The sequence below is a fragment of the Mchenga conophoros genome, linkage group LG10, assembly GCF_057382185.1.
Source record: "Mchenga conophoros isolate Kocher_MC1m ecotype Shallow Benthic linkage group LG10, M_conophoros_male_GT1.1, whole genome shotgun sequence".
NCBI lineage: Eukaryota > Metazoa > Chordata > Actinopteri > Cichliformes > Cichlidae > Mchenga > Mchenga conophoros.
Window position 1 is genome coordinate 24,637,237 of NC_140535.1, and position 72,089 is coordinate 24,709,325.

The following is a 72,089-nucleotide window of genomic DNA, read 5'->3' on the forward strand; positions in this document are numbered from 1 at the left end:
TTTAGAAGCAGCTTTTTAAATAACCTTTGCAGAAAATGTTGTTCACTAGCATTTGGCAAATACAGGAGAATACTGACAGCACTTTGTGTGGACATCCCCTGAACCAAGCATAGACCTGACAGCTTAGCGTATCTACGCCATTGATAGATTAGGAATGGCAGTTGCTGAAGGTACTGTAAGTCAAGCAGTAGAATAGTCTGTGTGTGTGTATCTGATGTGTATGTGGTGTATCTTTCAAGCTGTCCTGTCACAGCATGTTTCATCATCGTACCATGTTAGTATTTTTGTTCACATATGCTTCAAGGCTTATTTTGCATTTGTCTGTTTTAGACGGTCTCCATATGATCTTGTCACTGTATTTGCAGATGGTGTGAGTGTGTGCAATATTAATGTAACTGTCTAAATTAGGACTCATGTCTTTGCCACTGGCACTTACGATGGCAGACTGGAAAAGAAAAATGAACCTGTTGTCAACATCCCTAAAAACTCATCAAATGAAATTTGAACCTTAAGGGCTATAAAGTGTGTCATGTCACTCTACTATATACTTACACTGCTCTTATACGCTCTTGTTTTGGAGGAAGGACTGAATCTTTAAGTACAATATGTGTTATCTTCATATTTTTTAAGTTCCATTTGGAATCCATGGCCCACAGGAAGTTCATGTTTAACACAGTAGTAGTGTAACTGCAATGGGTTCTTGTTCAGTTCAAAGCTTATGGGCATAACCATGCAAGGCAAAACTGAATCTGACATTGACGGTGAAGGAGAAATCCAGTTTTCAGTGTTGGTATTGCTGACATAAGATGCACATAGTGACGTATTAAGCTGCATACATCTGTGTCTAGCAGATAACACACACACACATGCACACACACACACACGTGCATGAACTATATATAGTTATATAGTCAATGCACAATGTATGTTGAAGTGTTCTTGGGCGAGATGGTGAACCCGTGTCACATGCCTCTGGGTTGACATATTAAAAATATGTTTGTGTATGCAGCTTTCATTGTAAAAACATTTTTATGCTAAATAAGCATAAAAAGAAGGACTATGACATAGTCTTACTTAAATTGCATATCAATCAATAGTAAAACCTCTTGATTTTATTCAGAGTTTGAAATTCTTTAATAAAATAGTTGCTTCCTAAGATAAAAACGACAGATAAAAAAAATCAAAAATGTTGAAAATTGGTGGCTGTTGAAAATGTTTCAACTTAATGTGTCAAACATGCAAGTTTTGGCACTTGCATCTACTTTTGCAAATATTCTCCTAGTTCCTTATTGCATTATTAAAGCTAGCTGATTTGTCTGGCTTTGTGACCTAAGAGTGGTTTCACAATTATCAAACAGTCAGTCCTATGGTTGACATGGGAGGAGTAGCAATTAAACAGTCTGTGCCATGGACAGGATTATGCTTTCGTCAAGCTGTGTGCCACCATATGGATATGTTAAGTGACCAGTGCTTGCTTGGTTTTTGGCACCCAAGACATGGCTACTGAACATCAGTTAGAGGAACATACTGAGAGATCGATCATGTAAAGATTTAAAGGTAATGTTGAATTGTATAGTATTAAAATAGGTGTAATTTGAGATTCACTGAAAAGGCAGCATCGAATTTTCTATAAATCAGCTAGCAAGACAAATCTCTTTGGAAACTTTGAATAAGGTTTGTGCACCACATTTCCTATTGCAGCTACAAAAGGTACTTATCTTCAAACCATAGGGTTAACATCTGTCAAAAGTCTCATGGTTACAGCACATTTGATCTCCAACAAATTGTGTCTTTTTACAGGTGATGAAGTGGTATTGTGTGTATTGTAGATGGGAAGGAAAAAAACCCCCACTAGAACAGGTGGCTGCCCCATGGGGATTCTGAGAGCTACCGTGTTAGTGCTGTAAGTGAAGAGTAGGTCATTTAAAATCACAAGAACCACGCTTAAATCTTTTATCATACAAATGAAAATGCATTTCTATAAGGAATGCAAAGTAGTTTCTAAATAAGGAATGTCTCTGAACCTTCCTAGGCCATTTTAATCAACATCAACCAGACTGTACTCTTATCTGCAAAGTAACCCAAAGCAACACCGTGTTCTAATTTCACAGATTTAGTCACAGGGAAGAACTCAGTCAGTGTGAGAGATTAGAGATTTAAACATGTCTACACCTACAGCTCTGTTTTGCCGCAGGGCCAGCATATTAATAAGGACCAGAATAAGTATGCTTGGTCCATGAAGTTCTACGGTTTAGTATAAAAGTGCAATTATTTACCACAAAGACAATTGAATGACTTTGGGGTTTTTTTAGTACTTCTTGGCGAATCAATTTGTAATGACTTAGTGAAGGCATTAATAAGTTCTTCCTTGCTTGTGTGTTGTAATTAAATTTTAGAACTTTGTTTTTAAGTCATTTTTCTAACTCTTGCCTTTTTACCACACTGCCAATGATACTATAGCTCTCCTTGTATATGACTTGTTTTGACAAGTGTTTATGAATGCCTAAAATGCTTATTAATATACAAATCCAGTTTTAGTTTCATTTTCGATTTATAGTGCGTTCTGTATTTATACTTCTGACCCTCTGTGGATTAGAAAAAATTCAAAATACATTCAAACTTGTGCATCCAATTCTTGTTTTTGTTAAAGTCATTATAGATGGATGATTTACCATCTTTCCACCCTTGAAAATGAACTTCTCAAGGAAACCATTAAAAGGTCAAAATTACCATGACATTCATGCCCATGATGAGTATATATATAAACTTCTGACCAAAACTGTAGCTTGTCTGTTTTGGCAAATCTTACATGACGTAAATACTGAATGGTTTAAGGCAGGATTGTCCAACTCCAGGCCTCAAGGACCAGTGTCCTGCAGGTTTTAGATGTGTCCTTGATCCACCACAGCTGATTTGAATGGCTAAATTACCTCCTCAATATGTCTTGAAGTTCTCCAGAGGCCTGGTAATGAACTAATCATTTGATTTAGGTGTGTTGACCCAGGGTGATATCAAAAACCTGGAGGACACTGGCCCTTGAGGCCTGGATTTGGACATCCCTGGTTTAAGGGCATGTTATAGGGAAGATACTTGTATGTTATAGACACAAAAATTACTAAAAAACATTAACAATTGCCACAGGCTAAGGAGTGCATATCCTGGGTGGGTGAATTGAGTTCTGCAATTTCTACTGACAAAAATGTTATCTTCAAGTTACACCTTTGAAGGATCATAAAATGTGTAACATGTTCTTAGTTGTCACTGTTCTTGTTCTTAGTTGTTAGTTCTGGTGCTGTCAACAGGTTTCTATACTAACAACATATCTTCTATTCTGGCTCCCCAGTACACCAAACCTATAGGTAAAAATTAGTAGAAAATATTCCTTCTTGCAACCACTTTATATTGATTACTAAACTTTACACTCTGAACTCGCAAAATAGCAAGACTTTGCACAATAACTGGCCATGTATTCATGCTTATCTGCTTGACATCTTCACATCACGTTTCTCTACTATTATCCAAACATCTACCTGCCTGAGAAAGCCTATTACCCTTTGCTAACAGCCAGTGGTGTATCAATAATTTCCCATATCAATGATTTCCCAGTGGCTGAGGTGTATATGTATATTCTATGCTTTAAAAAAACATATGTAGACTTTTAGAATTACTGCCTTCATCTAAATTGCTATTAACTTTGAAATCAAACCCAGAATCTTTTCAAAGCTCCTTAAAGGTCAGACTATAAAAGCAATGGATACATTTCCTGAAGAACTATCGGAAGCCTACAATGTACAGCTCTAAGCATCATGGACCATTGAATGTAAGTTGTCCATAAAGTCTGTGCTTTATGATGCTTTCAGATCCTAGTAAATGTACCTTGTCTACAAAAAGACATTGTGCAAGGTTGTCATACTGTGTTAGATGTTTGCTCTCACATTGAAGAGAAGAGGATTTAAGCCTTTCTATGTGGGTCAGATTTGTACTCAGCAAATGGAGAAGTGGAAAAACAAGTACTATAATTCTTAACTCTCCATTGAATTACATTTTATACACACTTTTAACACAACATCAGCCACTATACACTTCAGATGATTACAGTGGCAATCTAAAGGTAAAAGTGGCTCCAATACAGTTTGTTTTTCTTCAGTCTGAGTCCCTGGAGACTTAATTAGCAGCTGAAAATATAAGGCTTTTCAAATCTGAAAACACAACAGGGATTCTCTGAACACCTAGATGGGTATGTTTTGAGACCTTTTGAATGACAAACAGCTTTTCAGCATCATATTCAGCACTAATAGTTGTTGTTCTTGTTTTAGAACTCCACACACACTCCTTTCTCCTCTCTCCTCCCATTTTACTGAATTTAAATTTCATTTGCTCAGAGATAAAATATTATGAGCCACAAATACAAATACAACTAACCTAACCTATATTTTGAGCCTATTAATGGTTTATACCATTTCACTTTCTTTCAGTGCCAGCAGCTGCTCACCCCATTATGAGTGCTGTGTAACTAACCAGTTCCAAGATAGACGTATAAATTCAACGTACTCTTTGGAAATATTGGGGTTTGGCATTCATGTTGATGTTGTAGTGGCAGCTAAATATACCAATCACAAACAGTGTGTTTGAAATATTAAGCCACTGTATGACAACAGTGACCACTCCCAGCAAGACAGTGTACTCCACCATTATCCAGAAACAGCTCAGCAACAACTGAAAAAACATGACAAAGAGCCCCATCCATTGATCTGGCCTCCAAACTCCCCAATTACTAATCCGATCAAATATCTGTGGGACTGAGCCCAGCTCACGGACTTAACCAGCAGAACCTGAAGGATCATCCTGGAGCCAGATTCCACAGGACCCCTAAATGGGTCAGAGCTTTTTTGGCGACAAGTATGACACAATATTAGCCAGATGGTTTTATTAGCCCTGTGACAGATAGGTGACCTTTCCACAGTGTACTCTGCCTCTCGCCCTAGGGCGACTGGGTTAGGATCCAGCCACCTGAAAGCTTCCACTTTCACAGACTCATGAAGTAAAAAGACAACCTCAGTATCACACTTTCTGTCAGTAATTAGTAAATAGTTGTATGCATGTGCATTATGCGCATGTAGTGCATTTAAAATCACATTCATGATCTGCCTTTGATGATAATGGATTGAAGTATCTTGACAGTCAGCCTTGGCAATTAATCCCAGTTTATACTGAGTGTCTTGGCTAAAGGAAGAAGTTATGCAACCATTCCCCTGTTACCCTGCTCAGAGTGTTACTAATCCCAAGCAGATTACAGTTGAGCTGTTAATGAGGCATGAAGAAAACCAGCAGAAACATACATACCCAATTAATACATATAGATAAATACATATTATAAGAGAGAAACATTTGAAAAATTCTACATGCAGTTGAAAATTACATACATAGGCATTAGACAACACTCCAACCAGCACTCAGTGCTAATGCAAGAAGCATAGTCTAAATTAATGTGAAAGGTCATATTATTTTCAGCTTGACATTTTACATCCCAACAAGCATCATTGATTCAGTAGTTCAAAAGTCACTGAATGTCATGTCTAATGAAGACTGTCATATATTGATATAACGTGGTGGTATCTTTAGCATCACGGCTTTTTCAACACTGCTTTCGAAAAGAAGTCACTACTTTAACTATTACTGAAATCCGATTCCCTTGATTTACGCTTTCAGAAGATGGTTAATATGATTAATATTATATGACCAATATAATATTAATTAGCAAAGGTCCAGAGAACTGTAGTTGCCCTTTCACTTGAACTCCCTTTTTAAATTTTCTGTGTTGCATTCCTCTGTTTTGTCACATGGCATCCCTTTTAAGTAATCGAGATGCTCAAAGAAAGCTTTAACAGTTTAACTAAGCAGATAATAATCTTTTTTAAAAATGCTTTGCATATTCTAAATAATGGTTCATGGATAATCAATATTTTATAACTGAATGTCCGTGGTGTTTGAAACAAGAAACAAAGATGAGTGTAAAGAAGTGGTTCCTTTTATAATGAGTTTAACATTTTTCAAAACTTTTTGGTAATTTACATTTCTGTCGTTAAAATTGTGGCCCTTTAATTACTTCATCTAAGTCAGTATCGCCTTATTAGAAAAAAAAAAAAAAAGCATAAAAAACAAAAACAGCATGTAGTTGTCTGTAAGGAATTTTCACAGCAGACTTAGACATGGGATTGCCAGAAACCAAAATGGTCACAATTCATGTGAAAAATATGCAATCCCTGACTTGTTGGCAAGTCACTGATGGAGGTTGCTGGCTTTCACTTAGTGAAACTGGTTACAAAGAGTTATGCGGTGCTGCACGGAAAACCTCTTTGCTTGTTGTTTGGTCTCTAGCAGATTGCTGTGACTGACCATAGTTTTTTGGGAATGTAAGAAGGGATGAGAAGGTAAAGACTCATGGCTACTGACCTGACTCTGGTCTTGCAGGATTGGGGCTTTAGCACTTGATTAGGCAGTGACTGCCAGCAAACATTCACAACAGGTTGAGAAATACTCATTTTTCCTTGATCAGTTGTTAACAAGTTGTTGCCAACTATTCTGCATGCTTGGGTGTCTGTAGGTCCTTGTCATATGTCATTGGGGTGGCTGTAGCTCAGGTGATAGAGCAGGTCACCTACTAACCGGAAGGTTGGTAGTTTAATCACAGTCTGCTCCAATCTGCATGCCAAATATTCTTGGGCTAGATGCTAACTCCATGTTGCTCTCCGATGCAGCCACCGGAGTATGAATTTTATGGTATTTTTAATTTGGTTGTTGTTTTGATCTGTGTTGTTCAGCACTTTGGTCTGCCTGGTGTGTTCTTAAAGTGCTATACAAATAAACGATGATGATGATGATGATGATGATGATGATGAATGAGTACTAAGTAAGCACTTGGAAACAGCATAGATAAAAAAGTACACGGGTGCAAGTTGTGTAGAGCACTTTGACTTTTCAGATAGAGAAAAGTGGTATTGTGGCTAATGGAAACAGTGTTTTTTGGAAAGCAATAATGAACTTTATATTTTAAATTTTACATAAACAACATACATTTTCACCTGAAGAAATATATATCTTAGGTTAAATAACAAATAAAAATATATATATTATTATGTGATTATTAAAAATTTTACAGAAAACACTTACTACTTTATTTTCTAGTTTTTGGTACCCATCAGTAGACAATCTAACTCCTTTTTAAAAAAGAAAAAATTCCATTAAAAAAACCCCATAGATCTGTGCCAAAATATTAATATTTTGGATATCTTACAGGGATCAAAGCACTGAGGTGAAGTCCTAAAAAGTGAACCATGTGCAGGCTGCATTATTAATACAGGACTCCCTGTACTCCCTTCTCTGCACTGACTGAAGCGCTTGTACCTCAGTTGATGAAAGGGCTAGCTATGATGGCACGGTGCTGTGGTACATTGCAGACGGTTGTGTAATAATCAGAGGGATTCACTTGCTGTCCTTTGCAGCTGCCACCCTGCCCAGAGAGAGAGGTGCCAACACAGAGGCCCAGCAGCCAACTGCTGCTCTGTTTCAAGTGCACTTTCCTGGAATGAAGAGACACTGGACTAAACCACACTGTGCTACTATGTAAAAAAAAAAAAAAGAAAAGAAAAAAATGACACATTAAATAAAAAAAATAAGCTTCTGTTGGGGTTATGTAAGGCTTACATGAAGCATGTTAATACAAAATGCCCTTAGTTGTTTTTTAACTTAAAGCATCAGCCACCTCCTTTGTTAGAATTATAACAATTTGCCTGGATGCTTATCCATGCAACTGACTTGAAGTATCTCGTTCAGCCATTTGATGTAGAGGATAGACCATTATTAAATATGTTAATATGTGTCCACAATGGATGAGATAAATATGTTGTGAACCTTTTTTTTCTGAGCAATTTACAGATTCACAGTTGAAATAAAAATTACAGTGTTTAACCTCCTAAGACCTGAACTCTTCCACAGCATGCATTTTTAATTTCTCTTTGATATTTGGGCTGATTGGGACCCGATGAATGTAAAAACGAAGAATTACCAGATTTTTTTTTTTAACCTGATTTTTGTTTCTAAGAAAAATGAGAGCCGCATATGAGGACATTCGTTTAAAATTTCGATAGAGCAGTGGCAGTATTATGTCCTCGTAAGTGGATATCAGGTCCTTGTAGTGCAAAATTTTGTATTTTGGTCTAAATAACCCAAAATGTGATGTCCACAAATGTGGATGCCAGGTCCTAGGAGGTTAATGTTTTTTGTTTGTTTGTTTTTTACAACTGAGTGGGAAAAAAAACAAACTGGTGTCTAAGTTTCAGGACTGTTGTAATATATTGCCCTTATATTGCCACCACAGCATTGTTGAAGATGACAGAACTTGCTTTAGTGGTCATACAAATATCAATATCAATATAATAATATAATATATAAGTGACATAATTTTACAGATACAGATTGTTTTTAATACTTTTGAGTAATTTACGTTTTAATAACCTGGCAATGATAAGACTTGGCTACAGGTTTTGTTAGCCAAGAAAATTATTTTTTCAATGATCATTTTAACTTCTGTGATTTCCCAGACTTGAGTTTTGTTGAGCTGACAGGTGCTTTCCTTCTTTTTAAAAATATGTCAGATTATTGATTTTGGCCACTATCCAAGTTGTTCTGGTTGCTCTCATGGGTTTCTTTTTGTTTTATCACTTTAATGATAATTGAATCAATATCTCTTTAGAGCCCGTGTTGAGAGTTACAGCAAATAGCTGACAAATACAATTTGGAATCAACTCCAGATCTTACATCTGCTTCACCTGGCGACAACACTGCTTTTTTTTGTCAAATCTTGACTTACCTTTGAGCCTCTGAAAATTAATAAATAAAGCTCTTGTAATTCCCAAACAGTTCATGTAAAACTTAAAGCTCTACTTCAGTCACATCCACTAAAATCCACTTACATGGTATGCAGAGTCAAAATTACAACAATGGTGTGATTGTCCAATATTGTTGGCCTTGATTGTAACTTGCAGTAAGCAACCCTGCAAAATACTGCTTATTTTGCCATTGAGTGCTGCTTGATGTTGCTGGGCCCAGTGATGTGAACCTTGCCCTGCCCCACATGAAAAATGTTCTCCCGAGCATGGTTCAGCTGGACTTGGGCAAATTAAACATGCAACCCAAGCATGGAACTGCAAACAATGAGTGCCTCTGTAGAAATTGTTTGTTTTTAATGCATAAACAATACACGACCTGATAGTGTGTCACTGTTTCTACTGTTTTGGCACAAAATGCATAAAAACATGAACCTTGTGTTCTGCAAGAGCACTTTTAAAACTGCATGTGTGCGCATTAAAGAGAGCACGAGAAAGAGACAAGGTAAGATTGTTTACTAAAAGGCAAGCTTCCAAGAAACAATGGCAGCATCTTTATGCGAGGTGTAAAGGAAAGTGCAAAATTTCCCTAAGCACAAAAAGCTGTTAGAGAACAGCTGAGAAAACGATACTGCCAAATACTTGCAAGAGGTGAATGGTGATGGCAGTAACTGAAAGTGCTGGTACAGTCAGAGAATTACAAAAGCAAGGGCTCCATTCTTGGTGGAAAAAACCCATGTGAGATGACTGAAATGTAACAATAATTTTTAAAAACTGGATAAGAATGATCCAGATGCTCAGTGATTACTTCAATAATTCTGTTGTTATTACAGGATAATTAACCCCAATATATAAACTGTGTGAGGAAGGCAGAGTATTCAAGCAGGGGCAGGGGAACACACTGACCACTGTACACCCCACAATAATAACAACAACAACAGCATTAATGATAATAATAATGATAATAATAATAAATGAACCTGTACACACTGATAAATGCGACCATTTTATTGTAAAATTCCACAGCTATGTGCAATTTTCTTATGAAAAGGACTTTTATCTTCACATATATAATTTATTATGCAGATCCTAACAGAATTGATCAGTGCCCATTTTATACAATAACCAAATTTACATAGATGAGAGACAACTATTATACTGTATGTATGGAGAATCGTGTGAAATGTGTTTAGCCTTAGAATACCTTTTACTGGGCTCTGTGATTCCAGCGCTTATTTTCTTTTCTGCAGTTTGACAAAATACACACATTAGAAAATATCAACATGTGCTGTTCACATATATGTCTCATTTGTGGGTCCCAAAAGAAATAAAATCACATCAAAAAGAAGTACAGTGTTAAGTGTCCATGTCAATGCAAGCAAAGGATTAAGGATTCACCTGCAGATGAGCGAGTCCCAATTCTTTGAAACGTCCCTTTTAAACCTCAAACATGTTCAGCATGCACGCTACTGAGAATAAACACACTTGAGTACCTCCCACACAATTTTCTATCTCTACATTTTCTGTAGAGCACACACAAACAACAGAAATCAATCAACAAGCATCTATTATGGAAAGAAAAATATTTCATAATATATATATTTTTAACCTCAGCACACGCTCTCATCGGCATTAATAAGGTACGTCACACAGTCAAGTAATTTCCATTTTACCTTGATCGTTTTTATTAGTTTCATGTTCATTCGAGCATAGCTGATGATTTTGGTTCTGCATCATGTCAAATTTGAACAAAAAAAAAAAAAAGAAATCCAGGGCACCTGCTAATCCATCCCGCAGGGCAGCATTTTTTTTTTTTTTTAAAGAAAACCCTCATCTTTTATCATGTCTTTTCTTTTACAAAGTAGTATATGATGATATTAAAGTTAGATATTCTCTATTCAGTGTGTGTCAGTTTGGCACTTTATAAGATGTAGTCACTCCATTACACTTCTTTAAACAAACACTGATGAGGACCAGTTTACATTGCTACTGACACACTTGGAAACCCTAAAGATGTGAGAAATAGCATATGTATACACTGAAGACAGATTCAGACTACTGGGTGGTAGCTTTGTAACACAACAGGACAACCATTTAATACAAAAGGGAAAGAACTGTAAGAAATATGACATTATCTGGTAAATACATATATTTGTATAACCAGAGATGCTTTATTTATTTCAGATGTCAAGACCAAAGCAAACCAATGAGATGGCTGGAAAAGTGAACGCAATTAATAGTCATTTAGACAAGCAAATGTTCTTCTTCTGGTGGCTTGGGAACTGTTTTTGTATATTTATATATATATTTTTCATTAAATAAAGTCTACTACTCAGAAGATGCACAACAGGTAATGCTGCAAGCCACTAATTTAACAAATATAACAGATTGACAGGCTTTTGTGAGAGTAGTGTACACTGATCACAACAAAACACAAGATAAATAAGCTCAAGCTCCATTGACACACTAAACAAAAATGTATCTTTGATATAAATGACAGCACTCTGCGTTTCTTTTCAGGGGCTATATGAGCATAAAATGCATTTTCTTTCAAGAAATAAATAAATGCCAGCAATGGATAAATAAATAAATACCCCAATTCCCCCAAATATTCTACATGGTTGGTAAAACCATAATATAATAGGTGTGATATACTTTACGTTGATATAATAGCAATGCTGAAATGACAAAATATATACCCTTTACAAAATATCCCAAGGGCTTGACCAGTTTTTTATTCATAATTTATGTACACAATCAGTGAGCTCTCCATTAGTTGCATACTGGTGCCTGCTGTAAGGGATCTGTAAAGTGGATTGTACTGTATCATACATAGCATTTACAGTTCAGAAATGTTTCATTTATTTTCTGCTCTCTATACATTCAGACATTTGATTAATGGAAGAAAAAAAAAAATACTGAAACAATACCAGACTTCTTCTCAGCCTTTTGAATATCTCTTCCCACTACGAATGAGATACATTCTCAATGTGATTCTTCTCAAAGACACAGGAAATGAAATGCTTGATAAAAAAAAAAAAAGGTTACATCTGTTCTTACGCTTGAATAAAAGCCTCGTTTTCTTCTTGTAATCTTAGCAGAATAACAAAGAGAATGAACCTTTAACTGCAAAGATTGCACAATGCCCTACAGCTGTCTGTAGATTAGTTGAAGTATCCTCAAAAGTAAAACTCAGGCTCTGAATATCCTGCTGCAGTTACCACTCTGACAAACTTCCATAACTAAAAACACAATAGCATGGTGTCATGTTGCAAATATGCACTTTTACAGCAACCGGAGAAAGGGATGAAGTGTAAGCTAGTGGCTGCAAGGTAATTGACTAAACCAGTTTTCTGCCCTGGGATGATCCTCCCACCTGTAATCATGAGGGATTCCTCAACTTAACATTTTCACTGTGTCACTTTCTGAATTTTCATAAAAAAAGAAGAGTATCCTGAATGATTATTAGTGCTTGTTTTCTTATTTTCCATAGCCAACAGTAGAAGACCATAAAATAAGTTGCTTTTTGGCCCGAAAGGTGCATGCAATAAATGTAAACCACTATGCAATAGTAAAATATATACAGTGTCTGTACAGTAGAAGTCCATAAACAGCATCACCACACTTTGACCACACTAAACAAATAAATTTGAAAAAAAAAAAAGTAATATTCTCATGTCAGTGTCTAACAGCTCTGTTAAAGTGCTTCGGATTTTGTTTTTTAGTAAGTGAACAAAGAAGTATGAACATAATTAAAAGTACAGTCAATGCAAAAGATGTTATGTATTATTACTCACCATAAACTGGTCACACTCTTTTTGTTTTGATTTAGTAATAATCATTTATAAAAACACATCGATATCACTTTGATTTCTGCAAAGCACTCTGATCTTCTTTTTAATTGTCCTCTGAAACCTATTGACTTTTTCTGATGAATACTTGATCTGACATGATCCAAACTGCTGTTATTGAATTACTAATTGGTTCTTGCGAAATGATCTTTTATCTAATAAAACAACTGGTAAACCCCCCATTGAGACGTATCTTTCAAATTTCTAATTCAAAAATAAAGTGGTGAAAATGAAACAAAACTTTGTTTGATCTCTTACACAATCCATAGTTCCTCAACACATCTATAAACCTTTTCACACCAGTTAAATGTAATGCTACAACATTTGCAATGTCTGTCAGAGTTCTTTGATAAAATAAACGAGATTTAATTGGATTAAAACAAAAGAAATAGAAGAAATGCTATAATCAAATCTCTGGGTATTTCAGTGGGTCCCCTCCTCCATAAAGTCACTCGTTGGCGCAGAGCATATGTAGAATGTAATGGACTGTATGATAAGGCTGGATACACACCTGCGCCTAGAGATAGAGATAGGAGACCCAGTAGACCAGGTTGAAGAGAGCAAATGCAGTGGGGAAAAAGATGCGTGCATAAGAGTCTATCTTGGCGATGCGAATGTGCAACCTGCCGTGCCGCCAGGCTCCGGAGCGACAGTCCTCGAAACAACAGAAGAAGCTAGTGCAGTCCTTTCCATCCAGACATTCATAGCCGTACTCCTCGTCTCGCTCCTGCATGTGCGTGGCGTTATTCATCTGAATGGCAGTGGCCGAGCGCGGACGGATGTCCACCGTGGGTGTCTGCATTTAACAGGACAAAATGACGCAATTAGCCACCAGAACCTGAGAAAGCTCTAATGAAGACTTCACTGACATAACAAGGGACCTCATTTGAGCTACCATTTTTTGTCTTCTTCTTCATTTTCAGTCATTAGTCAGCAGAATGTAATTTGCACCTTTAACTTGCCAATGGACCCTTTTAGCGTCAAGAAATACAAATAGACCTATAACTACCACCTGTAGTTGTAATTAGTGAGGCTTAAAATGACAAAGGGTCTATCCCCATGGAACCCATGATGCAAATTACACCTTTGGGCTAGGGTGTAATAGGCAGCTGAAGCAATCAGTTAAATTTTAGTACAGTGGTCCATACTGCTTTACTTGCCAGCTATACAAAGCTAGTGCTGGGCAATGGGCCCTCCATTTCTTATTGTGATGCTCTGCATTCAAAACATTACATTAAATAATCCTACAAAATGTCAACGAAAGCAGATGATTATTCATATTTTGTTCTGTGACATTTTAAAGATCTTTTTAACACTCAGTGATTTTGGAACAGAATGGATGTTTTTCTGAAAATTCATTTAAGAGATATGTTGTAACTGGCTTATGATGCATCATGTAGCTAAGAGAAAGCATGTGCTGGCAATTATGCAGCACAAAGCTCAGTATTTTTCCAACCTACTCTTTCTGTAACTAGATGGGTTAAAAATAAACCCTCTTTTCAATCTGTGCTCACCACTGCAGGGCACACGGCTTTCATTTGTTAAGGTTTCTAAAATAGGACAGTGACATCAGTCACTTGTTGGTCCTGTCATTCTAAAGAGAGACAATTAGTATTCAAATAGACCATTTTCATTAGCCTTTATCTTCAAATGCCATGTCACCTTTGCACAAATTGGAAGTCTTGCTGCTTGGCAGATTAAATGCTTTTCTTCCCTTTGACAAAAGTTTCCTTGACCTTGCTGATAAACTAGGGTGTCAGCCTCATGCTTTAAAAGGAGTCTGTTAGTTAAGTGTACTCCAAGAATTTCGTATGCTCTCCCACTGTAAAAACTAAAGATTTAGATTATTTCTCAGATATTGTCTCCATTATGGAGAGACTATAGATAGCTAACAGGGACGATAATCTATAATTTTGCACTCCATATTTGGAGTGCCAGTGTAGTCTATAAGTGACTGCACTTACACTCCAATTATAGTTTACAACACAAATTCATATTCTGTTTTGTGAGAATATAAACACTTTTAATGAGTTAACAACCATGTCAAAACGGCGAATGCTTTTTGTTTTCATCTGCCTCATTATTGCTTTTGTTCCTTTTCAATATAGTATATAGAAAAGGCATGTTTACTGCAAAAGAAAAAAGAATAATATAAATGCAGTTTTAGTTTAATACACCTCATTATCTGCTGTAAGCATGCAACCATAAACAAGCTTAAAATACAGCTCAAAATAATGTTCATTCCCTGAAACTGAAATTGCCCAGCACTAGTGCAAAAATCTGCTGACCCTTTGAAAAGGATACATAACCACAACAAAATGACGCACAGGTTAGTTTCAGCATTTTGTCCTCTTAACGGACCATATGTGAAGTTAATGACGGGATTAGCAGAGCAGGTTATGGCTCCATTCTCAAAGGGGGATTGGTTGCACTGAAGAAAGCGCAGTGGAAGCTCAAGCAGAAGGAGCATTAACAGCATCCCGCCGCATGGCCTGGTCAAGCTGGGCAATGCTGAGTCGGTGTTAGCAAAAGATATAAAGAAATAAAAACAAAGAACCAACACAGTGGCATTTGCAGCTTTAACCGACTGAAAGGAGACAACCGCTCTGAGAAGACAAAAGATTCAGAAACACTCAGGATTAATACTGCTTATCTAGCTTAAGCTGATCATTTGTAGTAGTGTTTCCACATTGCAAGTGGTGATTTTTAACAACACATTTAGATTCCTGGAAATCTAACTAATCTTACTTTAAATTATTTAGTCTAGAAAAGTATCAGCAGTTTGTGGTTTAAGCTAAATTAAAATCTTTGCTTGCTTTCGCCTACCCTGGACGCTTGTTAGGTGTTTGTCTCACTGTGTGTTAATCCTTTAAATGGTTTCCAATTTAATTTAGACCTAGCACACTGCATGGGTTGTCTATTTCAGTCTGTTAAGGCTCTGCTGACTCTATAGGAAGCGTCAGGTTGAGAAGCCCAACAAACACACAGGTATAGATTAACTGGCAGAAGAAGGGAAAGAAGAGGAAGCTATTGTAGCAGCTGCTAGTTCGCTGTGGTAACAACAACAACAAAGAGTGAAACAGGACAGAGGGAGCCAGAATTAAGTCCACACTGAGCCTGGAATATTACATTCTTCCTGACATGGGATGTGTGGGATGCTTATTTGAATTTTAAACACTGCAAGTATGTCTGGCTGGCTGCCTCCGCACTGTGCACTGCAGAGCGCCCTTTTTAATGCTATCTGTGATACCTATTTAGTAAATGAGGAGGAGTACAGTAAGAATGCAGGTAGATAAAGAGGGAATATAGAGAGGTGTATCAGCTTTAGAACAGACAGAAAAAAGCAGTGAGGTACTGGGGGCTCAGAGAGCCAAAATGCAGCAGACACATGCAGTCAGACACAGGCAATATACCTTTGAGGAAAAGAGCCGGAGGAGCTTTTGTCCCAACAGGAGAAAAAGAATATGTGGAATTGAAAGAGAGTAACACAACAGGACAAAACAAAACAGAACAAAAACACAGAATACATGTAAACAGAGAATTAAGAAAATAACCATAAAAAATAAAGAGAAACACAAAGAAAATGTGTGATAATTACACATACTGCACTATTTAACTCAAAATGGAAAGAGAGGATATATATTGCAAGGAGACATACATATTATGAACGGACACAGGGGGAGATGTATGGTAGGATACATGTATTTTACATGCTTCTTAGGCCAGCACTGCCTAAGGAAAACATTACATCCACTTTAATTCAAGCTTTACAAACTCCTTGCGACTGTGACTTCATCGTATCTTCAAGTTTTTAATTACACAGTACTTCACTAGCTTTGTAGTCGGTGTCACTATACGTAGTTTATTTAATTGTAATTCCTGAGAATATTTCAAATTCTTCAAAGGGTCATATCACATGTAGCTGAAACAGCAAATAGTAATGAAATACTAAAATGGAAGAAAAAAAGAAAGCCTCTCTTTGCTTGACTTGGTCTTCCCCTCTGAAATAGCAAACTAGCACTACACCTTCCACTTCATTATTCCTTTATTCACCCGCAAGACATTCTGACTATATGCAAAACCTTAGTTACAGAGCCTACAGCTAGATCACCTCAATTTTCACCACTTTTCATTTGAATGATTCTCATCAACACATGGTGGTGTACTTGATTTAAGCTCTAATATCTTTCACTGAAAAGCCTTGTTAAAACAATTATTATCCTTCCCCCCCAAAATATGGCTGGAACTTTGTCTTGCCATAAAGTAAATACCACCAGAGGTATATTTAAACATTTTTTAATTAAAAATTGTTCCTCTTACACAAATCAACTTTAAATGATTAGAGAAAAATTGCTAGTTTTGCTATATACCATAAACATCCTCCAAAATATTAGGTCAGAGATCATGGTCCTTAAACTGAGCTGGCATGATCTCTTGGGAGCTTAAGACTTGTAAAGTATGAGGCAACTCAACTGTCATGTGACCTGGATCTAAATTACAACTGTAGCAGATGTGTAGAGGATTATGAAAGATTTGACCTGCTTGCATTACTCATTGAGTAATTTGGGGTGGCGGCCATTGGGAAAATACTGTCTTAGGAATTCTAAGCACTGTAGAGCTTTTTTGCACCTTATTCCAGTACTGTAACAGAGTGGGGGAGGGGAAAAAACATGTGAAGTGATAATCTGACCATTTATCTAACTAATAATTTAAAATACACATCACAGAAATAGTAAACACTTAATTTTAAAACGTTATTTGTGGTCTCATTGTTAATTCGAAGATCCATAGTTGAGAAACTCCTAATGATTAAAAATGAAAAAAAAAAAGTTCAGTTTAGTTTTGGAAAGACACCCACCGGATTCTTCTTCTTCTTGTCCTTTTTGGCACTCGGCTTTCTGTTGCTGACAAAGTAGTGCAGTGTGCCGTACTCTATAAGTGCGGCGAAGACGAAAATGAAGCAGACAGACACAAAGAGGTCCATGGCTGTCACATAGGAAACTTTTGGAAGAGATTTCCTGGCAATAGTACTCAATGTGGTCATGGTCAGCACTGTGGTAATGCCTGGTAATAAAATAACAGGAAAAAGGAAAACAATCAGACCAGTTTTAAATAATGACAGATTACAAGTTCGATTATTCTTGCTATGTATAATTTGCACATCCCAAGTTCCTATTATATGTTTAAAAATGCTCTCTTCATATGCATGATGTCTATGCACTGTATATTGTATCAGTATAAAAGGCTAAAAAAAAGTGTCTTTTGATTTGTTAGCTCTTAACACTGGAATAGCCATGTGGGAATAGCGAGCAGCTGTTTTACTGTTGCCTTGATCCACATAGCTACTTACTGGTTGACATTTCAACTGCAATTGACCACAACAGTGACATACTGCATTGCTATATCCACCATCTGCTAACCCTTTTACTCACTCTGTTGGGCTCTAATGATGATGTAGATGGAGGCAGAGTGATGGCACATGACGAGGAAATGTGTTTGTAAGTACACATACACAGCAGATTACCAACAACACCATCACAATCCCCAAACACCAACAAAAAAGCAACTAACAAGCCCGCCTTCTTCCTCCCTTTTAAATAGACCATACGTGTTAGGGGACTCGCTTCGTATATAAAGAAGATGATTTATGTCTAAATTTAATGTGGCCTGAAGGATATCAGTCTGCGCCAAGATTAACACTGTAGTACTGTGAGTGAATTGATATATTTCTGGATGGCATTGAAGGATTATGAATTATGTCATCTGAATTAATCTGCTTCCTAGCCACCAGGCTCCACGCACCTTCTGCATCATGTTTTAAAAAGGAAATTAAGACATTTCCCTCTTGGTATAATTTTAGCAGGGAATTAACTGTGTTATTACTACAACTGCAAATCACGTCTGGACTCCAGAGGCTGAAAAACAAGAAAACAACCTATTTTTAGAAAGATTAATGACAGACAAAGCAGTGATGGTAGGAAGGTGGAAAGGGGATTTTTGGCCAGAAGGGATTATTTTACATAAAGTTACTCCTTCTAATACTAATAATCACACCACATGGACTTCAGGTCAGGTTTTGGAGCCTCGAGGGTCTAAAAAAAGCTGACAAAAGAATATTTTTTCTTACTCCATCACAAGAAAACCTTTGAGAATGTCCATTAGGGCAAGTTCAAAACCTGAAAAATTCTCTTGAAATTCTCCTTTTTCCCCCTCCCCTTGGTACATGCAGGGTGCCTCTTTGCATTCTGTGAGAAAGCCACCTGCATTATTATTGTGCTGACGAGGCATCTCTGCATCTTCCTTTCTGCATTGCATAATTAATGCCTCATTAAGGCATGCGTGCAAACATATGTGCTAGGACAGGCTCTTCTAATCAAGATGCACTAGATTCCTAAGCAGATGTGTTGCCCCTGACTGGAAACAGCGTATGTGAAAAGAGAAGACAAAATGAAAAGAACAACAAGAAATGGGAAGCTTGAGCAGACTGTTTTACAATATGAGTGTGCTGCCTAATCACCACAGAAGTCAGATGTGTTTTACCAGGGGGAGTAATTAAAGCAAAGATTGTGTCAGGGTTAAGTGGACTGATTGAAAAAAAAAGAATTAAAGCAATTCTGATAAAGCCTTGTGATTTTTACACAAAGGAGACATATCTATAAAAGAACAAAAAAAGCAAAAACATTTAATTCATATTCATTTTTCTTTGCTGATGAACTTGCATACTTTTGCTTTAAACAGTCAGAGGCAGCAATGACATCATGTTTTTTTTCCTTACCTAATGATGTCCTGGCAGGCACTGCATCCTTGTTGATCCAAAATGAGACCCAGGAGAGGACAACAATAAGTGTGCATGGGATGTACGTTTGGATTGTAAAGTAACCCATTCTCCTGCTCAGATCAAAGTACACAGTCAGCACCACATAGTCTCCTGGACAGACATACAATACAAGAAGAGGGTAAAAAGAGTGAGAGCATGGAAATGTATAACAAGGCATCAGGAAGATAACACACGAAGCATACAGTTTACTGTGTGCGTTATTTATGTTATCATGTAGTGTAAAATATGCAGAACTGAGAAGAGTGATTAGTATCAAGAACTGATTCACAGTCCATACAGAAGTACTGTAGGACCAGTGCGAGTTAAGCAATTTCACACTGTCTGCTTATGAAGAAGGCAGCTCAAAGAATGCTGTCAAGACAGAAACACCAAGCATAGATTAGACAAACTGTTAGGTCTTCAATACTTAATGTTGTGTAACCACAGTCTTGACTGCATGTCTGCCCAAGGCAACCTGAGATCTAAAATGGAACAGAGCGATTCAGAGAGCTGAAGCTGGACTTGCTTGGATGCACAAACACAAACGCTTGTCTCCTGCCAGTATTTAGCCGGAACATGAACACCACCGTCCAGCTGATGATGAGCCATCCCTGGGCTGGCTAGCTGACTCAAGCAGATGTTGGGTGTTAAAAGGTTGAGGTTAGCTGAGCCCAGAAAGACCTGACCCCGACAATATGGATGATCTAGCCTGCCTGTTTAAAATGCATGCTAAGCATGCGTGCCAAACATGCGAGGACTCGCAAATGCACAAATGTTCACACACACACTTTTCAAATGTGAATCTAACATCCTGTAATGAGGTTGAATTGATCATGATCATCTAAATAGAAAGACAGTCATGTTGGAACACGCACAAACACACACGTTGCCTCAGCTTTACAACACAGCTTTACTTGCCAATAGCTACTGTCCATTTTTTTTTTTTGCTGTCTACCAATGCACCTGTCTGTTTCTGGGAGTCTAATGACAGTTCGCTGCTGGCCTCCAGCTCAGTCAGATGTCTGCTAATTGATTAACATCACACAATTAACTGTGTCAAGAACCTCCCCTGGCCTCTCGCTATGGCTTGTAACCTGTGGGGCAGGAATATACTCTCTGATATATCTCCGTGCGCGTGTGTGTGTGTTTAAGCACCCATGGCACACCATAGCCTATGCAGCTGGGGAATGAACAGCTGGCTAATAATTTCTCTCATGAGAAAGGGCACACAACACATACTGCAGTGGAAAACAGCCAACATCTGTGTATTTTTCCATTAATGAGAGACAGAGAGAGAAAGCGAGGAGGCTGTCAGTGTTTATTATGTCTGCGGCCATGCGCAGGCTGTATATCGCCACAGACCTCATAGCAACTGCACAAGGGCCAAATCTTCGTGATGTATTCCAGCACACACCCCTTTCATTCACCTGGCCATCGATGGCGTCATCAAATAAGCACTGTGTAATAACCCCAGCAGCACAACTATAACTGTTCATATCGCCATGTGTGTTTTCTATCGATGCAGGCAGGTGCACGAGATATTACAGTGCACTGACTGGATTTGTAAGATTACAGGAGAGACACAAAGGCTGCTCTCAGGGGTCAGGCGGCTCAGTGTTTTGTTTTTATTAATATTACATTAGCAGGGGCCCAAAACCGAGACCCTTGACAGCTGAGAAGCCTCCAGTTTATACGCTTATTTCAGCTTTGTCAGCAGCACAAAGCCTCCTTCAGATTTTCCCAGACTCATAACAATAATGGAGTTTCCACCACAGGGGTGAGGTCGGTTGGTGTAAGACCCTTCTGCTCCATGCTTCTCTTCATCTGTTTGCTGGTTTCATTACAGGCCGCAGCACTTGCCAAAAAGACACTCTGAGGAGGTGTTATCGACCGATGCCCTTTATTCTGGCAGCGCGATGTGTTAGTATCAGAACGTCTGCCATTACAGCCCTGTAGTATTGCAGCAGTTTGTTAATCATGTCTCTAGTCCACTCAAAACAAAATGGCTTCCAGCTCCCTGGCTAGTTTAAGTTCATCACGCCACAACGTACTTTAACTGTAAGTAAATTTAGTCCCTCAGATTTAAAGTCACAACACTCAGGTATATTGTTGTGCAGCGCTTTGTAAGCCTTGTCCCGAACATTGCAAACACAGAGGTGATGCTTGTATTAAATATATGCAAAATCAGTGTTACAGAAATATTTTCAACCCATTGTGACAGAGAATCAAAGTGGGAATAATAGTGTGAGAATTTTAAACTTGATCCCCCATAAAGTGTCATTCAGTGGTGTGAAGAATTATCTGTGGTATGAATCCACACGCTCATTGGCTAACGGCTAATCACACATCAGCAGCCAATGAGTGTGCGGTGTCACATGTTGCATTCCTAAATGTTCACCTCAATGCTTAAATACCAGAAATCCGTGGGTGACATTACAACAGCTAAGACCATCTTTTACACTGTCTATGTTGTTTACGTTTGTAATTACAAATGAGCATCTAATCCAACAGTAATTGAATTAGTATCACAGCATGGAGATTTTTGAAAATCTTGTAGGAGCATTTAAAAAAATCAACAAAGGAGAACCAGACTAATGCTTTAAGTTCAATTATTTCTGATATTTGTACCTTTTTACATTTGTTGCTGTTGGAAGAACAAAAGTTTGGTTTTGCCAGCATTCCTGCATATCTCAGTTTTTGTATACTTGTCCACTTGTGTACTCTCTGATATAGCTCAGTGTTTGTGTGTGTGTGTGTGTACATGAGGTTATATTCTACTGCGCTGGAGCTGGAATGTCAATCATCTAAACATCTATGTCCACTCTCCCTCTAACTGAGGTGCTCAAACTAATTTTAACTCAAACACATGAGGTTTTTTCTATCTTCACAGTGTCTCTAGAAAGCGTTCCCTTTCTAACGCTGCTAATGCTACCGATAATAATACAGGTGTGATACTATTTATTAGATCTCACAACTTTCCATGTGCATCTAATAATATCCACATGTTCAGTGATACACTAAGTCTTTGATTCATCTTCATCATTGCGTTCAACGTCATGTTCTAACTTCTCCAGTAACACACAAATCTCACTTTCTCCTTTCTTTGCCACTCTTTCACTGACATTCGTGCCAACCCTTCCAGTCTTATTGCATAATTGCACCACTATCAATTCAGCCCAACCTTTTCTGTTTATAATTTAGGAATGATGAATGGTGATGACAGCTGCGTGGGGAAAAAAAAAAAAATCAACCACGCAGCAAAAAGCTCAAAACTATTGTTTACATTAAGATATGTTTTCACCTATTTTTATTAGGATCACACGTTTTCTTGGCAAAAGAGATTTACTTCGAGCTGATGCAATCTACAAAAAGCAATAAAAACTCGGCAGGCACGATCATTCATCAGAAAAGAGTGTTGCTTTATTGTTAAAAGCCGCAGAGACAACACACTAGATACAATTAGATGCACACAAGAAACAAAAAGAGGATCAGTCTTCCAGTATGAACCTTCTACTGTGGTGTAACAGTAGATACATTTTATTATAAACACACATTTGCTCTATCGTTATGTGTTTGATACACGAGTATACACAATCAGTGTGACCATACAATATTATAAAATAGCCCCAGTAGGTCAAAAGAATGAAACATTTTAATTCTGGATTGCTGACCTTAGGGGAAAAAGAATGTCATATGAGAATATCATTCTGCTGGCAGCCAGGCTTTAAATTGGTGTAGATATGGATGGGCAGGGAGGACCTGAGGCACATGCTGGCCATCCAGTGAAAGCAGACAAACCAGACACACTGCAGAGCTGCTGACAGGCTGTCTTACTGAGCTCTTCTCCTGTCAAGGGTCATGTATATCGGAGGTGACAGCAGATGCTATTGTCCGTTTGTGAGAAAGAAAGGAGTTTTGTTAATGACCAGCGTAAAGCCACGGCTGGTTGCCAGGGTCAACAAGACGAACAGGCAATGTTAACGCAGCACTTTCGCTGACATGACTACAGGTTATGTAGAAGTGATTAACTAGTTGCAATCCCTTTGCATTTTGCCTCCATAGCCTACAGAAGCTATTCTTCCCCGACAGTGGGCGGCAAGATGATGTCACAGGAAAAGAAAAGAAAAAAAGAAGAAAAAAAAAAGGATTAAAAAAAGCACCGCATTGTCATGGTGAGTAACTGCGGCAACACAGCAGCATGATTAAACACCAGGCAGGAGTCTACACAGTTTGATTGCCTTGTTGTTAACATTGTGTTTACTGTGACAGGGACAGATGATTATCCCTCTCCCAGACACACTAATAGCTCTCAAATTATTGAGAGCAAGACTGTTTGTAGGATTTATGACAGGTAGTCAGAAGCTAGCGAACCTATTTTTCATATAATTATTTGGCCAGTTTAGCAAAAAAAAGAAAAAGAAAAGGGAAAGTTAACACAAATTAATAAAACTTAAAACACTAAGCAAGGATTTTCAAGGTATTTACCCAAGGGCCCTATTTAAAATGAGGCCTTAAGCTGAAAATGTAGAGGCTACATTATCGCAGTTTTAATTTTACATTTTCATTTATGCTTCAGTGGCTCGTACGAAACACATTTATAATTAATCAAATCGCCACAGCAGGTCAAGGGACAGCTGCCTATCATGCCAATTTGGTATTCCAGTGTGGGCTGCACATTTTTGTGTAGAAAGTATTTCATCTGAGGCTATGAAGAACATCTTGTTCATGTTTCATCCTTTTTCAAACCCCGTAAAATATTGTATTTCTCTAAAGAATCTTTAAGGCATCTAAAACGTGTGAGTTTATTTCTGTCATATCACATAATTAAAAACAAGGACAAGACATTCCTCACTTATTTCTTGGTCTCCCCTCATTTTATCAGTTTCCCAGCTTACCTTGTCTAAAAATGGCTTCATTATTTCTTATTCACACACTGAGTAGAGATGCGATTCACACTCATTACATAAGCTTGAAGTTCAAACTCTCACTCGTTTTATTCCAGTGTTTAATGCATCGCTTCCCCCCCCACCACCACCACCCCGAGTCTCATTTTCTGTTTTAATCACTTTTGGCTGGGTGACAGGACTTATTCGCACTCAACAGTCACGACACTAGTGGAAAGACTTATTTGTGTTTCTTAAAAAAAAAAACAGTTTGACTACAATTCAAAATAAACAAGTCGTCTGGTAAAAGGTGACAAGAACAGAGATAGCACGGCTAATAATCACAGAGGACTTTTTCAGAAGCCGTAAGTAAGGGGAGCTAATCAGTTTAGCTTCATATTTGTATTTTAAAAAGGAAAGTAAAGTCTAAAAACACACACGAATGAACTGTTGACTTGATACTTCTAGACATGTAGTCAGAAAGAAAAAAAAGCGGAGAATATTTGCAACTGTTCTCAGTAATATAGTAAAGCGCATATTTATGATTTAGCTTTTATGTTTTGCTTTGGTACACACACACACACACACATACACATATACACACACAGCAAAAATAACAAGTTGTTCAATTTAAATAATTAACAGCAGCTAAACTATTTTTATGTCTGAGTGTCTGAAAGCTTTCCGGCTAAATCTAAAATTCAAGGACATGGTGGCAGAGCATATATTTGCATAAGTAAGAAACAATCAAGTGTAAAAACATCAGAGCATTAAGATTTTGTCATCAAATATTCAACTGAAGAGAAATCTATAGGTACCTCCCGATCCCTTTTAGAAATGCCAGCAATAGATTTAAGACTTGCTTTAAAATATCAGAACATAAAATGACACTGACAAATTTGGAAATTGTAATTTCCTTATTTCTTAACAGACTCACTGATCAGAGCAGATTCTAACCCCTTGCTTTTGTCCAAGTAGGGATTCAGTTATTTACTTGAGTTTTGGACTGAAAACACTGAGAGCAGTTAATCAGCATTTACTAGATATTATGTTATCGCAGTGTAAGGTTTAAAGGATCATCGACTGCCTGAAAATTAAAAATTAAATAAAATGTATATATATATATATATATATATATATATATATATATATATATATATATAGCAGGAATTTTCAGATATAATGGCACAATATACTGGTCCACAGTATATGGATGTTTAAATGTATATTGGATGGATAAGCTCAGAGAAATACTCTGTGAGACAAGACAATCAGTGCTCATTGTACTGCCAATAGCTTTGGGCTATTACAGATAAGAGCTTTAGATAACTGGTTTTAAGCTTTCAGTATTATTAATTATATCTGGCTTATGAACTTTATTGCCCAAAACTATAACACTAATTTATGCTTATGTATACTCAGTCTAAGTGGTGCTGTCTTAAATACCTTAACAATCTAAAAATCTTGCATGAAAAAACTTTCTTAAAAACAGCATTTTTATTGGAATATATCTATTTGGCAAATGTGCTCCGGGTGCTTAGATTTGCACATTATTCCAGTTATCTTGCATGTACATTGCGCCTCTTGGATAGTTTCACTGAAGCTAAAATATTCATGTAAAGGAAGGTTAATCCTCTTTGTAAACAGAGTCCAAGCTGGGGTGACTTGAGATTTAATTTCACTGCAACCTATGTTAACCTTACCAGTAATAGGTCTGCTTGTGTGTATTAGCCTTATTAGCATAACATGCTCCTTCCAAGGATGTGTATTGTAATATCTTATGCCACATATGACATATTGATACTAAAGAGTTTTGATACAGTAACAGAAAAAAAAAACTGTTAAGTGGGTGCTTAGAGTTTGGGTGAGGTGCCATGCGGTGTCACTATGATTATTATTCATGGGAGTCTGCTTACTCTGTTTAATGGCAACTGTAAGTTTTATCCTCTTATGGTGTATATTAACTGGCCAGACACTGAGTATTTCACAAAAAATCTAGCCTTGTGGCTAATTACTTTGAAACACTAAGTTGCAGATTATTACCCAAGGCTAATAAGCTGACTGGGAAGAATAACTAGGGCTCTGGCACGAAACTTTATAACAGTTTATTGAGCAATGAGGGGCTTGCCCTAGGAACAATTGCTCCACAGAGCAGAACTGCTTTGAGCTGCTTTTAGCCTCCAGACCATCTGCATCCATCTAAACCGGGTCACAAGAAGAGATCCCAGAAGTTCATTTGCATTTTTACATTTAGGATTTAGTAATAGCTGCAAAATAGCTAAAAATCCCTCCTTCTCCACAATTCTTTGTGATGACCCAGGACATGAAATTTAAAGCAAGTTTCTGGCCATCCATACCACTACATTACACATAACGATCGATTAAAAATATCACTTTGATTGCCCTGGCCTTAAAACTGTAGAAGGTAGAAATATATAGCCCTTTTTCCCATAAAAGCACTCTCTGAGAGACAAACTGGAAGGGTGCCTGCATGCACATCCATTTGTGTGTGCACACGCACATGTACACATGCATGTGCATTCTACCCCCCAGTCTCTCCATCCACCACATAAGAAAAATGAGCACAATAACGGTGCATGAATGTTGAGATTAATGCTCCAAAGGTGAAAGTATTGTGTTTAATGCTTAATCCATTATCTATGCTACATCTTCTCTTACAATGGACTTTTTTTTTTGCTCTTCATAATAATTTATACTAATAGTTTTCTTTTGGTATTGGCTCAATCTTTTAAATAGAAAAAATAATAATGAATAACACTAGTGTTGTAGCATCGTTTGGCATCACTAGACGCAGTTAAAAATGTGAGAGGGCAGTGACACTCAAGTATTAATGTTAAGATGTTAAGACTTTGTCAGGCTGCAGACGAAGCAATGTGCTGCCTTTGATAACATTATTCTGTCTGCCAGCTACTATCACTCACTGTCTTCAGTTCTTCTCCCTGTGTTCTGTATGGTCTGTCCACCACAAAATAACAAATATCTAACACAGATTGGACTGACAATATAAAATCTCAGACAGATTTAAAAACAGAAAAATCTATTTTTCTAAATCTGCGTTCCTTTCATGTCCCCACAGGCAGCCTTTTACATGCAGGTGATCAATGAGGAGGGAAACAAGAGTCTTATTTTCTCAACGCAATCTCTTCTCCTATGGCCTATCCCTATTCCCTGTTTTTTCATTTTTTTTCCAGGTGTTAATTACTGGCTTATTAGACTGTTGACTGAGAAAGGCAGAAAGAAAGAGAGCGATAAACAGAGGGGGAGGGGAGGATGCATACAAAGTAGGACACAGGAATACGCCAGGTCCAAAATAAAAATCATCTCTTTGTATGAGTGCACAAGGGAGAAGGGCTGGAGGCGGAGGGACTCTATAGAGCCAACACTCGTAAATATGAATACTGTTAGTGTATGGGGCAGGTGTATGGAATGTGTATATGGAGCATGGGGGAGGGGATGGGGGGAGTCTGAACTCGTATTTGACTTCACAAAAGGAGAATTCTGGCTGAGTCAGAGCATTTTCACTCCCACTCCTGCCCATCACACCCATCAACCAGAAGCAAGAGGGAGAACTCACAGTGAGAGGGGGTGGGGTAGGAGAGGATTAGGGAGAGTCGTTAGTACTGCAACAGAGTCACAGCATGGATAATAGATTGTTTCAGTGCTTCTTAACCCTTTAGAAACTATAAACCTCTAAGCCTTCAGTCACACACGCTCTAGACTGGCCAGTGACCACATGTTATCAGGTTCTGGTTTGTGTTGTATTTTTGCAAGTTCAAAGCTGCTCAATGAGGAGTTGGCAAATGTTTGCAGACAAGTAGGTATCTTGCATGCGAACTGTGGGTGACTGCTGCTATCTGGTAGTGACCAAAGCAATCACAATGAGATTATCGGAGCAGCACTCTACACTTCTTTCCAATCAATTTCACCTACAAACCAGCAACTACTTGCCAACCTGTCGAGGAACACACATCTTTCCTAGCAAACTGTTGTCACTTCACTGACTTATGTGACTGTTGCTTTGGAAACCCATTTCACAGCAACTGCCACCATCCTCCAGCAGCCACTTGCTGACTGAGGCCTTAGATAGAACCATCGCCATATATATATATATATATATATATATATATATATATGATGCTGATTTGCTTTTCATCACCAACTTATCCACTAGAAAGTAAAATAAAGTGAAATAATTTCATACAGCATTCTGGATCATATTGTGTGTTATTTGATCAGGGATTCAAAGTCCCAATTTAGTTAGTTTTATTGCCTTTTGTCTCATTCCATGTTTTCTTTAATTAACCCTGGCAGGCAGTGACAGGCATTCTTGTCTCAACTGTACAAGCTTCTATGAAACTTGGTCATTTTTCATCTTTACATTGCCTTGAATTTCTGCAGTTGAACCTATATGTGACATAAGAATAACCTTGCCTGATCTGGAATAGCAAGACATCAATGCAACATCTTCACATCTTTGTCATGTTTCTTTAAAATATATTTAAAAAATAATTTTATCTATATTTAAAAATAAAACCCTGTTGAATGTGATTTACCCCTGACACAGAACTAAAATATTAATAACTTCTAAAAAAAAAAAACCTTTTGGGGGTTCTGTATGTAAGATGACTCAAATGTAATATGGAGAGAAGGGTGGAGAAAAAAGTCCAGATGACGTGGGAAAACAACAAATTTAGCATAAAATATTTTACAGTTCGGATCTGTTTCGGTGAACCTGTATTTTCGAGTTGTCAAGTTGTGGGTGCCTGAGGAATCGATGTTGAATGCCTTTTACAGAGCTACAGGGCTAAAGATGCAAGACTGATTTTCTTTGTCATGCTATTAGCGGAAACCCTTATCACTTTAAAGCAACTGTCTGTATATGAATGTATATATGTGTTCTTGTGCATGTGTGTTTTCATGCATTTTCATTGCTGACTGCTTCCTCTTTCTAAGTCACTTCCTCTCGACCACAATGCCTCCAGATTTGCCCCATCAAAGAATCATCTTCAAACTGAGGAGCTCTGTAAGCTGGAGAAGGCCACTGATGTGTCCCTGGGCTTTCTCCACTCAACCTAAATCACACAGGCGGACGCACACAGACAACAGCACTGCACTGCACGGCATGGCTTTTGGAAGGTCACTCTAAGAATAGCTTCCAATACATAAAAAAAAGGCTCATATCCAGTTGGGAGCACATGCTGAAATGTGCATGCAAGCAAATGGACACAAAAAAACATGCAATAATTCATGGACAAAGGCACGGACCAAAGCACTCATACTGTCAAACACACACAGATATGTTCCACTGGCTGATGCACAAAGGATATATTTGTGCTCAGCTAAAAGGACAGGAAATTAACCACCTCATGTCCGGCCCAGAACGTCTCACATTCACTACTAAGGAAAGTAAAGTTAGCTGCAAAAAGGAAAGACGGCTAATGGCATTGATTTCCTTTATGCTTGGAAGGAAAAACACCTTGCCGATCTAAGAGACTTTATATGCTCATTTCTCTGACTATGGTTATAAATATTATTGTGGTGATATTTCACAGTTAAAGTAAATGCAACACACAGGTGATGTGATTTAGCAGAACTGGAATAAAAATCATTTCTTGATTAAAAGAAAAAAATCTTTACTCATAACGCAACATTTATCTCTGTTCTCTCGCTCTCTTCTCACACACTTGCTTCCCTAATGTATCAACACTGCCACACCCCTCTTGTTTAGCCACTCCCTGCACGCGCACTGCATATAACAATTAATCACGATACGACAATATATCTTTATCTTGTTATGTTTTAAATAAGACACAAGCTTCCAAACTACAGTAAAGCCTCGCATCCCTGTGCACCTGATCTTTGCAAATGTGCGAATCATTGATTCTTTGCAATAATGTTTTACTGCAGACAGATAAATGCTACAACCACCACTCCGTTCCACCCTTCACTGCTCTCTATTTTGTTGTCTTCTCCTTCCCCCATTCAACAACCTTCAGCATCCTTACTTGCTGTTTTTATCTGCGCTTCTGATTATCACTGAACTCCAGCATGGCAGATGGGTGAATGGAGCTTCTGGAACCATGCTTAACCAGGTCACTGAGGGGTTAACTGTAAGGTTAGCTTTGCCCGTAGTGCCTCGGCTGTCTGACATTCAAATCCTCTGCATCTATCTTTTCCCTATCCTGCCCACTGGTCTACTTTTAAGCCTTCATGCTTGTCACAATAAAATATTTTTTCCTTGTATCCCTTCGAGTGTGTGCATGAATGTAAATGCATGTGTCTTTGTGTTTGAACATGCAGGTATAGGCTTGCAGGCGATACAGAGAGCCCTGATGTGACGTGACAAGTTGAGAGACCAAGCCTTTGGACACTGGCTGAGGGACAGAAGAGAAACCAAATAAAAACAGACATAGCCTTTATAAAATGATACAATGCAACTGCAGATGTCATGTGCCCCCAGCCCCTGCACTTACAATATCACTCAATCATTCTTTAATAATGCACTTTTTTATGATCTATTCATATATTTTTTACATATTACTCAGGAAAAAAGCAAATACATTAGTGTGGGAGAACAGTGCTGTGACAAGTTGAGCCTGGGAGAGATTGGATTGTCCCACAAAATGAGAGGCAATCTCTTCCTCTGGCTATTTGCTACAGTCATCATTGTCTGGAATGGGCCAATTCACCTGAATGCCTGTCTGCTTAGCTTACCATTATGTGTCCCTCTGTTTCCTTACCTGACCTGTTTCGACTCAGTTCAACTGATTCAACACAGAGCTTGAAATGAAATTAAAATAAGGTTTTAAAAGAATAACTGTAACTAACTATAACCCACCGGGGAGGGCAAAGACACATAATCTTTTTAGCTGGCGGCGATCCAACTGAAGGGCAGTCATCCTGTTCACTACACTTTAGTCTGCAGTCCACTGCTGCAATTAGAAAATGCAGCAATCGCCAGAGAAACAACGTCATGACATAAAAACGACATAAAAAAGGCAAAATATATCATTTGTAGGATATCTTTCAACCATAAGAAGGATTACACTAGTATAGTTATATTTATATATAATACATAAATGTCACATTCTACATGTATAATTATATATATGTGACATTTTAATGCATTTTTGGATAAAATAAAAAAGAGAAAATTAAAAACGAAATGCTATATAATGAAATTCAAAAGTCAGAATAAAATCACGCATTACTGTGCAAAGGCTTTTAGGCACTTGACATGTACAATCAGGAAGGTGTGCAAGTTTCATGTTGCTGCGTGACAGTGATCCCAAACATACAACCAGAGTCATAAAGGCTCTACCGACCCTACCTTGAAAAGCTGCGCCTCGGTGAACTGAACCTGAATGAACTCGTGCTGTTTTAAAGTCAATGGGTGGCTACATCATATTTATTCAAGACATTACTTTAGAGAGACTTCACTTTTAGTGTCTAGCGAAAAAGTAATGCACTGCATTGAACATCAAACGACTTCTCTATTGAATTTACTGCAGTGGAATTAAAAAGCAGACTCTCTACTTTCTAAAATCTACTTTCAAAGATGTGGATTTAGAACTGCAACGATCAAGGGAATGATGCAGAAACAACTAGATCACCAGCTTTGGAGATTTCTAGAATCATTGTTATTATTATTATTATTTTCAAACCTAAGCAGAAAGCTTAATAGGGCTGAATATGATGCGGCATATAAAGTATTAGTCCCGCGCTATGCATTGCGTGACAGTTGAGATGAGTGGGTAATTATAATGCCCTAACTGACTGCTTTTTGAGACAGATGTTGTGTTCACGAATCTTGAAGCAGGTCAGATACCCAAACTGACTGCAAAATGAGACAAGAGGTCTCTCAGCCACAGTCAAGGTTCTCTGCTCTGACAAGAGAGCAGATGGCGGTTTGTGGAAATAACAACCCAGATCAAAAGGAGAGAGAGGCAGAGGACTCTGAAAATTCTCCACTACAGCTCATCCTCTTACATAGATTGCCTTTTCATGTTGTCACTTTAAACATTCATTCATTAAAAACGAAAAAAAATAAATAAATCCAAAGACTTCTCTTTCTTTTTTTTTAAATTATCTTACACAAATACAGTTTAAGCATTTGGCATTGTGATGCACATCCTCTTACACCAGAATACTCTTTATGCTGCTTTGTGTGTCAGAGAGTGTGCATGCACATAACACTTGGTGACATTCTGCTAAACTGTGGCAAATTATACAATGGCTGGGTGAATTCAGTAACTCCTGTGGGTACTTTGTATATGAGTGCATGCAAGTATGTATATGTCACAGAACAAGCTGAAAATAAAGATTTACAACAGCAGTGTGCATGCCGTTAGATAATTAAATGATTCTTATTTTATGAAAGTAATTTTATTTTGTTCAAAAGGAATGTGGCAAAAGGAAAGACAAAAAAAACATTTAAAAGATCTGATGCTTCACGGTGTTTTGTCACAGTTTCTATTTGTCACATTTAGAAAATAATGGATTACCTAACAGCAGTAACAGCTTTTTACTCCCCCAGCAAGCACTTCAAAAACAATACACAATATATAACCTCCAAATTAACTGTTTGTCAGAGGAGAGCATTCCACCTCCACCATCTGGCATTATAAACTGTTCTAATGTTAGCTCTATAACTTTTAAAATGAACACTATAAACTGCACCTACCCTACAAAAAGAAAGAAAAAATAAATAAAAACAGAACAACAAAAGGTAGAGAACAATAAACCACATTTTAAGGGCATTTAAAACCAGCCATACTAGGTGTTTCACTTTACAACTTTTCTTTTTTTACTGCTGGACTCTAAAAACTGTAAAGCTGTACGCCTACTGAGTATACCAAACTAGATGTCCTATCTGCAAGCGATGATAAAGACAAGCAGACTTCAATTAAATGAATATAACAGGAGTTAAAGCTAAAAACTACTTGTACATCCATGTTTTTAAATAACTCTTTCAGAAACATATATTTAAAAGTTGACAGTTGGGGCAAATAGACGCTGCAATTGCTGCCCTTCCTTCCAAGCAATTTAACATTAGAGATTACAAGAGAATGTTTTAATTGCATTTACAAAACAGACATTTACTGTAACTTTCAGTCCCTCTGGATAAAGCAGCTAATCTAATGAGAAGGAACTTTTCTCTGGTCTAAAGTTAATCTCTGTGGCAGGCATTAATGCATTCACAAGGATCGCATTTCCCTGCCAACCATTAAATACATCAGTCTCTCACTGGCATCTTATGAATATAAATATAGCCATAGATATTTCCAATCTTATATCTAAAATATGCAAGCAGGATGAAAATGTTGAATGGTGAAAAATGCTGAGAACTGACAGAAAACTTGAGTGAGCGATATTCCCTGAGATGAATGAGATGCCATCTTTGAATACTGTTATCCAGTTCGTGTAAAACTGAAAAGTGCCATCCCACTCTGCAGCAAAAAAATTCTATTGAACGTCTGTCTATCGATCTTGAAGGGGAAGCGAGCCATAGGTAGCCCTTATGGAGTTTACTTGAAGCAGTGGGCTCTAAAAATGAATAAAATCCACGATGGATCATCCCTCTGTCTCTCTAAATGTTCACGCTGTACCCGACAGCAACAGCTACCAACACATGTGCTGTAACTAGTTAAAGATCAGTCAAGGACAAAGAGTGGTGGTTCTGTGGGAATGATTAACTTTCTATGGTAATACGATGTATAGATGTGTCCGCCAAATAAAAACACTGATGCATTCAAAGGTTTTTATGTATGAAATTCTACTGCACGTCACATGAGAGATTACCTATGCTGGGTAAAGACTGATCATGATTTATGATGGGTGCTTGACTTGCAGTCCTCACATGCTAGAGAAACCCTGACTGTCCTAACTGAATAAAAGAGAGTTTTAATTAGAATTTTTCAGCAGCTTATTTTCTTACCAGACACAGTCCTGACAATCTCAGAGGTGTTCCTCAGGCCCACAAAGGAGAACTGGTAGAGCCTCCAGGAGCGAATGTCCCCAACCTCCACTGAGCTCCTTTTCCACTTGTACACAATCTCCTCCCTGGGGTAGCCATCTGAAAAAGGGAGGACATGGAGATTACTTCAAACTCATTAAAGGCAGGAGAGAAGCTCAAGACTCGACTGCATAGCTATGCTGTCTTTTATTTTAGAGTAATCCGTGTCCACCAAGTCGGCAAGCTTGCAAATAAAATGTTTCATGAAAGAAACATTATATAACAGACTCCAGCACAACATGTTGACAAAATATCCAGTCCATCTGTGGGGCGAAAACGTCTTTGTCACTAACATCACTTAAAAGCAAAGATTACAACACAGCTCTGTAGCTGGCGATAAGTTGGATTTCTATAATTTTATTACTTCCAGCACATCCTCTTTTATACAAATCATAACAACAATCTTAATAGAGTACAGCTGAGTCACTTAGACAAACAGATGCATTTTCATAATTAAATCATGTATGTGAGTATCGAATTTGTGTTCTTACCATCTCACAGTAAGAGTCTGTCCCTCAGTATGGGTGTTAAAGTTGGGTGTTCTTTCAGCTCTATTTAAATTTCAGTCTAGTACAGTCTTCAGTCTAGTGATGAGCTGTGTGTAGCAGATGAGGGAGTAGTCTGAATAATGCACATGAACTGCTTTCAGAGCAAACTTGCGATGATTTTATCACTAAAGTGCTCTCAGACATCCAGTAATGTCTGACCTTAGAGGAGCAGGGGGATGAAAGGTGCTGCCCATTTCCCACATTACAGCCACAGAGGCTGGCAGACTTCATCTTTACTGGTAATGCATTCAGGACACATTATTGATTCAGACTTCTTTTGATAAGCTGGAACAATAATGCTCCTATGAATTCACTTTGGGCCTAGTTGTGCTGTCATAAAAGCCGCTGTAATCCAAATACTAAAATGCAATATACAGCAAACTGAAACAATATACTCTGCTCTGTGTGTCTGAAAAGTCCTGAAGCAAAAAAGTTTGGCCTGATCTCGGCTGACTACAGTCAAAATCGCCGCAAAAGAGGTTGCGCTGGAAAATCGACCATGCTTTGTTGCTTTGTGGCACATAAAATGTTCATAAAATGTGAATGCAAAGTGCGGCACACTAATCCATCTGCTGCTTCTGAGATTGAGCTCATACTGTACATCAAAGTTCTGAAAAACATCCATAGCTTTCATCAAATTTAAATGAAGGCTTGTGTTCCGTTTTTAGGTCTGCTTTCTTGTGAAGTGGAGCTATTTAGGAATCATTTTCTCTGGAGAGTATCCCCTGGTGTGTCTCTCCATATATCCACTGTGACTTCAGCAGATAACTTACCCCTGTCCAGTCCTAACATGGAATGACTAACTCGTTTGGACTTGTGCTACTTTTTAAAATGTCTTTTAGAACAATACTGACAGGTTTCAGGAAAATAAATGAATAGTGCCTTTGGCTTGAATAAATAAATGCCTGAATGGTTTTTTGAATCTTGTTGTTCATTTATTCCACATTATAACACATTCATAAGGTTTCACTTGCTTTCAATTGAAAGGCTGTTGTTGCTTTTTACCAATCTTAGACCTAACCAGTTACATTAAAGCATACTTTACATATTCTACATCCATAATTCCTTTCCTATTTACATAAATACACACATGACTCATGTGCCTTCTTTTAGGTAACTGGAGTGCTCCCAATGAAAATCTTAAATGGTTCCAGCGTTAATTCCTTGATTTGGTCTGTTGGATAATCACTGCTTAAATTTAGTCTTTGCTCACATGTGACGTGTTTAGGGCCTTGCTGCGTTTGTGTGTGTTTGTTTGAGAAGACGAAGACAGGGAGGGGTAAATCAGTAGGGTTTCAGCATATGGTCAGACTTACAGCTTGAAAACTCCAGGGGGCACGAGTGTTCATCCATAGGGAAGTTGTTCAGTTTAAGCTGGCACTCGGCATCGATGGTCAACCTGCAGAGAGATGAAATTTAGCTCCATGAACACAAAAATGCAATATGTTGTACAATACTCTATATAAAACCAAATTTTTCAGTCTAATCACCAGGTCACCAGGGATGGGTTTTGTTTTATGTCATATTGTTCATTTCAGACGAAGTCTGGTACATTTTGGCATTATTGGTTTTATTTTGTTATGTGAAAATTCTACAAAAAGGGTAGCTCACACCAACCGCTAATCCTTATCATAAACGACACAAGAAATTATTAATTACAATTTCAAAATTTTTTATTTTTTTACAGCTACAGTTCTTTTTCACACCTGAGGAAGTTTGAAGGAGAAGTCATTAAACTTCCTCTTAATGAGAGAATAACCTTAAATGACTTTACCCATCCACGCACTCTCTATTGTCTTGTATCATTGTGCACCGAATCACAGCGGCCATCCTAATTAACAACCAGTGGTTAAGTTCTGAGTCCCCTAAATTAATGAAGTGGAGAGGCAGTGTTCTGCATAGGGAAACATCCATCACAGCTCGATTGAGTCCGGAAGACTTCACTTACTCTCTTATTATCACTACTGATGTATCGTGGTGTCAGTGCAAATATTTATTTTTGATCTATCAACCTATTTTACATATAGCATGCGTTAGTTTCATGGTTTTACAGTCAGAAACATTGTGAGTTATATGGTTTGAGACAAATTAAAGCAATTAAACTATTGAACGCTGATGTAAAATTAAAAGGCTTTTTTTAAGCTGCATGCCAAAGCAGGTGTTCCTCCATCTCAAAAGGCAATTTTCTGAATCATTCAACACAATGGATTTTTCTGTACATTAATTAATGTTAACCATAACAAGCAGGAAGCTAAAATTGGCGTGTTCAGGATAATCAGTGTAAAGATTACTTATGTAGAATGTCCTTACATGCAGGTTAAGGCCTCTGTGCATATTAGGAAGCTTAAAGGCAACATATGAAAATGAGAAATGAAAATAACAAAATACTAAGAGAACAAAATCCAAAATGCCAAAGACTCAGAATAATGAAACACTAAGTACAAATGATAAATAAATTATGAAATAATAGAAATAATTCAGTGTGATAAAATTAAGCTGGTGTCAAAGATTCCAAAATTCACTTTAATAAATCTGTCAGTTGTAGATGAATGAGAAACATGCAAATCAGAAGCTCCAGCATCACTGACGTTTTACCTCAGCGTGTAAAGTATTCTGCCGTCATTCCATATCCTGAGCATGCGATTGGGTGTGGTGATCCAGTGGGCATCGGCCTTCTTTGAGTTGCGAAAGAAAGTATCTGGGATCCATATTTTTCCAACCATGTTGCTGTTGAGACGTAGAACCTTCATTGTGCTGTTGAATTTTAATCTTCTGTCGTACCAGGTCTGAGCAAAAAAGATGTCGATGGTGTATTCCTAACGACACAAAACGCAGTTTCACTCAAACTGTCGTGTTCAGTTTTACTTCAGAAAAACTGAACATGCTTCACATTACACAACAGATAAAGGTCTGATAAAAGATTTCATCTAGCGCTGTCAACAACATGCAGCTTCAAACTGTGAGATGCTATAACACCAAATTAAAAATGTGGGCTCAAAGAGAACTTTTTTCTGTCTCGAGGGAACTTTTCTATGCCAGAGGAAACTTAACGCTGAAATGCATTTGCATACAATTTTCTTAAAGGAGATGGTGTCTTTTCAGGCCGGGAAGTGCTTTTGTCGCAGCTAAAGAGCACTGTTGAAAAAAGACCAGCTTGACGCCCTCAACCTGAAAATTAAATGTTCAACGGGGCAATTAATAACCCCCATTGTTCGACTGAAGTATTACCCGACCTTATAACCTGCTGCCTCGGCAGCACTTTGTCCTGGGCATTGACAAAACCTTCTGTGTCCTGTTCAGTGCGGTGACACTATGCCAGCTGTGTTGGAACATACGCACTATATGGAGGAAAGCATAGGCAATACACCTCTGGGAGAAGAAGAAGAGCAATAGGTGAAACGTGACAGGTGTAGCGTTAGGTGAAACATTAAATAGAGAGAAAGAGAGAGCTATCATTCTGTGTTATTTATTTTGTTATTTGGATAGGCTCAGCGCTGAGGTTCAAAGTGAAGTACAGCAGGAGAGAAAAAAATCTGGGGATTTGTGTGTAAGAGGCCATAGAGGCATTAACTTTCTGACAAAGCTTATCCCAACAATAAAGTCTAAATCCTTGCCAAAGAGTTCCAAATGAGATTTGAAAAACATTTTCACAAGGCAGAATTCCCATCCTTTCAGCAGCCCTTTTTATCACAAGGGACAGACAGACAGTACAAATACAATGATAAGAGAAAGGCTGAATGACTTAGGATCTTCGAGGATCTTCATCTGCGCCCCACTGAGCATGATAAACATAAATAGTCTGGGATCTTTCAAGGCTTGGGAACTTTTTATTCTTCTTAGTATTCAAACAGCTCTAAAAGCAGCTCAGAAATGTTCAGGTGCAGCGGCTACAAAGCAGCAATGTATCATTCATTCTTTTTATTTTTCAGACCTTGACCTCTTTCCATCTGTTATACTGTCCCTTATAACTTGTTACTTAGCCATCTTAGATTCCTACTGCATAAATAAGAAATCAAAACTGTATTCATGCCAAGATTCACACCCCCGTACAATCAGAGTACTCTGTGCTCCTCAGAAAAACTACCAACCTAACAACATTTGTCATGTTATAGTGTGAAATGACTGGCCCAAGCACATGTATTACATATGAATGCGAGGCAATCAGTCAACCTTTCATGTCAAAATGCCCTCTTCATAGAAGCACAGCCAGGCATGGTCGCAGACTTCCTAATGTGAGTATAAGCACACATTTTCTAACTGATACCATCATTGCATCTCTTCTTCCATCACTTTAGCCAGAGCGGAGTGGGTGTTTTAGCTACTTACCAAAATGGAATGGCATCACAGTGTAGAACAGATTGCTCATGTCATGAAATGATAACAAGGAGGATCAATCTCCTCCTTCTAGACCACGCTTCCCTACTTTGTTGTTACTTCTGCATTAAGGGGTCACCAATATGAATCAGTGAACATTCAGCATTTCAAACATTTTTTTTTCCACTCTAACTTCCTTCTAAGAATCCAGCAAAGGGATTTTTGGAAGTTGAGAAGCTCTCCCACACATGTTGGCTGACAGAAATGTGAAATTGTGTAAGAGTAATGCGTCTCATGTTGGACGGACTTGTCTTGGCAAGTAACAAAGTACTTAAAAAAAAACACAATTCTATTCGTTTTATTCTGTATTATCATTAAATTCACATAAGATCATAAGAAAAATATCATTATAACACAAACACACACACACACACAGTAAACAGTATCAAACTTTAAGGAAAAGCAATATAGCAACCCAGTATTATGACAAAATGTGTAATAGACACACACTGGTCCACCGTGCATTGCACAAGTCGCATTACTGCATGCAGAAACTGCATTACCATCATGGGGAAATAATACATTTAAAGCCACAAAATCTGTAGTGAGTAAAAACATATGAAGTACATTCCAGGGTCCTTTAATCACCAGAATCGATTAAGCTAGGATAATGTCTGTTTAAACACTTTCCTGTGATTATTTTCATGTTGGCTTGAAATAAATTATCTTCTTCAGCTGCAACTTCTGCATGCATGTACATTTCACGTTTTGGAGAGGCAAAGTGTGAAATGGACACGGTGGGCCGACATGTCTATTACACGCTTTATTGTGATATCGGATTAAATAAAGGGCCACTGAAGATTAGTGTGAAGTCAATATCTCACCGAATGTGAAATATAGCCACAATCTTCCCCGCTGTTATAGGATTTATGACACTGAATAATGAACAGATTTTTTTTTTTTGAGAAAACATTATGATGTCCCAGTGTTTTAGAACTTTTGTATATAGCATAACAAACAAACAAACAAAAATACTGAACTGCATTAGAAACATTCATGAACTACTGCTATTGGTTAACAGAAATACATTTAGCAAAGCTACGGTATCATGGTTTTAGCAGCAATTCGTGATTCACAATCATAACAGATATGATAGAAATTTTTTAAAAAAAAGCCCTTGCCTTTAAACCAGACCCAAAGAAAATAACAAATTAAGTATATTTACTTGAACAAAACACAAAAAGCTTTGACAGTTGACTCAGATGCAATTCTTGGCATGTACAAATCCAGAATATGTCAGGATTTGCCAGTGCACACAGTCATATTCAAATATACTGCCGTGAGATCTGGCATGCATGCTGAGCAACACAAAATTGTTACCTGTTATAATGTTTTGTCTTATTTAGACATATGAGGTGTTCAACTGCAATATGTTAACTCTTTTGTATTTGCTTGATTAAATTTAAAATAAAAATCTTTTATAACTCAATATTTCTTTATTTATTAATTTCTTACTATTAGAGATAAATAAAATGTACTTAATTTAATCATAATGCTAGACTACAATGACACTAAAGACTTACGCATACTAAAGCACTCTCTACCAGCTTCACAATAATTAACAATAAAAATGTATTCACTTACCATATTGATGGCATTCACTGGTCCAATGCTGTTGACAAACATGTCTGTGTGGATCACTGTTGGCTTGACTGCAATGAAGAACAGGAAAAAACATTTAAGAGGGTAAAAATTATCTTTCATATGGTAGCACAAAATTTTCCAGAAGGGTTAGATTGTTTTATATGTCACCATCAAAGGGAAAAAGAAGGCGACGATTCCCTTTGCTGTGAAAGTGTGAATAGAAAGTGTTTGGAAAATATCAGTGTTCAGTTAGATGGCAGTGAGAGGAGAAACATGAACATGTTGTTTAATTCACACCTGGAAAACAGGTCATCTACACAGTCAGCACCAAGTTTGTTGAAAATTGAATATTTTGATGTGGATCTTTGTCAGGCTTTGAATTTGCAACATCTTCTTCAAACCAATGGGAAAAAACAAACACCATGAGTACTCAATAATACATTATTTAAGGTAGATGATTCTATCCATCACAGAAGCTATGCAACATGCATCCAACCTTACATCAAAGTCTATGGGAAGAACTCAAAGAACCTATAAAACCTGAAGGTTTTGCAGGTTCCTTAGCTGACAACAAGGAGTTGAACCTAGAATATTTCAGTGTTATAAATGTTCAGACCTCCTTTCTTTAGACTAAGAATACATGGGCAACTTCCACATCAAACTGGTTTCTGAGAACCACACAATCATTCTCTATGTATTCACTGTTGATATCATTTTTCACAAAACAAATATTTTACATAATTTTACAATGAATGTTCAAAGTCTGATTTTTAATTAAGCATAATGCATTTCAAAGAAAACCTTTGCATGCACATGTTTTGCATGTATCTATCTTCTTTTGCACCTGCAGTTATACCACTTGTCCACCTTTTTATGTTTTACCATTGTGGCCTAATTGCCTTTCCTGGGTTAGCAAGTTAGGCAGCCAGGGACCAGACAAGAACGCTGGTGTCAAATGGACATTCATTCTCTGCTAGAGCCTCTGAGGTAGCCTGAATCAACTTGTACATGTTGCTATCTAATCTTCATGGATGACTGGCTGCTATGTCTTAGAGGACAGTCAGGTTAAAACTCAACCACCCTCAAGGTTTGATGTAGGAGCTTTAGTGAGTGTGAGAGAGAGACTGAGGAAGTGAGTGCAGGTTTGCATCCATTTCCCATGTCCCTCAAAGGCAAACATAAATGTGTGTTGCACTCCCACCCTACTGACATTGTTTGCACGCGAATGAACACAAACACATGCATGCAAAACAATGAGACACATATGCAATGGTCTCAAATATTGTTACCTGTAAATAAGTGGGGCGGGATATATCAATGAAATCATAAGGGACATATATAATCATAAATTTAAAAAAAACATCAAATTTTGGGACTAACAAAAAATATATTAGGACTGGGCAATATATCGAGTTTTTAAATATATCGATATATTTTTATACGAGATATGAGATGTGACAATATTGTTCATATCGATATAGTCTATGTCAGGTTATAATTATACTTGTGGAGCCGCGAGTTTGCCTCTCCTTCGTCCACTTTTGTAACTCCCCCTCCCCCATCGCTTCACCTGCAGGCAACAACAAGATCAGCTAATGAGCTAACAGCGCTCACGCGTTGACGCCATTCAGCCCCATGCACGAGGCTGCACGGCCTAAAATCCTTTCATTTTCCCAAAACTCGACAGTGCTCCTTATGTAGGAGTTCTGGTTGTGCTTACTGACTGCGAACCGCTTTTATGTGGTACAAGGCGCTCAGCAATCTGTCAAAAAATGTTTTAGTACGACTTTGGTAAGCTACGAAGCCGCACCGCTTGATGGATTGTTGGAGCATTACAGCTGCCGTAGTCAGGAGCCTCGTGGAGTACTACGTACTGTATTTCAACGTAATATTACCGTATTGTGTGTGTTTAAGGACCACAAATGGCACCTGTTCAGAGACGTGGTTACAAAGAGGATTTCAAACTCCAGGCTGTCAGTCACGCATTAGAAGTTGGGAACAGAGCAGCTGCAAAATCTGTCTTTGTTACTATGCTCAGCATCTTTTAATTTAGATTTTGATGTGAAAAGATCTGGGACACAGTGTGACTAAGAACTCTCTTTTTGTTTTTACTTTATGGCTTTAAAAAAACATCGTTTGTGTGTTTTGTTTTGTTTTTCTCTTCTTTTTGTTTACTTATGTGAAGAAAAAGAACTTTAAGCAGATGGCGGTCATCCAGACTACTGTATATATGAGTCTAAGAACAAAGGATGCCATCAAATACTGTACATCTCATTTTATTTTTTGCATAACTTCAATAAACATCGAGATATATATCATATATCGCCATCCAGCTAAAGAATATTGAGATATGAATTTTGGGTGATATCGCCCAGTCCTAAAATATATCATTGATATGAAAAGAAATGTTTTATTGTCTTCCTAAAATTCAAAACTTCCTCCTAGTAACAATATAAAACAAGCCAATCCATCCACTACTCAGTTAGCTAACAAACTATTAATGGACATCACGAGCCATTTTAAAGCTTAAGCCTAACATCATCTAACTAAGTGTACAACAACTCTAAGTCCTTGCTTCTGTTCTCCATATTAGTGGATCTTTAAAAAACCCTGATCACCTCTAAGAGTCTTACAACATTTTTTCTGTCTCACAGTCCAATTGCTTCAATTCTTTATATACAATACACTCTAGTTCCATTAAAATTAAATCAGCATCACGATGGACTTCCGGTGGAAGCTATGGCACAATCAGCAATTAATCTAAATCCACAACTTTGAGAGCTCTGAGAAGTGGAGTAGAAACGTCACTTTGCCTTGGTATGACTGGTTGGTTGTTGGCTCAGATGACAGTACAGCCAGTTAATTATATCCCCTGTGTAGATGTGTAACTTGGTGGCAGCTGGAAGACTAGCGCTGAGAGAGCAAGATCACAGAACATTTGAAGATGATGGCTAAGACTGTGGCAGTCAGCCGCCCAGCTAAGCAGCGGCTCTCTTGGTTGCAGCTTCACCTCAAAGCACATCTAAGCTGCTCTTCAATTTATAGCACAGACCCACTTTCAAAGTATCAAGAATAATGACCATCCCTCATAAAACCTGTCACTTTATAGGTGGTATTAAATATACTGTAAAATACGTATAATAATGTACATCGTATACAGGGAAACATGAATACAGACTAATGTAAAGGATTTGTTGCTGATGCTACATCAACATTACTCTGCTACATTCATGCGCAGAATAAATTTATCATTTAGGTCAATTCATTAGTCATGCTTAATAAAGTTATGATTGAAATTAGGTCAAAATCTTTCTGGTGCTGTATTCCATCTGTCACAATGGACTATGGCCTTTTGTTGCAACAAAATTGCTTAACGATGGTATAAGCTTTCACAAAGCAGAGAAGTAAGTAGTAAAGGATTTTTATAAACTATCCTTGTCATTTTTTGCCTGAATACAGCACTGGACAGTGCCAAATGTGTATGAATATTATAGTGGGTGAGCAAGCAAATTTTTATAGTACCATGTAGACTGGTGCAGCTTTATTATTTGACACTATGTCACTTAAACACTATTTCTGACTTTAACTGAGTTTCCCAGGAAACCACTGACACATTAATCAAGTATTCAAAGGTACTGAGTATCTCCCTTATCTGGTCTTGCAGATGGACGTGATAGGCTTCTGCAGACAAGGAGTCCTGCTCAGCTGTCTGTCAGACTCCAGAGAGTAAGATAGCTGTCTACAGACTTGCAGGATGGTGACAGTTTCCCTGACCGTACTGCATGCATGTGCATTTTTTACGAGAAGTAAGGGTCTCGGAAAAAAAAGACAGCTGGTATAAAGCTTCAACAGTGTTTTTTCACAATTTCTAAAGACTACTGAAATTTTAAGACTATGGCGAGGAAGTTTTACTTTCATTATCTATTTATTATGTTTGAAATGGCTGTGCTTTTTATGAGTGAACCAGAAAATGAATGCTTTGTTTTACTGAAAATTGACTTAATAATTATAACTACATCTAAATCTATTTTTTTTATTATGAATTATGTATTCAATGATTCATAAGGCTAATTCTGTTGTTAAACAGAGGTTATAAGTGTGTTTGTCTGGTTTGTGTTTAGTACACTGCCAGCTGCTTCATTTAAAGGTCTTTGTTTCTGGATTGTTAATGAAACTTTGTGCAACCACTCTTACAAATCTAGACCTGGTTCAGTAGGTTATACATTTCGGTCTACAGTAACATCAGTGTAACACAAGTCACTTTTATTATAACTCTTAACCCAAAACCTAAGCCTAAGTACTGTTGACTCGTTGAATAGCTCTAATTACAAATTTTGCCAGATATCTTTATGATTCTGTGACTAAACATATTATCTGTGAAAAATCAGCGCCCACCTCCGATGTCAGGTCTGAGTTTGTTGTCATATCCATCTAGTAGGCTGTTTAGGATGTGTGTGACATCACTCTCATACACTTTGGGAGTCAGCACCCACGTCTTGTTAGACACCTCATCATCGTCATCACTCTGGACGGAGCTGCAAGGGAGAGAGTAAAAAAATGCATATAATCAGCAAATTCTTTTGAAGGGATACAAAGTAGATTCTTTCCCAGTGGTTTCCCATGTGGGTTTTTTTTTAAAGCAGAAATCTTTAGGTGAGAAAGACAGAAAGAGAAAGGTATTTTAAAGATTAAAGGATTGATTTAATATTTTTTTTTCGTTCCTGGTATTTTTTGTGTAACAAAGTACTTGCATAGTTAAATAAAAGAACAAATACAAGGCGTGTCCTCCGTGTAGGCAAATGCCTCATTTCTTAAACTTTCATGACATTCAGTTTCATTTGTTCTCACTGTAAAATCTGTTAGCTCACTTACTATTTGGAAAAACATATTTCTATAGACATATATTTTCAATACCCTTATGAGATATTTTGAATATATTTGATATTTTAAGGCAGTTTTTGATGAGCAGCCTGCCGGTATTTACAGTTCAATCATTTGATGCATTTAGATCAGATAACTCGGAGTACAAACAGACTGCTTGCTTTCTGATATCTGATGTGAAAAGAATTGAATTTGTATGAACGCATTCATAAATGCAGATCTGCTTTTGCCATAATTTTGCTGTTCTCAGTCTTGTTGGAAAAAAAATATTAATTGTGACCTCAAGATGAAGCGAGGGTCATACAGATATGTGCAGCTAAGATAATATATAAAAGTATATGACAGCTACAATCCCGTGTGGCACTGGCTTTAATCATTTATTTAGTCTTCCTGGAAGCCTTGTTCACACTCTGTCCCTATCAAGACATGATGTTCATGTTTAAAATATTGCAGTTTGATAGTTAGCAACCTTGTTAGTATTAGTAATACCAACGATAATACCATCTGCAAAATATTTTCTTTTTAAATGTAAGTACGTGTAAGATTTGTGTGTGCTTTTGCTGTATTTTTTTCCAGTAACAGCTAAAACTCTCCTTTAATTTTCAGGTCAGTGATTCTATAGAAACAATAAATAAATTCAAACAAGGGAATCTGTCAGAAAAGCTGGTTTTAAGGAGCCCAAATATATGTGAGGACAGGACATTTTTCCAGAGTTTACTTTCTCACCTCAGACTTATCACATATATCACATATACCACCACACTTGAGCTGTAAATGCTTTCCCTTCTATCCAACACCAAAGTATGATCCTGGTAAATTATATTACTAAAACAAAAGCAGTCTTAATGTAATATAAAAGGGACAATTAATGAGCTTACAACATCCTATACTTCAAAAGACCTTTCATTAACACGCATTTTTAAAATAAAAGATAAGATTTTTACTGCCAGTGGGCAAGATGAAGATATGTAAGTAACATACAGAGAAGAACAGAGAAGAACAGAGAAGAGGGATGTTGGTGAAAGAGATCACAGGGCAGATTTATAGGCATACAAGCACAAGCTAAATTTGCACTACATCTTTTCATTCAATTTGTGTGAGCACAATCTGTATGTAATTAGTGTGTGATTTACCAAGACAGCAGTTCATTATGCAATCAGTGGTTGGACTGCCCTCCAGAAGGTTTTTGTTCATGAAGGAAAAGAATACATAAAGAAATGCAGTTTGGTGGTCAGGTTTTCCTGAGATTAGCAGGCCAATAAGAATGTCAATGAAGATCTGTGTAAATACTGCAGCAAAACTATACAAAAACCTTTTAGCTTCTCTACAAATACATACTTGACCTATATCATATTAGGTGTTCAAAAGGGTCCCAAAGAAACATATATAATCTGCTTTAAAGCCGAGTGCTTTGAAAATAAGCACACAAAAACATTTTGGTCTAAAATTGATTTCAGACAATTTTTTTGCCTTCAGCCTATTCTGTTTTTATGTGTGTCTTTTAATGATGTTTTACTGGTCTTATGTCTAAATAATTTATTTTTATGTCTGAATATTTATCAACACTTCCTTTTATATATACATACTGATTTAGTAAAAAAAAAAAAAACAGGGAGTTTCAGATAAGAAAGTAGATGAGAAGATACCTAAATGGTTGGACACTTCCTCTCTTGGCTCTAATCCTCATACCATCACAGATCAGGATCACTTGGGCACCTCTAGCAACAGCTGGATTAGATCAAGGAGATGGCCAACAGACCAGAAAAGCAACCTTGAAATATTTGTGAGCTTTCAACGAGGCTTTAGATGGGGAGATGTCTGAATAAAATAGTAAAGAATGAGAAAGAATGAAAAAAACATGGTAAAACACAAGGGTAGAAGCACTGATAGCTTTCTTGTGTTCTTCAGTTGGGTGTGACTAATGTTTTGAACAGCAGTCCTCCTACATTAGATACCATTAAGAGCCATATATTACCAAAACAAAAGAATGGGATATCTACCATAGATAGATAGATAGATGGATAGATGGATAGATGGAGTATGCAGTTTTTCAGATTGCTGCAATTTAATCATCTGTATTCATCTCACAGAATATCTCTGTGTATATGGAAATGTTCCAAATATGAGTAGATCAAAGGAAGAGCCATGTGTTCCTCACTACAGGCAGATCTAAGGGTTTGCCTATTAATTCTGTACCTGAAGGTCCACAGAGAGCCCCGTGTTAGTGCCTGCACATGCATGCTGCATGTGTATATCTGGGTTCATACTTATGCATGTGCACTTCAATAATTGTGCTGGTATTGACTGTGGTAACGACAGTATTGGAATTTCAATTAAATTCTCATCTCAAGTTTCATGCAAAGCAATAGTGAAGTATCCTCTGCTGCAGTTTCACATATTCACAAGAGGGTCCAAGAACAATAATATCAGTAATATCAGCAGTATAAGCAGCTTTCGACCTCATCCAGTTTATCACTCTACCACATATGTTCCAAACTGCAGCCAATAAAGCAGCATGATCTAATGAACCTTCATGATCCTTATTACTCAACATGAAATTTATCTTGCACCTTTGGCAACAACACAACAAACTCTTCTGTACATGATGTTGTTGATGCAACACTTTTCACAGACTCTACCTTTAATGAAAGAAAAAATATACAGTTGTATTTTGTTAGTAATGATATTTTACTGACAAATCATATGGCTCTAAACGTTTCAAATATTATATTTTGTTTTTCCTTTAATCAACCTGGAAATTTAAATAAATGAACAACTGAAGTTGTGTTACTCACATGCTGTAATATTAACATCCAATTACCAGGATTTAACTGCTCTACTTAACTGCATTCTGGGATCCTAATACAACCAATCTATTTACAGACCAATCCACTGTAAACCACATTACAAAGATTAGAGCATATTAATAGATTTTGATCAGTGGGCGAATATAATGAGCCGTTTCTGTAATAATTTCACTTACATTAAGTTAAATCCCAGTCACACAGGCCTAGAAACCAGTTGTTGGCTCCATGGCAAACACAAGTACAGCGGGAAAAATTTGTATTCTGTGACTGTGATTGTTGCTGTCTGTCTGTGAAACCAACAGCTAAGGCCTGAGTCACGCTGGCCAAGACACTAAATGTTTATTTTTCTAGTCCACTGAGGTATATCACGCTACACTGAAAACCACGACGCAATTGCATTTTTGTTACTCAAACGATAAATAGAATTAATCTTCCAAATAAAAGCTGCTCATTTTTTCAACTTGTGTTGCAGCTGAATGCAAACTACAGGTGACCACACTAATTACAAGAAGCTTTTTGGTACAGCACCCTCTTTGTGTCTTTGAGACCAATTTCACTTAGCAACCTCCAGCAACCACTTGCCAAGACACATTTTTCCCTAGCAACCAGAGGTTGTCACATGGTCTCTAGGCCTGTATGACTGAGACTTAAAGCGCCAAAATCTATTAATTTAGACTCTTTAAAAGTGAGTATATATATATATATATATATATATATATATATATATATATATGCTCAGTGAATACCTCATGCTCAGTGAATACCTCATGCTCAGTGAATACCTCAGGCAGCAGAAACCCAAGAAAGAGGAGGGAGACGAGGAACCATCATGGAAGGACAGGCCCCTGCACGGTATGTACCACCGGCAGATAGAGGAGGTGGCTGATATCCAGAAATCCTACCAGTGGCTGGACAAAGCTGGACTGAAAGACAGCACAGAGGCACTAATCATGGCAGCACAAGAACAAGCTCTGAGCACAAGATCCATAGAGGCTGGGGTCTATCACACCAGGCAAGACCCCAGGTGCAGGCTGTGTAAAGATGCCCCAGAGACAATCCAGCACATAACAGCAGGGTGCAAGATGCTAGCAGGCAAGGCATACATGGAACGCCATAACCAAGTGGCCGGCATAGTGTACAGGAACATCTGTGCGGAGTATAACCTGGAAGTCCCAGGGTCAAAATGGGAGATTCCCCCAAGGGTGGTGGAGAATGACCGAGCTAAGATCCTGTGGGACTTCCAGATACAGACGGACAAAATGGTGGTGGCTAACCAACCGGACATAGTGGTGGTAGACAAACAGAAGAAGACGGCCGTAGTGATCGATGTAGCGGTTCCGAATGACAGCAATATCAGGAAGAAGGAACACGAGAAGCTGGAGAAATACCAAGGGCTCAGAGAAGAGCTCGAGAGGATGTGGAGGGTGAAGGTAACGGTGGTCCCCGTGGTAATCGGAGCACTAGGTGCGGTGACTCCCAAGCTAGGCGAGTGGCTCCAGCAGATCCCGGGAACAACATCGGAGATCTCTGTCCAGAAGAGCGCAGTCCTGGGAACAGCTAAGATACTGCGCAGGACCCTCAAGCTCCCAGGCCTCTGGTAGAGGACCCGAGCTTGAAGGATAAACCGCCCGCAGGGGCGTGCTGGGTGTTTTTTTATATATATATATATATATATATATATATATATATATATATGTATATATGTATATATATATATGTATATGTAAATACATATGTGTGTCTATAACAACAGGAGGCCAAAGTGCTTCAACTTAAGCAACTTATGGCAGTTTGTCAAAACTCCTGACCCTTTCCAAGTGACAAGAAGCAGATGATGTATGGCAGTTTGGCAGACCATTTAATTCACTGTAGGTTTCCAATTTGATGGAATTCTGTCTAAAAATACCGACAAACTGATGAGAATTGGTGGCAGATAGGGATAATTGCAATGGGCATACTAACATACTAACAGCTACTTTATACAATTAGCATAAAATGTGTAGTGAAATGTTTCCCATATTATTAATACTTAACAGCAGCTCAAAAATTGAATGGACATAGATTACATCCTATGTACAGAAAATACGTCTGCCTGAGAGATTTTTGTAGTCAGAAATTGAACTCTACAAAGGCGCTAGTTGAATAAACAGACAGCATCAATATATCTTTCAACTTACAGTTTAATTTGCTTTTGTTGCCTTAGAAATCACAGTGCTGAATAAATGGCACTAGCTTTTTATGTTTGTCCCACAATGAAACACAGAAAGCCTTTAGAAATTACCACAGTGTGCGTTATAAATGTTATCTTATATATTCTTTCCATTTTTCTAAAATGTAACTGAAAGCTATAAGGTCATTTTGACTATGCTAGCAACATGTTTAAAGAAAGTTAAGACAGGACCGTGTTTACCATTTCCTTCTATTAAATCTTCTTTTGTTACCAAGTGTTTGGGAACTGAAGCATTCAAGTTCAGCATAGTCAGGGTTTCTTTAGATTAGCTGGCTAGACAACACCTAGTCCAAGAATTAGATCAACGTAACGTCTTAATCAACTTTCTTTGTTAATCCAAGCATTCTTCTTCTTCAGGCCTTAAGTGCACTCACACAAAATGGATTGAGTGAGATATAATGTTACATTTGTTCTGTACAAAATGGATCAATTAAGTCCCACCAACTTCAGTGGGAGGTCAGGAAGTTAATAAATACTGATGCTAGAAGGTTAAAAATATAAAGCAAATAAATAAATTAGACTTATGTAACGAATTTCATCTGCTACCTAACACGCTTGAGTTTGCAAAATCATCATCTGGGATGGCACATAATATAAGTACCACCAGACTTTGCTCATTCTGACATCACTCCATCATGTCGAGGCCCTCTTCCCATGATCCCTCGCCTGAAAATCTTCTAGTGGATCCTGGTTATAGATCTGACACCTACCTACCCACGCATAGAAGAAAATACCAAAGAATCTGCAACCAAATTCCCCCTTCTTCTGCTTGAGGGTGTTCTGCAAAATTTGATCTGTGACAGTAATTGACTGCACTACCTGAGTAACTGACTGGGTTAACGTATTGTGATGCAGTCTGACATCACTACACATAGTAAATGTCAATGAGTCACAAAGTAGCACAAAATACTGAATGCATGCAAAGACCTTGATGTCTTATAAAAGAGCTTTCATACATGAATCATAAATTACTTCCTGTCAGTGGATGCATTTTAATCATTATGCCATACATAGGACCGAAACTTCTAAAATAGTTTGAGTCATACTTTAAGTGTGACCTCCGCACAGGTGTCTGCATATGGTCACATATTGATTAGCAGCATTTACTCAAGTGCATTGTATACACCACTTTACTTTTCCAGACAATTAGAAATACACAGGCCTAACAATGTAGATCTGGGCAAGGAGCCCCAAGGTTTTGACCAGCATGACGGTGATTGAACGTCGGTTGATTTATCTGCCTCCATTTTTCACCCTCCAGCAGCACAAGAGGAAACCGATGCGAGGAGCCTAACCATCCCCTTGCTCTCCAGTATTCTTATCTCACTATACAGGGATGAAGTCGTCACAGGAGCAGCCACACAGCTTTCTTTCTTCTCTTTCATTGTCTTTGTAACAAACACAATTTCGGCCCACAGTTAAAGCAGAAATGTCAGGTGTTTTTGGTTGTGTGCCTGTGTTGGGCAAGGATCAGTGCATATGTGCTGTCCATTTCCTTATTGTGCCTTCATATTTATATTCTCTGTGTGATTGTCTGCCATTTTGAAATGCTTATTTTTTTATTTCAAATACGTGGGAGGAAAGGTTCCCTCTTTATCCTCAAGTTTGCCTTTATAACAACCGATTGTTTTCATGTGGCCTCTATTCCATTTCGACCTCCTCCGGCCAGTGCGTTCATAACAAGGCTTTGACTCTTAGAATATACTTGAAGACAGCTTAACAGACTAAATGTAGCCTTAGCTTCACTCAACTTAGCCTGCCACTATGCTACATCTAACGCGGGGCAGATTGGGAGGGAGACACTGGTATCGTCGTATAAATGTGTATCACTGTTATTCGCTTTTCAAAGCCAAATATTCAATCTGTAGATCTTTGTGAGGATTTTTTTTAAATTAAAAACACCAACAACACATTGATACACAGGGTGTAGCACACATACAATGTGCATGCGTGTATCGCTGAGGCAATTTTAATATTATTAACAATATTCCACTTCAACTGGAACCGCAATTAAACGTGCCACATGTACACCGAAAGCTCCGGTTTTTCCCCCTAAATACAAAACGACATCCTCTCAGCTACCCAACGGCTCAGGATCCCCTTAATAGCACGCCAGTGTTGGAATGGAGGCACTGCTATATTTGCTGTTAAAAATCTGAAACATGCTGACCAACGGGCCGAAACACAGTCGTGGTTTTGAGAAAAAATACGCGTTAATATCTTACCTTGTAGAGTGATTCACGACAATAAACACCCAGAAAAGCAGCTTCAGCGGGAGGGAAGGCTTCGCCATCGGTATCGAGCATTTGAAGGCTGATTTTGGCGAAGCCATCATCACCATCTTCGTCTCCTCTTTCTTGCAGATGGACGTGTCCGTCTATTTACTGTGTTTCCTCTCTGCGATACATTACGCACGCTAGCAGTAGCCGTTCTGCAAATCGAGACTGGAGGCGAGCGCGCGGCGGTGTGAAATCAGCCAAAACAAAATCGACGCGAGTCGAAAAGCTTCGTTTCGTATCGCCCGTCTTCGTACGTGTGTGTTGCCGTTTCGACAGCACTGGCAGGGGCCTACAAGACTGGTACAAAACAGCGAAGCCCCAAGAAATAAGCTGCTCCACTATCGAGAAGCCAAGAAAGGCAGCGAAGCCTCAGTCTGAATGCAGATTAACACTGGGGTCAGAGAGGAACTGATGCACGTTGCTGCAGCACGGATCAACACATGCGTGGTTTCACTAAGCGGAAGCACCAAGTTAAGGTTTTGAATATATATATATATATATATATATATATATATATATATATATATATATATATATATATATATATATATATATGTATGTGTGTGTGTGTGTGTGTGTGTGTGTGTGTGTGTGTGTGTGTGTGTGTTAGACTGTTATAATTACAATTACACTAATGTATTAATATATTGAGATGAGATATGATTGTGTGTTTCTTGGTGTCTTACACATCTGCTTGGAATGGTTTAATATGCTACAGGCATGAGCCCAGGCAAATCACTCTATCAGAACCTCGGACAGCTCTATCAGTTGCGTCTGCGTTACATACAGAACAACCAATCAGCACTAAGGACAAATCCAGTCAGTTCGTTGCTGCTTAAAGTCAGATGAATACTGGCTGCATGGCCCAGATAACAGAAAACATAACAGAGAAAAAAAAGGTAAACACAGGTAAATTAATATCTTACACTTATTTATTATTTCCAAAATGATTGCTTTGCGTTGTTGCATGTTTGTACATAAATTGATTATATGACATGCAGCAGGTTATATTTGTATTCAGTTAGCAAGCTGACATGTCTAATAAACATGTTTATTATATCTTTCTTTATCTTAATCCAGTCTGGGAAGGTTTTTTTAGGTGAGATATGTATAATGCTTTGGTATCCATTTCAGTATCTTCGTGTAAGTATGCTAATGCAATATCTTTGCTAACTACAGTTCAGTGAATTCTTGAAAAGAAGCTTAAGAAGAAAAATATCATAATTCTAAATACAAAAACTGTAGCCTTTCCCTTCCTGACTCATAAATCAATGATTCCGCTGCAGTACAGCTCTTTTCTTCTCCCTGTGCCATATCCCAACCATCTACAGAAATAGACCAGAACAGCCATTTCGAGAAAATGTTTGAATTATTTTTAAATGTTAATCCAGAAGAGCAAAGATAGAGGAACTCAAAAAATAAAACACAACAACATAGAGAATTAAACTGGTTCTTGGGAAACTGACAGAAATGGTGGCAGGAAGATGAAGCCACATGTTCTCATCACCGATGTTTTGTATTCTGGTTTTACTGAAACTTTTATTTGTATGCATCTTTAACCTGAGTTTTTTTTTCTGCAGTAGTTTACTGCATGTTTGTACAGTCAAATAAGTAAAAATATTTTTATCCTCACATTCTTTTGTCTCTATTCATCTGGAGTCTGGTACTCCAAATTCCACTCTTTATATTAATTCCAGAGGTATTCAGGCATTCAATATCACTTTTTTTCTGCCCTAGTTTACAGTCATGGTCAACTATGGTCATTTTTGTTGTTCTTTTTGCCATACACTCATTGACCCAGAATGTTAATCACCTAAAGTCTGATTCTAGTTTTTAAGTATTAGTTATTAAAATTGGATTCCAGCAATCAGCACTGATTGCAGCTGGCAAGTGTGACCTGCATGGAAGATGAGGTGTACCTGATTTGAAAACATTATTATGTGTTTATTTGTGGCAAGAGGAGTTCCATGTAGACTAATCACCTTAAATAAATTGGCAGATGCTTCATCAACCCTGCAACATTTCTCAAAGTGGAATAAATTGGCAATCACCTAGATTCTTCTATGATCAGTTGGATGAACACTTGTTTGACCATACTCAACTGTACTGAAGAAATCCCCCGAAGCCAAACAGGGATTTTTATTTTATTTATTTATTTATTTATTTTTATTTTTTTATTTAATTGTTTGTTTGCCAAAGGCAGATTGGAAACCTTTCCAGGGTGTACCCTGGCTCTCTCCTTATGATAGCTGGGATATCCTCCTGAAAGAAAAGGGTTTAAGGTTATTTGTTATCAGCTCATGTGCACGCGTACGCGCACACACACACACACACACACACACACACACACACACACACACACACACACACACACAGAGAGAGAGAGAGAGAGCATCTCTAGGGACCAGTATCCCTCTTTCCTCTGCAGTCATATTAATGCAGTTCTCCAGCTGTCATAGGCTCTGGCCTAGCGGGCCTTGGCCCAAACGTCACCATCAGATAATCTGTTCAGTACAAGGAGGTATTGATCTAGTTTAGATGGAAGTAGTAATTTAGATAAATGCTGATACACCCAACTGCCACTAAAGTTAAACAGTCAATTAAGTCAAAGGCAGACGGATATTTATTTCACTACTGGAAGACATTAAACTAGATTTTTTTTAAGTGCACACAAAATAGACATATTGACTAACTTATTTCAAACATTTATTGTGGTGATGCAAGGAAGTCAGCTAAAATCCCAATATCTCTTTTTTTATACTGTCTCTCACATAGGCAGAGATGTCAGGTTAGATCCACTTGGTTCAGTAGTCACAGCAGAAATTTGAGCCAAACTGGTGCATCCTCGTGTCAGTGATGCACCTGGTCTCCACTGCAGTGACCTACCTCAAAAAATCCTATTCATCTGGGTGTGTTTGTCCTGTTATGATTTAGTAACCTCATACTGGCAAGTATGTGGACCCTGATTAACACATAAAGTAAGTGTTAAACAGCTACAGCTACACACATCTTCCACAACATGAAACATAGCTACCTAACATTGTTTAGGTCCCCCTTGTGCAATTAAAATACCTCTGACCTGTCAACACTTGGACAATGAAATGCCTGGAGAAATGCATGGTGTCTGTGTTGAAATCAGGTGTGAACAGTAAACTAGACCCTCTGCGGTTTACTCATAGACAGAGGTGGGGTACAGATGCTGTTTCTGCTATTATCCATTTGGTTTTACAACATCTTGAGGACAGTGCAGCTTATGCTCAGTTGCTTTTATTGCCTTCCACACCATTTTTAACACTCTCCAGCCCCATCATTCAGAAGCTTAAACAGTCTGATGTCAACTCTATGATTATCCGGTGGCAAATAGGACTCAGTGGGTTAAGGTCTATCTCAGCCTTAAGTTAGCACTGGAGCTCCACACACCCATGTTAGCAAGCCTGTTCTTTTTACTCCACATGCTAACAAAAATGGCTAGTCTTCCAGCCATGCACAGAATTACTCAGATGATTGTGATTGCAATACAGACATTCAAAAATGAGTAAGTTATCAGATGGTGTACTAACCACCTCATTTTAAAGGTGAGCAAGACGGAGATAATCATTTTTTGACAAAAAAAAATGCTGTTGATCATAGTCATGTGGTTATTCATAACCAACCAAATCTAGAAGCCTACTCGTAAAATTATCTTGGTGCCCACACCTTAACCTTACATGTCCTTGTTGACTGGGTATTTTCTCAACTCCTCTAGAGACAGCATATCCTTTGCAGACTGCACCTGCATGAAGTTGAACAAGAAGTTTGTTTATGCTTTAGAAAGTCAATGATTTGGTAACATTCATTGAAATCTGAGTTAACACACTTGGTTTAGACTGAAATGGAAATTATTGGTCAAAACAATGTAGGTTGCAGTACAGAACATCTGTCTATCTATCTGGGATCTGAAACTGTGAGGGTTTCTGGCATCGGCACATTGGCAGCAGATCCTTTGTTTACTGTGGGTTGCAAAATAAGGCCTCCGTGGATCAGGCTTATTCTGGCGCACCTCACAGACACTCAATCCGATTGTGATCTGTGGAGTTTGTAGGCTGGGTTAACGCCTTGGACTTTTTGTCATTTAATGAAGCCTTTCATGGGCACATTGTCCAGCTGGGCATTGCCATTGCCAATAGGGGGTGTGCTTGGTCTGCAACAAAAGTTGGTAGACCTTTTTCATAACACAGCATAACTGTCACCGCAGTTATGCTGTATTATAATATACACATTTCATTATTTCTATAATAAAACGGGTACATTAGGACAGTGACAGCACTGGCATGTGAAGGCTTAGTTTAGTTACATGTCTGCTTGAAAAATTTCAGTAATGATCTCATCTTTAATGGCATCCATTCTCTATCCAGACAGGGTGACATGTGTGAGTCTGGCTGTGATAATATGTTGTGTCATCTTTAGATAAGAGCTGGGGGAGGTATAGTCTTCTATAATGGCAACACTGAACACACAGATGCCCAGTTCCACTATCATTCCAGTTTTACAACCCACACATATGCTGTCACAGCCCCACTTGGTTAACATCAAGCTGTGAGAACAGAATGATCTACTGTAACCACTATTGCATATTAGAAACAATCTGGCAATTAAGACAAAACGATGTAACATCAAAAGCAAAAAATCCAAACACAGTAGAAGTCAATTTCACGTAACAAAATCTGAAACTTATTCTAGTTAAAATAAAGTGAGAGCCACCACCCTCACCACAAACAGCCAGAGTAAAAGGCCAGATAGGTATTCTGTTTATTAAGCCTAGAAAATGTGCAAACACATCCATCCATACTGAGCACTTTCGGACATGAACACGAGAAAGCACTCTCTGTGGTCTGACAATACTAAAAATTTAAACCACATCTGAATTGGGGCCAGACTGGAGACCACTCAAACTAACATTCACTCTTTATTTTGCTTGTGTTTTATAAGGCAACGTCCAATATTCTTTCAAATATGTCTTTACTAAAACTCAACAGGAAATTGCTCCTTCATCTATCAGCGTGCCATGCTGTTTCATTTAGTGATCCCTGCTGATATAATGAGGGCCCCCCTTAAGAGGAACATCTCCAGGCCTCTTGATTTTCTGCAGTTTGCTTTTACCTTCTTGCTGATGTTTTTTTCTTAACACATAAATTGTGTCATGCCTGTATTTTCTGGATGAAAGAAACGTGACTTTAATAAATTGACTTTCTTGGAACTTTAAAGGCACCTGTGAGTAGGTGACCTGTCCAGGTTGTATCCTACCTCTCACTAAGTGACAACTGAATTAGCCTGCAGCTCACAGACTGACACTCCTCATTAAGGAAATGTTCAAGGAGCCCGATGTTGAAACTTGAGGACTATTGCACACTGCAAAAGGCATGACTGAATTAGCTATGCATTTTTCCATTATTTTATTCTTTCAGCCTTCATATATTCGTGGTAGCTCCTTTGGGCTAATGATAAAGATACTGCGAGCATTCAATACTGCGAGCATTGAATACATCTCAAACCACATACAGGTGCAGCTGCAAAATTAGTGCTAAAAAAAATGCCTTTTTGTTGTTTTTCTTCCAAAAAAGAAAATATGAAAGGCTACACCATCTGAGTTTGGCAAATGATCTTGAAATCAAAAGGGGATGAGAGGCAGTGAATAAAATATAAACAATATCTTTTATTGAAGTTTTCAGGGTTTTTTTTTTTGCCACTTTGAAAAAAGTTCAAATACACAACTTATTTTGTTCTGTCTCAATTGTTCTGATCCAGACTAAACAAACAATAATAGTTATTTAGAAATTCAGTTTGCTATGTATCCCTAATGGGCAGATTCGATGATCTGCTGCCCATGAGCCTTACAAATGTCCCAGAAATGTGATTTATGACGTTCATGCCAGCATCTAACCTCTCCACTGTGATTCGGGGCAAATTCAGCTGGCTGAAATCATAGCCTCTTTGTATGGTATTTGGTTAGTTTGACGTTAAGCAGGTATAATCTCCACTCCCAAAGGTAGATCACATTGAGTTCCTGCTTTCAGTTCTCGTATTATTTCGGAGGCTTTTTTGTTCTCTTCTCGTCAAAGCTTTATCAAACACAAACTGTATATGAACCCAAAATCACTGATGCAGACACTACGGATGCATATAAGGGGAAAAAAACAGGGATGCCAGAATGGAAGTGTTGCAAGTTGCTTACATAGCACTGCCAAGTAAGTGAAAACAGGAGGATATTGGGATATGCGGAGAGGTTTTAGAACATTTTTGTGTTCATCCATTAGGAATTTGTCTCTTCATTCTAAACCCAGAGAGAGAAAGAGGAGAGAGAGAGAGCGGAAGTGTTAGAAAGCTGTAATACACAAATGTTCCCTCCCCCCATACACACACACACACACACACACACACACACACACACACACACACACACACACACACACACAGATGTGGAGCTGCCAGCGTATTTATCTGCTTTGAGATGTACTTACAGTGTGATGCATTTTTCTATCAAAAGTAAATCTCCCTATCATTACACAACAGTTGCCATCAAGATTAGCTGTTCCTCTGGCAGAATGTTAATGCACTGGGAATTCAAGCACTACTTTCATTGCTACAGAGAACAACTTTATAGAGGAATTCCTTTCTTCCCGTGGCTGCCGTCACATCACGATGTTCACCACTTAAAGAATTGCAGGAGTGTTCACTTCCAAATGGTCTTCTCTGCTTTACTAAAATTTATACTTCATGTGCCAACAAAAGATGTTACTGCAAATCAATGTATGTTATCTTGAGTCCTTTTTATAAAATAGCTAAAAAAAGCTACGTTTTCTATAGAAAAAAGCCCCAGTGGAGCCTACTGAGTGTCCTTGCACTTGGAAAGCGCAAGGACACTCGTTGTAACTAAATGGAAAGTCCCTAGGAATCACTTCACCATCACATCAACCATCAGCCATAAACTCTTTTGTCTCAATGACATCCAAAGCACCACACCAGGAAAAGAGCCATTTTTCCTATTTACTTCCTCTGTACTACTATACATTCTGCATCCTTCTAGACACAGAACTCATCACCTAAGCCGTTAAGAAAACAGCAGGGAAACAGGTTCTCAAGGAAATTGTTTATGTCGCATTCTGATAGTATTAGGGTTTCCCAATGATGTCCAAAGGCTATGACTCAGAGCACAGAACTACATCTTCAGTTATTTCTGGCCAACATGGTTCTTTTGAAGAGTCCCAACCTAACTGGAATTTAAAATTCTTTCACACATAGAGTATAAATGTTATTTTAGCCAAAGATATGAGTGCCTAACATATATTGCAATGATTAATCATACATTATTACCTGTAAGAAATGCTCAGTATAACACCTGGTTTGACTGGAAACGTTATTACTAGTGTAAAACAATCCCTTTTGGAGAATAAAAAAGAGCCAGAGAATAAAAGAATGAGCCCAGTTCAGAACTACAGATTTACTTTTATGAATCTTGGTCCTACCTTGTCTAGTCAGTGTGGTACGTCTTTGCATACCTCAGTGTTTTACAATGCCATCTATGCATCCTCTTCCACTTATCCTATTATCCAAAACTCAACACAGACAGGCGAAGACGAACTGTTGCATCTGCTCCTGTGTTTTTTAATATCTTTAATTTCAATTCATTGTGCAGGAGAAGGCCTTGTCCAAAGGTCATCACTCTTTTCTGCATCTCCATTGGGATGCTTACATAACACGTTGTTCAGCCAAAGGACATAAAACTTTGACCCATTGTGCACAGCCGGCAGGACTCAAAGTAACTCACAACAACCACTGATAATTACCTTCCTGCAACTGTCAAAAAAAATGAATTGCACTTAGCAGGTAGTCTGCTAACAACCAAACATTTCATGTAAAAATCTGCCAATAAATGGCTGAGCTATAAAACCCAGAATACCAAAATGCAATAAAATGCTGGAGGAACTTTAGTTGTGGCCCATATGTTTTTACGGGTTTGTCATTCTTATTACACATACTCTGTGACTAATTTTGTGGTAGTTACTTTTTCTTTTTAAATAATTATAATACAGCCTTGAAAATAATAAATGTTTTTGTTTAATGTTCAGGTGTCTTTAAACAACGCGCAGACCCTCAAGGATTTATACAACCTGTAGTGTCATGGATACCAACTTGTATATGTCAACACCACCCTTAAGATTCTGGCGTTAAATCTAGCAAATGCAGGTCTTTGTATCTTTACTCTACCAAGCAGTGAGAAGTCTATGAAAAACGATCTCTCTGCTCAGCAGACTTAAAAGAGCCTGGCGGGAGCCCTGATCTCAACCCTGCTTAGTGTATGAACTCAGACAGAAAAGCTGTAACCATATATTTTTTTGGGTTTTTTTTCTCTTTGACTTCAGATCCTTGGCTTCCTCACACAGAAATATCACCAATTTTAACAGAAGTAAAGTGTGCTGGAGAAGTTTTATTTAGAAATGCACCAAGAACAAAACTGGTTTTTGTAATATGAAAGGCATATCTGTCAGCGGTTAGTCATGATAAAAACATGGAAATGAGAAAAGGGATAATATTAAAAATGATGGGTAAAACTGGAATAAAACAATATGAAGTGAAAACAAATTAGACTTGTTATTGATTTCTGGATGATACCTGGAATTACTGCAGCTGTTTAAACTCTAGGCCATCTGCTTTTATCTGGGAAGCTGAAGCATACTTATATAATTATAATTTAGAGAGGAAATAAAGTACGAATAATTTTTGTTTTAAAAAAATATTATTCTTAAATTACATGTTATTTTTTTACAGTGTGTAAAATTTTCCCTGCTAGATGTCAGTAGAATTGAGTTCTGTTTTCCTACCCCTCTAAATGTAAGCATAATCCTTGCTGCTATAGGACAAACATATTTATTTAGCCAAGAGAGTTCAAAAACAAATACATTTAGACTCAGCTGTAGCTACTACTGTTTGGACCAGTCCATGAGTTTTTCCTTTTCTGTGTACGGCTGTGTTTGCTGTGAGAAGCATCCACATTTAATTACTCTGGAAGAGGTTGTAAAATTTTGTGAAAGGAGTCCATATGAGTCAACGAGTCAGAGAAGTTCACTTCTGACCGATGACAGCCATACTGAGGTGAGTTGTTGATGCTGTGGTTAACTGGCAGTAAGCTCTGCTATTTTTGCCATTGTAAGCTGTTGTTCGCCTGGCATTTGCTTATTTCTTTTTTTCAGGTGGATGTAAGATTGTTGTAGGCTGATGCTTAGTGAATAAACTCTCAAGCTGTGTGAGTGTAATCAAACTGTTTATCACAGGGAAAGTGTGATTTTTACAACAGGCAAGTTTAACATTAGCTTGCTTAACGTTAGCTTATAACCAGCTAATGTTGCCTATTTAGCAACTACATCGCTACATTTAGCGAGTTTTCAGACCCCCTTAGCCACTTTTTTTTTCTAAAAAGGGACTAGCGACAAATCTGGCGACTTTTGCTAGTGTTATTGGAGACTTATGACGACTTTTTGATGTGAAAGCACATATCCCTCTTACTCTCAACAAGCAGCGGGTGCTGCCGTGGGCACTTCGCCCGTTCCAAAGCACTTACAGGCGGCAGATAGTCCTTGCAGCAGTTGCCCCCAGCTGCTGTCAGAGCAGGAGATGTTCACACCTACAGTCCAAACTGCAAATGAATCGTGCATGAGTGAAGCCGCTCCTGCCCTGAGCAGTCAGTTCTGCTTTTACTGTTACTTTTTGTGGATGACAATGTTTTAAATTACTTAAGAACACACACACACACAAGTAAGTCTGCCAGAGTGCCTGTTTCAGTTCTCTTTTGCCGGTCCCAACCCCCGATAAAGGAGGAAGGTTGGAATTGTGGCATTAAAAAAAAACACAATAATTGCTAAAATAAATTTCATTTGTAGTTCTAAATATTTTCTAAATGCATTTAGGGTGTTTTTTACTTACTTTATGTCAGGTTACAATTACATAAGCATGACCAATTATGCAAATTGGGCGATGACATTGACTTCTAGACTTTTAGGACAGCCAATAGCGATTTGGCAACACTGTAACCAGCTAATGTTGTTGTTAAGCTGGGTTTTGTCAGGAGGGTCACATATCTAATCTGCAAACAATAAGTACGTGTGAAAATATTAAGAATAAATAAGCATTTTTATGCACATTTTTGTTTGTTCAGGAGACTTTAAGAGATTGAAGCTTGATTTGAAGAGGAAGATGATGACATTTTATTAAGATGCCGGTTGCTTTACCTGTTTCCTTTGCGTTTTAATTTTGCTGATCAGGGGGACTCTTTCTCCACTGATAAAACTTAGGTATGAACCTTCATATCTTGATTCTGATGGCGCAAGCACAAATTTAAATGTCCCTCCACAGCAAGCAAGCACATATGTTCTCTCCTCTGCCTTTGGGTACTACTTATTTGGTCTCTAGCCACATATGTAAGACCCCATTAGTTGGAAGAAAGATGTCCTTCCTGGCCACTGTATTCAAATATGGTGAGGGAACTTGGTGGCTTTCACAAACCACAAACCCGCTCTTATGTATTTTTAATAACGTAATTATAAGTTTATGGGAATGCATCTGTTTTTTTTTTTTTGGAAGATGTTATTACATGCTATTATATGTTTACTTATGAGCACAGTATTCTTGTTTCTATTAAATAACCTGAAAAAAATACTAACTGTACCGTTAAAAAATCCAGGCAGAACACTGACTGTTCAAATCAGTGCTACTTTGCACAAATATATAGACAGTCCAGCATAATAAACTGTCACATTATTGTAATAAACACCTCTTAAACTTATATTGCTTTCTAAATTACACATAATACACTGTATTAACTGTACCTTGCGTGAAAGCATCCACAGAGCCATGCCGTGTAATGACACTGAATATTGATTTCACCATAAAATCATTAAATGTGACAAGTAATACCTTGTCTGAAATACATTTCTAATAGTTATTAACCTTAAGAAATATGCCCTAAAATTAGGCCAGTGACAATGATGTCATCACGGTTATAGTTCCTCATATTTGAGATTGGGGGACTGACTTTGTAGTCTCTGTAGAGAAAACAAACAAACAGTGTTTTATACCCACATTTGTTTCTGTGATAAAAATGTTGAGCGATCCAAACCCAAAGAATTACCAGTTTCCCAAGAAAGTCCCACTGAGAGCTGTCACATTATTGACAAATTTGTTCCATCCAAGCAAATGGAACAGCTCCAGGAGGTATTCTGTGATGACATCAAAAGTCTTCACTTTCTTTTGTGAGCCTTTCACATTTTTTAATATTTGCAGAGATGGGTTTAAAGAACCAAGGTCATAGAGACAGTGTACACTTAAACAATATTTGATTTAATCCACGAGTGCTTTCAAAGTTTGTCAAAGAAACCACAGTGTTCATGGTTTAGGCTAATTCAGAGGAGAGATATAGAAGACATAGTGAGAAAGATGAAGTTATATTTTAGCTGTACACTCGCTTTGCTGGGTAACAAAAATATCTAATATCCCGGTTGCATGGCAGTAACTCAACATCCTGCAAAAGTTCAATCCCAGCATCAGAATGTGGAAGAAAGGTGATTTAAATGACTTTGAACATGGCATGGTTGTTGGTGCCAGAAGGGCTGGTCTGAGTATTTTAGAAACTGCAGATCTGCTGAGATTTTTCCACACACAGAATGGTCTGAAAAGAGAAAAAGAAGAAAGAGAAGTCAGCAGCACTTCACCGGGCAAAAAAGCCTCATAGTTGTTGATGCCAGAGATCAGAGAAGAATGGTCAGACTGCTTTGAGCTGACAGGAAGGCAATAGTAGCCCAAATAACCACTTGTTACAACTACGGTATACAGTAGAGAACCTTTAAATGAACAACATATCAAACCTTAAAGCAGATGGGCTACAACATTAGAAGATCACACATGGAGCCACTGAAGCTATAGTTCACACAGGTTCACCAAAATTGGACAATCGAAAATTGGAAAGATGTAGCCTACTCAGACAATATCAGATCATCTCACACTAATATCTTGAATATGCCAATGATGTCCCTTGCCTCTAGAGCTCAGTCCAGTAGAAAACCAGATTGAGATCCTGTTAAACACTTGTTGAAGAATTAAAGAAGTTCTGAAAGCAAAAGGTGGTCCAATCTTTTAGCAAAGTGAAGTTGCTGGTGAGTGTTTATAATTGTAGTACGAAACATCTTGATGTAATAATTTACAGTACTAAAAATAGTACATATAATTTTATAATGATATCCTGACAAAGAGGCTAAATACATGTATAGCTGGGTCCATACATTTTTAGACAATGTCACATTTTGGTCATTTTGCCTTGTAAACCACCACAGTGGATGTAAAATCAAATCATCAAGATGTGACTGACGTGTATTTCAGATTTATTTCAGCTTATCTGCTTAGTTGCTTTTGTGCAGCTAGTCTGGTGTGGCAGGAGTAACTAAAATGTTAATTTGTGGGCGAGGAATGAAACTTGATCAAACTGAATACCTGAACACAAATCAAAATGTAGAGACACTTTATGAGTTCACTGCTGTTGATGTTCTACATTGAAGTTGATGAGATTCGGTGTCCATTTATTTTTTAAAGATTTTCAATTATGCAGTGCTCCCCTTTGATAGGCTCCATGTAAAGGTCAATTTGGGCTTCACACATTGAAGGTTTGAGTAATTCATTTGCTATGGCACAGTCATTTTTCTTACTTGTAGCAGAACGAATGAGAACTAATGTGGCCTGCCTGCAGTATGGTGTAAATTATGTTGCATTATGTTATGTACTATATTTCTTTCAAAACTATAAATTAAGCTGTATTAACTTTAAAAAAAAATGTAAATCGTAACTTATAGAAGATTTAGTATTACATTATCACGGTCCAATGGCAAATTCGTCTCCTTTCTAGACACCAGCAGTGATACTCAGTAGATTATTGGCACTGTATTGAATGGCCTACATAAAAGTGTGTAAGTGCAGTGCAGAAACACAGAAGCACAGTCAGTAAATTTTGCAATTGTAAATCAAGGTAATCACGTCATCATCATCGCTGTTGCCAATTATGCTGTCCTTGTTGTTTTGGCTTTATTAGAACTCACTTCATCTCAGAAACACAATGCTGGAACCCTCCTCGTGGAGTGTATTGCATTATCAACATTATAAACATCATCATCTCATCAATACTTCATTCCTCGCCTTTCACTTTAACCATCCCCTATCTCAGACAGATGGAACAGGGTGAGCCAGCATTCAAGACATAGAAGACGGAGGTTGTTTTTCTAATGTGAGAACTATTACCTGGATGCATGATTTGATTTAGAGCAAAAAAGCAGCCACATCCTGTGAGGCATAATAGATTTATCGAAGTAACTCCTTAATGCATTTTCTGGAGAGCATTCAAAAGCCCTATTGGATTTTTCACCCTCCCTCTTCTTTTGTGTTGTCTCTAACATTCCCTACATAATTGCTCATGCTCATCCCTTCCTCTGTCTTGCTGTCCCCTACTTCACCCATGCCTCCCTTGTTGCTTCCATTTGGCAGTAAGGTTGAATCTAAAAATCATTGGATGACTACACGACAGCAAGGAAGTGTCAGTGGGGTATATGAGATAACAGTGGTCTTACTTTGCCCTGCCAATGATATATCTGATGCTGTGTCAATCAGATCTTAACCTACAGTGCACTTGAGATTCAGTGCACAAAATACTGTACCTTCAGAAGAGAATACATTTAAATGTCTTCTTCAGTTTCAGTTTCCTTTTGCTTTTATTCATGTGACCGAATTTGTTGGGGTTTTTTTGTGAAGATAATTTTGATTATTTAACAATTCCATAAAATGATTTTTAGACTGTATTGCTTTTAGTCGGGGAGGTAGTCACAATAGGCAACCAAGTTCAAGGTAGCAAAGCTGACAATCCAAAAAGTCCAATTGTAACAAAATGACAAGTCTGGACTGCCATGGTAATCCATTTTTATTGCCAGAGTGTCAAAATACCACAGTTTTTCAGAGCACAGCTGGTGTCTCAGAGATATGAACAAAGTGCCCTTTAGCAGTTGTTTCTTTGCTCACCTGGTTCAACAATATTGGAATCTGAGAGCAAATTGTCCTGTTTGACAGACTGGAAAAATCCACTTAAAGAGATAGGATGGGTGGCCATGACATAATACACTCAACTGCTTTCAAGTAAGGTGAGCAATTCCATATCCAAACTTTTATAATTACTTTTAAGAGCAAAAACAGTTTGGATTAATTTAAGGCGTCATAAAATTTGCATTAAATGTGATTATATTTGCTGCACTCAATTAAATAAATCTTTGTTACACAGAAACTTAAAATTACCCAAGTTTGTCAGCCACACTATCAGATAACGTCTGGATCTGAACCTGACAGATATATTACGCTGAAGTAAAGAACATATTTTGGTTTCATTTTTTTTTTTCATTTTAAAACTTATACCATACTTTTATACCACAAAATATATTCTTCATTTGCTTCTTGCACTCCCTTCCTTTCCTTTTTGTGGTGGTTTATTTATTTTGCTGACATTTTCTATGATAACATGGCTTAAGAACTGGTGTCGCTAAATGAAGGATAGGTGATTCTAAGTGACTTGAATGCAGTTACTTCAGGCTGTAAATGCCCTGCCTCATTATCATTACCCTTTCTTCAGGCATTAGACCTTTGTTGATTGCAACTGTTGTTATCTTGACCAGAACAACCTTGCAGAAGGTCTTAAGAGTGATAGTTTCCTAGTCAAATAAAGGTTAAATAAAAAACAAAACAAATAGGGACCATTTTAAACACTTAAAGATCATCTTTAATAAGGTCATTATATATTTTTTTAAACAATTTTTCAAAACACATTATAAACTGTCTTGTGTAACATATCTGTATGACCTTTTTAATGCTTTTACTTTTAGTCTTAGTAACGAACATGAATGTCTTGTTATTTAATCTTGTAATATTAATATTTTCACTAGTGCAAGTCATTACCAAGTATTCGCAGACTTGTTACCACCTTACATGGAAACTGCTGGTGACTGGAGTAATCTTCTATCTACCGAAGCAATACTATTTTAACAGTAAAAAACACAAAAAACCTTCACCTTTGGAAATGTCACTGCATTCATGCTGAAGGTGGATTTGTCAAAGAATATTACATTTAAAGATATGTATATGAAATGCTAGGTGATGGTATTAATCTCAGGTTGAAGTAAACATAATGAATGAAATCCATGCAGGCTCTAACATATGATATAGTTGTAGAATGAGGGATATGTATAAAGATAAGAAATTACCTGTATAAAGCTGCTGTATTTGTGGATCTATTGACTGCATACAGAGTATAAGAAAAACATCTGGTATTGTTTTTGTTTTGTTTTTTTTAAACCCAGACACAGTAACACTATAAGCATTTAAGATCACTGGCTTTCCTTTAAGTTAAAACTGAAAATAGTGTTTTATGTTGCATATTTGTCCATATAAAAATCAATATTAAACTTTCATGCATAAATTATGACAACCTCAATCAGTATTTTTATTCATCTTTAGGCATGAAAAAAAGATTTTTTTACATTTTGAAACATTTTTTGTGTACTTACACTGGCTGAAAAGTGGGTGGCAGGGTATGGAGTGACACATCAGTGTCCAATGTAGTGTTTTATGTGCAAGTATACCATCAACACTGACACAAATACAAGAAAACAGCCTTTGAATAGCTGTCCACTGGGGTGACCACTACGCGTGAAAGGGTTAAGCAAGAACGAAAGAAATCTAATGAAAGTTATTGACTGGTTGAAAATATTAAAAATAGGTTTATACATGTGTTTACCATCATATTAAAAAAGTAAATAAACAAATTACACTTAAAAGCAGAATTTTAGGATTCACTTTGAAATCTGATTTGGAACCGCAAAGCAGCAGAGATGGAGAGAGAGAGAGAGGCTTGATAGTGGTGAATGTTTTGGAATGCAACAATAATTCATTAAGTGCTAAAAAAAAATCATGTGGCCAGCCACAAAATGAATAATAGCTGTTACCCAAGACACACTATGGCCTGCAAGTGCCTTGGCTATGTGTTAATAATTTAATAAAGAAATGAGACTTCATATCAGCCTTCAAAATGCCCACCCGTGAGAAATGAGATGCTTCTTGTTTGTTGTGATTTTGATGTAATGGCAAAAGTTCTTTTTTTGTGTATCACATCATAATCTTCATAACGGACTATGTATTTGTTTGTGTAGGTGTGTGAACTAATTCTTATATTATATAATAGCCTCAACAGATGTAAAAGGGAAGACTAAAAAAATAAACAGGGAACTAAAATGTCACCTTTACTCCAAATGAAACAAATCATAACTTCTAAACTAATTTCATTTACTGTAGCAACAGCATGTCTGCTTTGAAATTTTAGAAAGGGTAGAACAACAATTTGTAATAGCTGGAAAATGAATAATCATTTACTAATTTGTTAATTGATTTAACTGTAAACTTGCAAGTGGCTTTCTTTTAACTCAAGAAAAATATTTGCAATAAACACTTGAATGAATGTAGAAGTTAGTGTACATACAACAAAAGGTTAATGAGACATTGACTTGTTTTATCTGTTTCGAATATTTAGGAATTCCAAAGATACAGATACAAATGTGTTTTATACGCGAACCACATATTTTCTGCTTTTTAATTTGTGTCGTATTTCATCCCAAGATGGTTCATATCCAGCCAAATCAGGCAAGTGATTCAAGCTACAAATCCCAAGAGTGCACAAAATTGAACTTCAGGGTCAGTGGGTCAGTTAGCTTGTAGTAATTTCATTAAACTGCTGTATTTGTATGTGTGATATTTCATGCATAGCTGAATCACAATAAATAGAAAAAGGCCTAAAAATATTTTATCAGTACCTTAGATGATTCTTTTTTTTTCTGTGATAGTGGTTGCCCATTTGACACAACAATCACACTCTGTTTGATAAAGATATACAGTTCTGTCTTTGTTTTGTTTCATCCTGACATCCGTGTCCCTCACTTCCTGCTTTCATTCGGGCAAAATGTCAGAACCTCCCGGGTGAGGGGAGACATTTCATGGTTTTGAACAGGTCTTTTTGCCATTCTGCTCCACATTTGCCTTTCCTCCAGCCAAGTGAGTCAGATTTGCACACTAAAGAAAGAAGACAGAGTGATATATTTTTCTGGCCTATAGAGAGACAGAACAGACACATAAGCTCTCTATTCAGTATCAGATTACTCTATTAGGTATGTCATGCAGGCTTTGTATTCCTTTGTTTGAGGAACGCTTCTCAGGTGTGAAGAAAAAGTTGTACACATTTGTTTGTAAGTGTGAATGAGATTATGTAGTTGACTGGCTTCTTTCAACAGACAGGCAGAAAACCAACCATATATCGCAACACCTCCCCCTGCTGGATCTACTGCAGTGAAATGAGCAGATGAATAATGAAGGGGCTGTCTCTCTGTTTCTGCATATCTCACAGCTTCTCTCGCTGTCTTATCGACTGAACTTTTCCCTCGTTTTCATAGCCCGATATTGTATATGTATGTGTGTATGTATCTATTTATCTACTTGGTGGGTGGGATCAAATGAACACAATGAAGTGCAACATCATTAGCAGGATCTCTGTGATACAAACACACACAAGCATGCACACACACACACACACACACACACCCTCAAATGAATGATTTCAAAAATGATTCATTAAAGATTATAAAATATGTGGAAGACTGACCACAAGTCTGGACAGCATGCCCACATGAAGTGCAGCCTGCAAGGTTTTTTTTGCATGAACGCACTCATGTAATATGGAATTGTTGCTCCAAAACAACAGTATTACATCTGGATTGATTAATCTTGAGGTTTTCTCTATGGTGGTTTAAAAAAGAAATTAGATGCAGTAATGACATAGCACCGTATTGCTTATATCTTAAGTCTGCTATCTTTACCATTGTGATGAATTGAATATGGTAAATTATTTCATTTACAATGCACACTATTAGATTGGTTTATTTCATTTTCATGGCTTTAATAGACAGACCAAATACTATTTCAGTTCATTCAATTCTATTCAGTTTTATTTATAAAGTGCCAAATAACAATAACAGTTGCCTCAAGGCACTTTATATTGTAACATAAACCCCAAAATAATACAGAGACTAAAACTGTACAACTCCCTATGAACAAGCACTTTGGTGACAGTGGGAAGGAAAACTCCCTTTTAACAGGAAGAATCAGGCTCAGGGAGGGGCATCCATCTGCCACAACCAGTTAGGGGTGAGGGAAGGGAGACAGGACCAACACGTGCTGTGGAAGAGAGCCAGAGATTAATAATAATACTGCACTGAATGTACTGAACATTTAGTACTAAAATATTGGTCTTGGACTGCACTGGACTCCACAGATTCAAGTTAGATTTACATTATAACCGTATGAGCACTATTATGAAATGAAAACAAGGGATATGCTGACAAATGCCATACAAACAGTAATCCCTGATTTTATTGAAATATAAGATGACCTTGTGTTAATTGTTTGGAGAGAAGGATTTAACCAAAATAGGTGGTGTTACATTCGTACCCTATGACTAAAGTATTTTCCTTATCAAATCTCATGTTAAGTTGTGTCAAGTAATGCCCGATTCAATCAGACAATATTTTTGTTTGGTAAGAGAGTGTCAGTGTAGCTTACTGTACACCCTAAATGTGGCCATTACTTTACAGAGACACATGAAAGATTATACGTCATCTACCAATCAGACCAACCTGGTAACTTCTGATGGATGCTTTAGAATTCCATTAGGAGGTTATGTGAGTTATATGTCGATTCAGTCTGTGCTGTCAATCAAATCGTGATTTATAGTTACACAAACAGCAGTATGTGTTGCCTAT

At 37.6% G+C, this 72,089-nt stretch overlaps 1 protein-coding gene across 2 annotated transcripts; it reads right to left on the reverse strand.

The window, feature by feature from the left end:
* Positions 1–9,878: 9,878 nt before the first annotated feature.
* gabrg2 (gamma-aminobutyric acid type A receptor subunit gamma2) lies at positions 9,879–53,590 on the reverse strand. 2 transcript variants are annotated; one of them, XM_085289529.1, is made up of 10 exons: positions 53,122–53,590; positions 45,374–45,513; positions 40,979–41,046; positions 37,616–37,836; positions 36,337–36,419; positions 34,395–34,532; positions 19,512–19,664; positions 17,595–17,800; positions 16,150–16,173; positions 9,879–13,532 (listed from the first exon to the last, which is right to left on the reverse strand). In XM_085289529.1, exons 1-10 carry the CDS (start codon positions 53,235–53,237, stop codon positions 13,254–13,256), a joined length of 1,428 nt encoding a protein of 475 aa, XP_085145655.1. In that variant the 5' UTR covers positions 53,238–53,590; the 3' UTR covers positions 9,879–13,253. The 2 variants fall into 2 exon arrangements, with proteins under 2 accessions (XP_085145655.1, XP_085145656.1); XM_085289530.1 differs by lacking the exon at positions 16,150–16,173.
* Between the last annotated feature and the right edge of the window lie 18,499 nt (positions 53,591–72,089).

Coding starts and splice junctions, on each gene's coding strand:
- gabrg2 (XM_085289529.1), bottom strand. CDS start 53,237: ATGGTGATGATGGCTTCGCCAAAATCAGCCTTCAAATGCTCGATACCG. Junction 19,665..34,394: donor GATTGTCAGGACTGTGTCTG/GTAAGAAAATAA, acceptor ATGTCTGTCCAG/GAGACTATGTGGTGCTGACT. Junction 13,533..16,149: donor TCCGGCTCTTTTCCTCAAAG/GTATATTGCCTG, acceptor TGTTAAATGCAG/ACACCCACGGTGGACATCCG.